General features: G+C 40.6%; 2 protein-coding genes across 6 annotated transcripts; both read left to right on the forward strand.

Moving 5' to 3' along the window:
• The first annotated feature begins 7,709 nt into the window (after positions 1-7,709).
• LOC115061683 (poly(rC)-binding protein 3) lies at positions 7,710-22,466 on the forward strand. 5 transcript variants are annotated; one of them, XM_029530139.1, is made up of 15 exons: positions 7,710-7,784; positions 9,540-9,563; positions 9,659-9,691; positions 10,261-10,377; positions 11,034-11,165; positions 13,174-13,302; positions 13,463-13,480; positions 14,720-14,794; positions 17,231-17,272; positions 18,230-18,305; positions 18,766-18,780; positions 19,147-19,170; positions 19,340-19,395; positions 19,843-20,012; positions 22,430-22,466. In XM_029530139.1, exons 1-15 carry the CDS (start codon positions 7,710-7,712, stop codon positions 22,464-22,466), a joined length of 1,023 nt encoding a protein of 340 aa, XP_029385999.1. The 5 variants fall into 5 exon arrangements, with proteins under 5 accessions (XP_029385999.1, XP_029385998.1, XP_029385995.1 ...); XM_029530138.1 differs by lacking the exon at positions 13,463-13,480; XM_029530135.1 differs by lacking the exons at positions 13,463-13,480; positions 18,766-18,780; positions 19,147-19,170 and adding an exon at positions 14,866-14,883 and having other exon boundaries at positions 14,720-14,812; positions 17,192-17,272; positions 19,343-19,395.
• Positions 22,467-40,158: 17,692 nt separating this feature from the next.
• Positions 40,159-44,883, forward strand: lrrc3 (leucine rich repeat containing 3). Its single transcript, XM_029530877.1, has 2 exons — positions 40,159-40,244; positions 41,536-44,883. Exon 2 carries the CDS (start codon positions 41,851-41,853, stop codon positions 42,649-42,651), a length of 801 nt encoding a protein of 266 aa, XP_029386737.1. The 5' UTR covers positions 40,159-40,244; positions 41,536-41,850; the 3' UTR covers positions 42,652-44,883.
• Positions 44,884-72,089: the final 27,206 nt, after the last annotated feature.

Genomic DNA, 72,089 nt, shown 5'->3' on the forward strand with positions numbered 1-72,089 from the left:
GCCTTCAGATTTTTGGGACCTTGTGCATTGTGGCAATTTTCTTATCATTACTGAAGTCACTTGAGTGAGTATATAAATAACATATAATATATATATATATATTCAGACAGTCTATTTTGTCATCCTGACCTGTAAAAGACTACAGTGAAAATATAATACTTATATATTGTGGGTGAAAGTTGTGCTGATGAGTGACAGATGCTGCACAAAAACCTGGAATGAGAGCTGCACAACTGGTGCCATGAGAAATGTATGAAATGCAACCCAGATTTCTTCTGTTACTCTTAAATTTCACACTTTTATAGTACAGTGGATTTCAAAATAATATTATGATAGTAATATGTAGTGCAGCCTAACTGAATAGATTTCATAAACAAGTCCTACATTCTATGAAACAACATTTATAACTTCTAAAATAATAGAAAAAAAGTATATTCCATGGTCTGTCTGCTTGAGAGATACCACACACACAGTTAAGTCATTTGTATGTTGTAAATGACTGGATTAAGGCAGTTTGAATTCAGTCAGGGTGACTAAACTCCACAGGGAACCGATGCTGGGTTTGTCACATGGAAATGGAGACCAGTGCATCGTTTGGTTGAACTAGGTTAAGGGCAACTTTGAGGTCTGTTGTGGTGTTTGTTCATCGCATCAACACTGCAGGGTCAGCAGAATCAGTCTGCCGGATGAGAAGCAGACATTAGCATCAAGCTTAGCATGTTGAATGGCTTTGCTGATGTGTCACCCAGAATATCAGTGCAGCCGCTTCATATGTTTGTCACCTCTAAACCCCACCCTCCTCACTCCCAGGACCCTGAGGGGTACCCTAATCTAGGGCACCCATCGCGTCTTGTGCCTCTGTGGAGAACACGTTCCCAAAGCGGTGGTCAACACATGACATCATGGTTACATCGGCCACCCGAGTATTTTCAGCTTGCACGCCAAATGTGACATCGTGTGTCGTGATGCTTTTGCCCATGTGACTCGTGGTCGTGGCCAATGGCATGGCTTTGCGTCGTCTCAGTGATGCAGGGATGTAATATCTTAATTCCATTTTGCTAATCTTTTTCTTAAGAGCGGGAGCGGTGGTCAGCTGTTTGGAGCTGTCAAAGGTAAATACTTTTAAAATAATTTCAAATGGTGTCAATTTAAATTCTGTGGCCAAGAGATATGATTCTTAGAGAGGTAAGATCTTGGTCCAGGTCCCATCTGCTTACTGATTATTTAAATGTACATGTTGTGTAGCATTTTCAAGGAAAACATAATTAGCGCACGCAAAAAATGTAAAGTTAATGTCAGTCAGTCACCTTGATAAGGTGAGATGTTGTTTCTCCGCTCTTTTTCATTTCTGACTTATTTATTATAGCAATATGTGTATATTGTTGATGCCAGACATCACAGCTCTGTCCTTGCAATGCTGTTTATTTCTGTCTGTATTTACATTGACTCTTGCTGATTATTACCATCCGTTCATGTAAATATATGAATTAGTTGGTTAGATTGTGTTATACAAGCAGATATGTGTTGAGTTTTCAGTATGGCTGTGTGTTACTGAGTGACTGATTCACTTTGAATGTGCTTCTTTTTTTCTTTTTTTTTTCCTTGAACATTTAATCTCATGATATAACTGGAAAACCGTGGTGTCTTTCAAAATTGCGATATAATGAGTTTGCTAGCACTAACAATTAGCAACGATGTGCTGAGAATGAGCGCCATCTCTATTGTTTTCATTTGTTCTTCTCAGTCGGAGTAGAGAAAAAAGAAAACGTCAGCTAGCATTGTTAGCACGCACGTGCGCACACACGCGCACACACTTTGTTAGCCCTCCAAGCTAATGCTAGGTGGCAGAGGAACAATGGAAGGAGCCGTCAGTTTGTGATTGTAATATAGGATGAGACGTAGACCTGGCTGACTGATTGGAGATGACAGGTTTACAGCCCCGCTTCTGGGGTATTGGGAGGATCTGGCCAGGCAGCTGTGGCTGTTTGCTGCAACAAAAGCTCCCTCACAAGATACATCTGCAGATATATTTAATAAGTGATTTTCCAAAAAGCTTCAGCGCTTTTAGCAGCCTGGAGACCATTCTGAAATCTTAGAAAGTGCTTTCCAACAGAAAGCAGGCAGGCAGGCCACAGCAGCTAGCAGGTAACGTTTGAGACCCCTACAAGAATGACTCCTCCTGTTCATGGTTATCACTTGAAAAGGTGTTCATCCTAAACCCACTTATAATTAATCCACTGCAAAATGTAGAGGCCCAGCATGCGTGGCAAATAAGGAATCAAGAGACTTACCACATTTGTGTAGGTTTCATGGAGTTAGGGGTACTCAAAAGATAGCCCACTAAATACATTACATTTACAGACATTTACATTAAAACAGACTTTTGACTTTTGTTTGACCAGCAGAGAGATCAATATAATCAAAAACAGCATTCACTTGATTGATCTATTCATCCCTAAATTTAAACTTAATGCTGCGACTCTAACTAATGGTAGTTGTCTTGCATATGAGCAACGATAAAGTGCAAAGGGGCCATTTGAAAGCTAGCACAGAATAAGTATTATTGTGTGTTTGACAATGGATATTTTATGCCTTTGTTGCTTTTCTTCTTGTGCAAATTTTTATTTATTTATTTTTTTTCAAAACCAGAAAACAAAAGCTGCCTATTTACTTGATGTTTGCACAACATACACACACACACACATCATCAGTCATGCAGAACTTAAATTCATTTCAGCCTGTCAATATTTATACCGCTGAGCTATTTCAATAATATGTAGGCTTCCTTAATTGTATTGCATTTGTTATTTTGTGGTTTCTTTATTTCTGTCCTTGTCAGACATCAAAGTTTACTGTGCTGATGCTTTGTTTTCAATGTATGTCAAATTGCGCCCCTAAAGCCTTGGTTGTCCTTGGAAACATCATGAATGGACACAGGGAACGAGGAATTGAACATTCGGTGCTGCCTCGGAACCATCGCCAGACACTTATTAGTTAAAAATACGTACGAGGAGCTTTTTTGCGTGTGTGTGTGTGTGTTTAAGAGTATGGTAGAGCTGAGCAGAAATAGAACAAAGGTGAAGAAAGTGATAGCGTGCAGTTTTGTAACAAGTATGTGTTACATCATTAATGAGCCTTTCTAAATAATTCTTTTATCCCCGTCTACCCCCTTTATATATTTATAATTCAAAGTGTTTATTATCATATGCACAGAAAAGAAACACAATTCCCTGTACAATGAAATTCTTTTTGCTGTCCATAATGAATGCGCATATATAGAAATAGATAAATAGAATAAAAATTGAAGAAGACAGCAATGATGGATGCTGTAACTGGTTAATGCTGTAGGAGTAACCGGTTACGTATGTTCCACAGTTACCATCAAACGAACAAAACAAATAAAACTGGATAAATAGGGTATTAAAATAACTTTTTCTGTGATGACCCTGGTGTAGAAACTGTCCATCAGCTGTCAAAGACAAAACACCTGCTTCACCTCACTGGGAAAAGTGGGAAAATGTTTCAAGTGATGACATATTTTACTAATACAACGGCAGCCAATAGTTTGGACGAAACAGGAGAATCACAACTGGAAAGCCATTGGCTGATCCGTCATTGCCATTGGAGAGTTCAGCTAATATTACAGTTTTTAACAGTGCGTTGGTTAAGTTTACTGTAAGCAGTAGCAACACCTTCAACACGATGTTCACACAGCAGGCCCAAGTGGCCAGAATATGATTCGACCCAGATCCGATTGTTTAGTGATGGTATGAATGGAACAAATCTAATGTAACCGTGTACAGTTGGGAATCACAAAACAAAAATAAACATGGCAGATGGTGACAAACGGAGGCAGTCGTTGGAGGAACAGTGAATGCCATAAAATTTAAATCATAAATGCTCCACGTCTGTTATTTCCTACCTCTCTTTGTTTACTTCCGTACTCAGAGTGCGGAATGTCAGGTTAGTCTTTGTTGCTGGCCAGGACCAGTTCACATTGGAGTCCAAGTTTTAAAAGATAATGTCATCAAATTGAGCGTTGAGATTTGCAGTGTGAACGTAGTCTAGGTCTTGTCCACCTTTTAACCGTTTAACCGCAACCCTACTACTGTATGTAAAGCAACAGACAGACAGCTTAGCTCAGCATAAAGACAAGAAACAGAAAGTAGGCAGGCACAGAGTCTTAAACGAAGCTGTGGAAATAATTAGAGAATCTCTAAAATCCTCTGGAGAGGAAGCTTTTTGTTAAAATCAAACCTGTGAACAGGTTGTTGTCCTATTTAATGTGGAAAAAACACAATGTCTCCTACGACTGAAATGTTAAGGGTTTGCTATTTAACAAATGAAGTTGCTTAGATTTTAATAGGTAAAAAAAAATGTATTGTTTTAAGCATCTTCACTTTACTTTGAGTGATGGAAATGAGCTTCATGAGCTGAAGCCATTATTGGAAAGAGGCAAATATGATCTCGTTGCTCCTTATATCATTGTCAGTTTATTCTCCAAATAGCAAAACTATAATAACTACATGGAATAATATTAAATAATTTATAGAATAAAAGTAATACAACAATTACTGCAGGAGTGCACATCAAAAAAAATGATAACACCTGGATGAGATTGAGTACAGAAATACATTGACGTTGAGAACATACAGAATATGATACTGGCCTCCCCTCCTATTAAAGCCAACATGCACACACACATGTGTTCAGCAATGCCTAATCAATATTTGAGCAGGTTGTTAGTTTTTCTCTTTAGATATTTACTGAAATGAGCAGATCCACAGGCGGATAGAGCCAACGATGTTATTGTTTTACACACATCCTTCTACCTGCCACGTTTCATCAAACAAACTTCAGTCATCATTAGACAAAGTCACACACACGTACATGATCAGGTTTGCGTTGTTTTGTTGTGCCAGTTTAATAAGTAAGCACATATGGGGTTGTCTCCGCTTGTTAAGATTTGCATGTTGGCTTGTCTGAAGTCTAAAACTCCTTACTCTGAAATTAGTAAATTATTTGTTTCGTCAGAACGTCTATGACTCCATGCAGTAACTCAAATAATTTGAATCATATATGAAATGAGCAGGTAGGGAACACGACAATACCATTGACAATACCAATTCTGCATACTGCATATATGTACTGTATGAAACCAGTTACTTTGATTGGACTTTTGTCTGAAACCGCTCCATGCCTGATTGACGCGGACAGATATTAATGAGGATTCAGGGAGGACATCCACAGAGCTGCAAAAGTGACACAAGCCTCCACGAAGGCACCACAGCAGGTCATTAGAGCTGAATGACCAACGCTGCTCTCTGGAGGGATGAGTCACATGCAGGCAGTAATACATCAACAGTGGCACAGCTGCTTCTTTTTCCATGAGCGTCATACATTTTCAAAAATAAAGGCTAAAAAAGATCTGAAAAAAAAAAAAAAAATCCTCTATGCGTCATTTTAATGATGTAAAGTAACAAGGAAATGTTGATGTCAGACATCAGGTGGCTCAAAGATCCGACCTCTGATGATCAAAAATACTGACCTATGATTAGATGAACACAGTGTGTTAAATTTAGTGTATCAAGCACATTAATGCAAATTTTAATTAATCTTAATTTGAGGCCCATGTAGTCAATACATCCTGGAAAATTGTAATTTGTTTGGTGAGCGCTCTCTCACCAGTAGGATAAACACCGCATTATTCTTTCTAATAGGATTTTTATTGTTGTGAATAGTTTCTAAAACAGCAACCTGTAGAAACAAAGGTGGTGATTCCCTTTTCCTTGAATGGACACAAAACAACAACAGCCTCAGGTTGTGTGTCACTGAAAAGTAGAATTTGTTTGAAGACCAAACAAGCGAATAACAACTCAACTTTAGCATACAGAGGAATAGATGGGAGAGAAACCTGGGGCCATTTGATATGAAGACCGAATGATCAAATTGCAGATAATGATAACAACAGAGACTCAACAGGGTGGTTGGGGGCAGTGCTACATATCTGTTCGGGACTTGAAAATAACATTTGAACCTTGTTTGTGTGAAATGACATTAGCCATGGGGGTTAGAGAGCAGTGGCTGTTCACGGCACAAGGGCAGATGATTTTCTGTATCTCACGGCTCAGAAGATTTTTAAACTGACATAAACACAATTCAACCTATTTTGTAGTCAGTCTCATATTTTCCACTTTTACAGCCTGAAAGGTCTGAAATATCTGAAATGTTGATATTCATAAGAAGATGTCGAGAGGAAATATTTGTGTTTTCAAAAAATCCAAAGCCGTCTCAGTTTAGTTACGTTCTCCTCTCTCAGGCTTCTCTCTGGAGCCAGTAACACCATACCAGTCAGCCAATCTGAAGAGAAGATCTGAACCTCTCTGCTGCTGCCCTTACTGTGTTTGAGTCACCCAACAAAAATTCAGCAGATTTCAGCCAATTTTCTTTCAGAAAAATCTCATCAGTGGACACAGAAGAAGTTCCAGAAGTCTTGACAGCTGGTTTTAAGGCTCAGCTCCTGAATACAGACTGTGAGCATTTTTCTGTGTACTGAGACCTTTGAGACTTTCACTGTTAATATAGATGCTGGTTTATATGTAAGATGAGATTGAGGCTCCATTTGACACACATTGGACCTTGAAATATGTAATATATACAAACACATGACAACAAACCATTTTTTATATATTTACATAATCTTTACAACAAAATGATTAACTTTCACGTACTGTTTGCTGAGCCACAATGACTGTCCTGCTTGCCTTTGCCTTGGTAGCAAAGGCAAAAGGAAGCACAGTCATTTTAACTTAGTGTAATGAAAGTGCGGCAGGAAAAGTGTCTGACTCATGGGAAAGAGCCTTTCAGCCATCCTGGACTCGGCCACCAAGTGTTCTGCAAGTCATTACACTACACATTTATGTGAACATTATTGCAAATAGATTTATGTTCAGGAGTTCAGCTCAGATTTATTCATTAACAGTGTTTAGTTTCACCTCTGCTGCAGTTCTCTTTACTAATGATGATCCTGCAGCGATCAATATTTTCATTTGCATACTAAAGATACCTTAATTTGATAATGCTGTTTTCATGTTGTGCACATTTAACAATGAAACAAAGGCTTTTTCTGAACTTTCGAAATATTGAGACAAACAGATTTAAAATATAGCTGGGGGAAGTGAATATAATCACATGGTTATCAGCAAATTTTCTCTGCACAATCATGTATCATTCATGGACCTCAGGGACGGTGAAAAAATTATGCTGTGTCAAATTTACTGTTGCACTTGTATTTTATTTTTAGCAAAAATCTTGTGCCCAGCATTATGAGCAGAAGAAGCCGCAGATCTGAGGACTTGTAACAATCCTAAAATACAAGGGACCACCAGCTGGTTTTGAGAAAATAGCAGCAACTATGAAAACTTCAATGAACAAGCACAAACATTCATCACAAGTGTAAAGACAGAAAATTACACACAGTCGCGAATGAATGCAGGTAACATTTCGGCGTAGTGGTTTTACTGGAACAGAACTGAAACTTATATGATCTTGTAAGTTCTGCCTGCATGTGTAAATATGAAGATATTTAGTGTGCTTTTCGGTTTCTTTTGGTTTTACAGGTGAGTGGCTGGCTGGAATACGACCCATCTCCTACTCCTCCTCTTTCCTGAGGGCGTCCCATTCCTGGACTGGTCTCACCTCTTCCGAGCATGGAACCCACCAAAGTCCAGTCAGAGGGGGGCCTCAATGTCACCCTCACCATCCGCCTCCTCATGCACGGAAAAGTAGGCAGGCACAGAGTCTTATACTGCGGTGTGGGGATGGGTGAGAAATGACATATGGGGGGCTTGATTTCATTTCAAGGGCCTTTAAGTTCTTGATGATCTTTTTAGGGAGTCTGTGTTCTTGGCAGGGAATAAAATACGGCTGATTTGGTTCTTTACGTTGAGAGTACTGGCTCTGCCACCTGCTGGATTATTTTCAGCCTCTTAAATCTCTGATCTCTGGTATGTTCTGCCCTTCTATTAAATTCTAGCCTCTGTATTTAGCTTTCCTAAGCCACAGAAACTCTCAGCTCTAATTTTCCTTCACTTTAAGCAATTGATATGCTGACCACATGTCTGCAGTCATTATAGAAATTACCAGATTGTAACATACAACTCATAAAAGGGCACCGACAACCTGTTCATTTATTCAGGCTCTTATCTTCCTCCCCTCAACCCCCAAACCTAAAGAGGCGGTCAGTATGTGTGTCGTCACATTGTGTGTATGTGTTAGCCTGCTTGTGTGAGATCATCCAGCCTTGGCTGCTGCTGTAAAGTGCTGCAACAGTGGCCCACAAATTTACCGGGCTGAAAAACATTTGGTTTACTTTTTTTGTAGTTTCTTGAAGGCCAAAGTCTGTGTGAAATGGACTTAAGATTATTTAACAGCATCTTCTCTAAGTCTGAGAGGAGGTTTCCTGGCGGCCAGACAGTTGAAAAGCCAACACTGCACATCTCTGGCCATATTGGTCGAGTGTGTGCCACGAAGGCTGGAGCCAACAAACTCTCTTTGTTTTGTCTGCCAAGCAGGCAGCAGCTCAAGAATTCAGCCTGCGCATTGCTGCTCATGCAGGAGTTCCAGACTTTGGTGACCTGATGATAGTCTGAAAAACCCAGACAGGCCCCACAGCCAGCCAGAAGATGGCGTACAAATGCCACAGGGGGAGGACTTTGGCACCGTGACTCACATCTGTCTATTGGGATGTGGGTTTAAGTGTGGCCTGGGTGCAGCTACCCTGCCAGCACCATCCCTCCACTCTTCACTCCACTTATCCTAATGGGCTATTTGACTAGTCCCCGGACATGCTTCTACCAGACTTGCCCTGAGCAACATTTCCGGTCCTTGGCACTTTTGTTTGTGCGTTCAGGACATCTGAAAGACTTTGTGGCGGACTCAGTCATGCCTCTCAGAAAATGGGGTGTGTAGTGTCAGGGGTGGCATGAATTTATCTGAGCAAACAAATGAGCACAGAACAATTAACTCACAACCAAACTGAATAAATCCCTGTGGACAGTTACTTAAATGTGACATGGCACCACATGATGAGGAAGCAACAGAAAAAGAAAAAAGGAAAAAAAAAAAAAAAATAGAAAATTGATACTACAGACTTTTGTGTGGTAGAGGCTGATAGATAAATAAATGGACATTTGGAAGGAGAAACCTTGTCTCTGAGCAACAAATGGCCTGCAGCTTACGCCTCACAATGGATGTGACCCTCACAGTCACTGCGGAGGCATCAGGGAGTGTTGTCACTTGCAGTCAGTGTTGCCCCTCTGCCCAGCCAAGCTCACAAAGACTGATTACATGTGTATAAAAAGTGCTGAATGGGACACCACCATGTAGCTGTGTGTCCTTTGCATGCCCCTGTAACTTGTTCACAACCAATTCTGAAAAAAAAAAAAAACGTCAGCAGTGTTATTACTGGAAAAGAATCTTAAATGAACTAATCATACATTTATATTTATATTTTTTTACTTTTTCATTTATTATTGCAGGAGGTTGGAAGTATAATTGGAAAGGTATGTATTTCTTTTGGTAGCCATATATTTACGCACAACTCAATATCTGTACCATGCTGGAATTATTTTTGATGACTGATTTTCTCTATTTCCAGAAAGGCGAGACGGTAAAAAAGATGAGAGAAGAGGTGGGTTTCAACATTGAGAAGCATCACTATACGACACAAACAAATACATTTTGATATAATGAAAACTATAAATCATCTTGAAATGAAGAATCAATCCAATGTAATTAAAGTGGGGGCAGCATGGCGGCGTCGCAGTCAGTGCTGTCGCCCCACAATGAGAAGGTCACAGGTTCCGCACCCAGCCTGGGTCCTTTCTGTGCGTAGCTCGCATGTTCTCCCCGTGCCTGTGTGGGTGTCCTCTGGGTACTCCGGTTTCCTCCCACCATCCAAAGACATCATGTTTGCCTTAACTGCTGGCTCTAAATTGTCTGTAGGTCTGTGTGAGTGTGAGTGGTTGTTGGTCTCTGTTGGCCTGTCCAGGGTGAACCCCACTCTCAGCAAACGTGAGGTGGGATTGGCTCCAGCACCCCCCCACAACCTGGAAATGGATCAGCGACAGAAGATGAATCAATTGAATCAATAATTAAAGTGGTGTTGGCTTTATTTGTTAACAGATCTTTCTAGGTCTAGGTCAAGGTCAAGGTTCCTACATCGCCCACATATCCCCAATGTGTGTGTTGTTTTTCCAGAGTGGGGCACGGATTAATATTTCTGAAGGCAACTGTCCTGAGAGGATTGTCACCATCACCGGACCCACAGATACCATCTTCAAAGCTTTTGCCATGATTGCCTACAAATTTGAGGAGGTATGGTCAGTGGCACTGTTTTTTGTCTTTTTCTGTGTGTGTGTAATGTAAAATGTCTACACAAACTGACTTTTCAGCTCATGAAGCTCATGCACATCCACTGATGAACTCTAATTGGCTTCCCTGTCCTTTTTGTGCTTTCTTTCTACGCACACAAAGACTCCAGACTGCCAGGGGTTCATTTATGTCATTTTAGATTAGTGTTAACTGCCATTTTGTGTCTAACAGTTTTTTTTTTTTTTTTTTTTTTTTTTTTCCTGCAAGCATTGTTGTCTCTGTTTGAAACGGCTGACACCAGGATCTGTCTGTGTATGAATAGAACACAACTTAGTTTATATATTTCCATACATCCAGTGGTAGATGGACAGGATTTTTCTCATGTATACGACACACAATCATTCAGGTTATAATAGCTGAATTTAAATCATGTCCTTTCAAATATCTCTCCCTGTGATGTCTTTGATGTGACTCATCTAATTGGTGCGCTCATCTTCTGTGACTGCTGTTACTAGATCCACTGCTGTGTCCTTTGATGGGCGCAAATTATGCACTGCCCTTTTTTCTTAATTACAGGGAAGCATAGTTGCTCTCTTCAGTGACATGGAGAAAACATTGCACATTGCACAATGAACTCTATGTATTCTCATTTTCCTCAGGACATCATCAATTCCATGAGCAACAGCCCAGCGACCAGCAAGCCCCCCGTCACCTTAAGGCTTGTAGTGCCAGCCAGCCAGTGTGGTTCCCTCATAGGAAAAGGAGGCTCCAAAATAAAAGAAATGAGAGAGGTATTCACAAACAAATGATGACCTGGAGCCAGGTAGTTTTGGCTTTGGTACACCTTAGATTTGATTGTTCATCTTTTTTTTCTTTTTTTTTTTAACATTATGACCACTGAGAAGTAGTAATTGATCTTTCCATTGCATGTGTCAGTGGGTGGGATATTTTAGGCAGCAGGCGAACATTTTATCCTGAAGTGCGAGGATGTGGGGCTAGGGTTAGGGTTAGGGGTTAGGGTGAATTTGAGCAAACTGTGATGTGTAATACTGCAGCTCTGTGGGACGTTCCTGGTCTGCAGTGGTCGGGACCTACCAAAGGTGGTCCGGGGTGGAAAATACACAAAGCGGTAGAGTTTGTTGTGTATGGGGTTGTGTAGCTGCAGACCAGTCAGGGTATCCATGCTGGCCCCTGTCAACCACCAAAAGATCCTACATTGAGCACATGAACAATCGAACTAGACAACAGAGAAATGGAAGATGGTGGTCTGGGATAATGGATCAGATTTTATCCAACATCACGTGGATGGCCAGCTGTGTGCGTTGCATACCAAGGGAAGACATGGCATTAGAATGCACATTGATCAAAGTGTCGTCTTCAGCTTGACTCAGATGCTTGCTCACCCTCTGGAAGGCTTTAACAGCACAAAACACTTGGGAATCAGTCATCTACATTGACAGCAGACAACATCAATAGTCCATAATCAGGACTGAAGCTCCATTTCGACTGCATTTATTTCTCTGGGGGAGGTAGGCTGATTGAAACGTCACCTGCTGCTGCTCAACAATTTTGATCCGGAAAAGAATACAGCTGTGGGTCATTTTGCACAGATGCATCCGTAATAATTACAGCTTCTTTTTGCATTCTTGTAGCAGTTTGTACAAAATAAAAAAATATATATATATATCATGTGAGAACACTTCTAGCTTTATGTGGGATGGTCATGAGATACCATGATATTCTCAGGATTGTGGGTCACTCTGAATAACTATTTTGTTTTCAACGGGAATCAGATCCAGTAATTCACCAATGGTTAAATTGTTCCTTTGACAATTTGTTAAGTTACTGCAGAGCCCACTGAATTTTCCTATTCCCCACCTCCCCTTGTGCTGTTACTCTCATCCAAATGGGGTTTAAGAGTCTGTGGCTATGCCAGTGTCTGCGTAAGGCTGCACAGCTGTGACTCATGCGTAACTTCCACTGTCTGCATGCAAACAAATGCTGCAGGGCAATTTAAATAAGTAACTGCACTCCGTCTAGTAATCCTATTAACACGTTTCTTTCACACCCAGGGCAACATAAATGGATTGGATCCTACTTTGCAAATACAATAGACCACACCTAGCTCTGATATTGGATATGTTCAAGGGTGTAAGAAACTTGTAGAGGCCACCACAGCTACACTTGATTTCTTCTGCATATCTGACCTAGAATTTATGATGATCAATCCAAAACGCCCACAACAGGGGAAAGGCAGCCTCTCAATTCATTCAGGTACCATGAAAATCTACACAAAATTTCTGAAGTGGTACATGTGTCTGAGTTAGGGAGCAATCGGAGAAACATATCTCACAAGGAGCAAGTGACACAAGCACTCTTCTACTTCAAACACTACAATCTTCTACTTCAAAACAACACAATCTGTAGAAACGAAAGAGTGGAAGAGTGTGTCACAGCTGCTTTCAGGCTGTTGTCACCTGGAGGTAAAATCAGAGGCCTGTGATTCTGGTCTCACGTCATTATGATGTGTCTCCGGATGGTCCATTCAGAATGTTAGCGGTGGAGTTCTTTCAGATACTGACAATGTTGATTCAGGATTAAGGTCTTTTAAATAACCTGCATCAGGAAGAATTGATGAAGGATGATTGGTATAATCAGTACTTCTTAATTCCAATGTACTTCCCTGCTGAAGTGTGTGCCTGTAATAGTGCCACGCCAGAGCCCTGCACAGCCTGCATGAGTTGAAGTAAATCCTTTCAACATTGTCAGCTCTCTTGAAATGCTCTTATTTTACTCTAGTCCACAGGTGCCCAGGTTCAGGTGGCAGGGGACATGCTGCCCAACTCAACGGAACGTGCAGTGACAATCTCCGGGACCCCAGAAGCCATCATCCAGTGTGTCAAACAAATCTGTGTGGTTATGCTGGAGGTAGAGTATAACAAAATATCAACGCAGTTTGAATTTACTGCAAATGTTGCAAAGAATTTAGGTATATTACATGCGTTAGGACATTCAGTGCTGAAAAGTTTTAGAATTTCTGGGTTTTGCTACATTTGTAGAAGCTTAATTAGCACCTCAGCAGCAATAGACTGGCGACCTGTCCAGGGTGTACCTTGCCCTTGCCCAGTGTGAGCTGGGATTTTTCCGCGACCCGGAAACAGATAAGCGGTAGAAGATGAACGAATGAATGAATAATTAGCACTTTAAATCGTAACATTCAGACTTGTGGAAGTCAAACACATTAAATCATGATAAGAAAGTAGCACAACCACTGCATGGTTTTGTGCCTGCATGAATTTGCCAAGTGTCAGGAAATTTGGTCACAATCTCTCCAGCGTGAGTTACAGCATTGACAGCCAGAAATTTTTTTGCGCACCATTATGAGGTCACAAAATAAAGTGTGCCAATTTAGTGTGTTAATGTGCAAATTATGCCTTTTTTTTTTTCACTGCGACCTTGGCCTTTGACATTTGAAGTCCGTTTTCTAATTACTTTGATTTTTGGCTCCAAGTGAATGTTTTTTTGAATCTACAGAAAATTCTGCAAGGTAGTCTTGAGATACAACATTAACGAGGCGGTTCCAAAGTAAACAAAACTGTCAGGAAACATTTGTTTGGATTCTCAGTCATTCCCCTTCGTGGTTTGAATCCAACATGCTCCTTCAGCTTTCTGCCAGGAAAACCCAAGTTTGTTTTCTGTTACATTAAGAACACAGTTGTTGTGCCTTCATCTCATATTCGTAGTAGTCACTGCACATAAATGAGTAGATCTCCCGCTGAAACAGAGCAGAAATCTGATTAAGCGCTTGCTACTGTCTTGAACAGCTGTATCTGATGGTAAACGAAAACAAGAAAAGAAAGGATATATATATATATATATATTTTTTTTTTTTAAGTGAATAGTTAGCTTTCTTATAGAAAGTAAGAGAAAGATCAAAAGCGCTATTATACATCATGTGTATAAAATATGAATCTATCGTCGGAAGGTTGTTGTCTTAGCACATCATAAGGGCTGAAAACTTTAAACTGCACACTGTAATTTATTAGCCATCATGCTGGAAGCTGCTTGACCTTCAAAATGACGCTTGCTGACACCCGGCTTTTAGTTTCCAGTCTCTACGACAAAGCTCAGCACAATGGTAGTCGAGCGTAGCTTCATATTTCATAAACATACAGCAGTAGAACATTTTGTTTTTTCATTTAGCTCTCAGTTTTGGAGGTAGCTGCTTGGTGGGTTTTTTTTTCTACACCTTATGTCAAAGTAAGCTAAGATGAGCATTTGTGTCTTAAATACAAATAAAACCATAGGCTGACTTTGCATCTTCTCTGTCTCGTCTCTCTCCTAGTCCCCACCAAAAGGTGCCACCATCCCTTATCGCCCAAAGCCGGCCTCCACCCCCGTCATTTTTTCTGGTGGCCAGGTAAGAGCTGAGCTAGCGGTAGCTCATTAGTTTGTGCCTACAGCCAAAATTAACTTTTACTGCAGCATCAGCCGCTACTGCAATCTTCTGTTATTTCATGCAAACTGCAACAATTGTACAAATGAGGCTGCTACCACTGGAAGAACGACAGCACACATTTTTGAACGCACGGTTACACACAAGCAAATGTGCACTTTTGACAGCAAGTGCAGGAAAATTGTTCGACCATTATACTGCCACAAAAAGTCTAAGGGAGGTTGGCTGTGGTTAAGGTTTGATGCCTGTCTCCGCCTCCTACTACCAGTAACTGTTGATGTACACACAGGACAATGAAGGGAAGGCAGTGGGGGGTCTGCACCTTTAACTACCGTGATGTTTGATTCCGCGACAGTCACATTAGTCTCGGTCTGAATGCAGGGCACATACTAATATCCATTCAGCTAACATAGATAACTTAATTGCGGATCTGGACTAAAAGCTTTTGAACGTATTAGAAATTTCAGCAATATAAGAGGTAAAACATGAGAATCACAGCTGTTAACTACTTGTAATGACTTCAAATTGGGAGCTTGTCTTGTGTCTCAAAATTATACCCAGGGGATCTTGAATGGAACAAAAGACCCAAGTGAAGCCTCAGAACAATGTAAGAACATACGTTGCTGAATTACAGCCTCAATCATAAATACATTCAGACAGGATGCATTCACAAACATGTGTACAATGCAGCACAATTCAGTTTAAACCTTGTGCATAACACTGAAAAATATCACCTTTGCAAAGCTTTTAATGTTCAATTTTGTCGGAACAATAAACAGTGTGGTTAATTTTTCCCACTTTGGGTTGCGCAACACTGCAGATGTTCCTGTTACTGTGTTTATTTCCATCTTTTGGAATTTGAATGTAATGCATGTATTATACACAGACTATGCATCTTAACGTCCCTTTGCACAGAAGAAGCTCCTACCGGGAGCCTACTGAGAGTTCTGATGATGTGTTAATAGAATTTAATTGCTGAGGTAAAGATGAAAGAAAAGGTTAGGTATTGTGACAAGGTTGAATTTTCATTTCCACCTGATGGCCAGTGAGGTCACTGAAGATCACTAAACTCATTCTCATGTTCATTGAACCAGATTAAGACAACTTTTGCCTTGATATGGAGCATTATACCGTTAGAGGCAAATGTCAACCCACCATGATGTCACCCAATGGTTTGTGAGCCTCCAGTTTGTATTTTGGCCGTCTCCATCTTAGTTTTAAGAAACCAGAAGAAACCATACTAGGAGGAGAGGGTGGCGCTGAGGAGGAGTGAGGGCTTGATCTGACCTGCTCTGCACTCTCTCCTGATTTGCTGGTACAGTCTGTCAATCACACAGCAGCCACGCCCTCCATCATCCCTTCTTTTATGGTGTACTTCCCCCTAAATGGGACTATCATTTATAAAATGAACATCATGTTGTATGATAGAACGCCTGAGACTGAGACCATAAACTCATTAGGAAAAATGTTTACTGAGATATGTCCATTTTCCCACAGACATCAACACAATCAGATTCTTTCATACAACCAGTTGAGTTGCCCCCTCATGGCCATTAAGTGCCCCTGAGCATTGTTTTACTTTACAGTATCACTTTGATGCTACGTCCACTTTTATAGGCGCGCTATGGCTGGAAGTAGCCACTACAAAACGGTTTACTGTGGCCATGAAGGAATGAACGTGGTCAGCAACAATACCCAGACTAAAATAATATGCGTCAGGAAGTGTATCAAGAACATATTGTCTCCACCACTACACTACCATCTGCACTCTGTTGCCTAGAGAAGAAACCAGACGCAACAGACTGCGCTGCATTTTTCAAGCCTTGACAAGACTGGGAACTTATGTAAGTGTTCTGTTGTTGCTGTAGTAGCATCCATCTGCAGGTTTGCCATGTTGTTCATCCTCCGGCTCAAGGCAGTTGTAAAGAGTGATCATCTGAGTGACTGTAGCCACACGACTGCCGCTCACTGGATGGGTTTTCTTATTGGCGGCTTTCTGGATCAAATCTCTGAACTGAAATTCCTGACCTGAACGTGTAGTGTTTTATGAATGACACTGTTGCCACATTATTGGCTGTTGGGATAATTTGTCAACAGGTGCTCCTAATAAAGTTCTCACTGATTTTCTGTACTGATCTATGTATCACTGAAGCAAAATCCGCTTTCAACTACTGTATATACCTCTTATACATGTTAAAGAACTATGATTTAATTATTTGTAATTATTTTTCATTGAGTCATATAATTTTCAATGAACTAGTTTTTGATAGCTATTTGAGCTAAAACTAGAAACAGGATTTCAGAACATAGGCAGTCGAAGCTATTCTCTTTTTGTTGTGATTTAATTTTCTCTTGCAATAGACTAAAATCTGCTTTTTCTTATATTTTTCATCTTTCCAGGCCTACACAATTCAGGGACAGTACGCCATACCACACCCAGATGTGAGTTCTTAGTTTCTACTTTATTTGATCTAAATCGTTGTGTCTGTTCTTTCAGTATATTCATTGTGAAAAATAGCAGCAGACATCGGTTGAAGAGGCAAGCCATAGATAAGGGCATCCAGAATTTTATTTTACGGTTGAACTGCAGTTCAACCTCTGGAACAAACTTTTACATTGTGAATGACAGGAAAACTGCAATGTCTGGTAGTAATGACAGGGGCAAAGTCAGTCTCTTGATGTAGACACCCCTTTAATTCCAGTGGACCATATAGTCTCCATTAATAATCTGCCTTCATCTGTCCTTGTCATGAGAGCATCACAGAAGCTACCTTGTGTCAAATTCACTAATTCAGAGTTGGGCAGTGATGGATGCCAGTGGAGGTGGCGGTTGACGGTACAATCACTCAAGGATGGGCTTCACACCCTCCTTCACCCTCATTAAAACTCCTCTTAAAAGGAGAAGGCGGCCTGAAAGCATCCGTCTTCCCAAATTCATAATGGAAATCATACAGAGCTGTGGGTGGGCACTCTGTGACCATGTCAGGGGGTATGTGGCTGCACTGACAGGCGTGTGAAATCAAAGGTTCTCTGCTTCTTCAGCTCTAAGTGCCGAATAGAAAGACATGTGATGATTAAGATGGGAAATGGTAAATGAAATGATTCCCTTATGAAAGCATCTATGAGTGCTTTCATAACTACTATCTACTTCATAGATTTAAAAAAAAAAAAAAAAGGTATATAGAAGTCACAGAAAAATAACAAAAACTGATCACAGAACAGACAGTCACCGTCTCTCTGTAGCTCTTTTTCTCTTACTTTTTTGTCCTCCACCACCCCGTGTCATGGCCCCCTTCTCCTCACTGTTTCTTCACTCTAGTTTTGGTTGGCTTAATTTCTCAGTGTGACGTGTGTATCAGTAACCTCTTAGTTCTACTTTCCCTCCTAACCCTTCAGCAGTTGACCAAGCTCCACCAGTTGGCTATGCAGCAAACCCCCTTTACCCCTCTCGGACAGACCACCCCTGCTTTCCCTGGTACGTACCCAGAGGCCCTTTAGATACTTCCTTCTCTTTGCATCCGGAGAAATTATTTTTCTCTTTCCCTTCCTTGCACCTTATCTCTCTCTTTTGGCACAGCATGACTTGGCCCCTGTGGTTTCTTTCCTCCCTTGATTTTTTTCATGTATATTTTTTCTCTTGGCTCTGTCTGATAAAATGCCCATGAACCACGCAGACAAAATAAAAAAGCAAACTGACGCCGAGCTTTCCTTTTGAACTATTTATTCGATATTTCATTATCGCACGGCAGCAGAATACATCATTTTTTTCAACGCATCAGGCTGTTTTATAGATGAAAATTTCCAAGGAGTGAGGTTGACCACACTGCCACACAATCTCCCACATCTGGATAGACCTTGGTACTTTATTGTATGTAATCTGTCAGCATCTTTACTTGCAAAAGTACAAATAAACAGAATTTTTGCTTTGTTGAAAGGATGCGACAAATCTTGTTTTTATCGGGAAGGATTTTTTGAATTAAGCTTAAAAAAAAAAAAAAACCTGCACTCTCTCATTTAAGTATGTTCACGTTTGACATTTTGGGAAATACAACTAGTCATGTTCTTGTCAAGCGTTAAATAAGAAGATCAAGAGCCTTCTCCTCTGATGTCCCATGACAGCTCACAGTCATTTATTTATTGGTAAAAAGACTGGAAATATTGGAGGAATAACCTGGCTACCGTTTAATATGAAGAATGGAGACTGCTTAACGTTACATTGCTTTCTTATTTACTAGCAGAAAGTCAAAACGATTTAGCTGTTTCCCCAAATCTGTAACAGTTTGGCTAAAGGAAAGCTAACCGTCTGCTAATTGAAGCTTCATATTTAAAAGGCTATACAGACATGGGAGTGGTAAAGGTACTCTACGCCTCGTAGTAAGATCCACATCTTACTAAAGTAAAATGTTTCCCAAAATGACAAGTAAAAGGTGTACGCTCTATCAAAGTCACAATTTGAATAACAAATATATATTAAATTTTATTGTCTTTTGTATCCCATTGCACCCAACTCAGGTTTGGATGCCAGTCCACCAGCCAGCACCCATGAACTCACCATTCCTAATGATGTGAGTAATGGCAGAATGAGCAATATGTTGGTTTCAAGAGCCTGTGCAAATTGAAAAGATGCTGACAAGACTTATGACTGTGTATGTAGAGGCTTTCACTGTTGATAAACTCATCAGGATAATATTTGTAGACCCAAATGGATCGCAATACTGTCCATCCAAACCCAGTATGAACAAGTAATGAACGTCATTACCAGGCAATGGTTTTTCAAACTGCAGATCTAAGTATTGGCACAGCAGACTACCCCCAATCACCCAATTACTTATCTATAATCAAACTTAATTTCCTGAATGATGAGATTCATATCACACACCCAGAACATTTCATAACCCGTTATCTTCCCCCTTCAGATTAAAATCTATTGAGGATAAATGATATTAAATAAAAATGTATTAAGCCGCCAAAGGTTTTCCATGCTTCATGTTGAAATACTTGTTATTTTTCAGCTAATAGGCTGCATTATTGGACGCCAGGGAACCAAAATAAATGAGATTCGACAGATGTCTGGGGCGCAGATCAAAATTGCAAATGCCATGGAGGGCTCGTCTGAGCGTCAGATCACCATCACAGGGACCCCTGCTAACATCAGCCTGGCCCAGTATCTCATCAATGCAAGGTAACCTTTTAACCTAAACCTTCTAACTGCTGTACTCCAGCTCACTCTAAAACATAAAAGCGACACCCGGATGACCGTGCTCATGGCGAAGATCCAAGAAAACAGCTATCTGTGACGACGTTGGATGTTTGGAAAGATGAAATGTATCACACCAGTTAAGTTTTGACGCAGCGGGACTCTGCTGAGTGGTGGAAAATGCAAGAAATCTGTCAGGTTTTGACAAGCCCGTGAATAATGTAGCTACTCATGTTTTTTACTTTTCCCCTTTTGGCCCTTATTAGCACCAAAGTGTAGACGTAGAAATGGATTAAGTTTCTGCTAGCACATTCTTTGCACAAAAGTGGCTCCTGGAAACAAAGCCAACTTGTGAGACAAGTAAGATGTGTCTTTGAACGGAGCATGTGGATTAGCAAATTGGATGATCAATAAATGAAGCATCAAATATTCACAACTGTTAACTGTTCACACTCCACTTATCCAAAAAATGTATACAGCAATGTTAGGTGTTACTCAGCTCTTAAGCTGCTGTTTTTGAAGATAAGCCTTTTCTGATATTAGATAAAAAGCAACGGACTCCAAAAACATCAAAATGGTCGAAATAAACCTGGCCCATACTGTCTCATTGTTACAGTTTTCATTTGAATTCTCTTGCCATGCATTTCTATCGACTGTCTGTTTCTCCCATTCATCCGCTGATGCCTCTAATTTCATCATAAGCTAAGAAGAATAAATGTATTATCCACGCCTTGACCTCAAAGAAATTTCGCAGATCAGTCCACAAAAGATAAACTAATGTCTATTGCTTTCCCACAATTCCGATGGCAGGTTCAGGGACGTGGCTGCCATGTGGAATGACCCATCATCCATGACAACATCCTGAAGTCACCCCAAATCTGGTTCTCTTTTAAGAAGCTAACACCAAAACCGCCGCTTCACAATTACCCACCATGTGTTACCCCGTGGAACTTCCCCTAGAGTCTCTCGGCTGTGCCCATCACTTTAACATGACTTTGCAGGAGACCTGTCATAAAAGTCAGATTGACAACAGTGGGATTTGTTTAAAATTGATGTAGGCAGTGTATTATTAAAGAAAAACACTAGTTCTGCATTTTGGGAAATACAGTTATTAGGATTTTATTGTTTATTTATTTATTTGCCAAGATAGACAAGGAGATCATTACCACTCTCATCTTTGCGAGTTAACTATGAAGCTAGGTTCAAGTTATGGTTACCTTAGGTTAGAAACGAGGTAACAATTTATTGGGTCTGTGCTAAGGTAACAAAATCTCAATTTTCAACACACTGTCCGTTTGGCAACCTCAACAAAGGAACTTCTCATGTCAGGGAGTAAACTGTGTCACAATTTGGCAACATCCCCAGGAAATGGTTATGACTTTCACGACTAGGCCACAAAGGTTCCAGCCATTAGAGCCTTAGTTGACCACATTTCTTGGCAAATTGAAGGGGCCCCTGAAATGAGACACCCTAGTCATGCCGTCTGTGTTCATATGCAGTCACCAAAGAAAGATGCCCCCTTAATGGGGACACAGATACAGTTTGACACAAACCGTATCTGTACTTTACTTAAGTATTTACATTTTAAATTATTTACCAATATATGGCAAAAAAAAATGTGTCATAAAGGTGCAAGCATTAAAATTTTTTCACTTTAGACAGAGCCATGTTTTTTCTGCCTATTTCCAGTCTTTATGGTAAGCTAAAATCAGCTGAGCTAGGCTAAACATCTTCTGCTGTTATCGGCATGGGAGTCTTGTTGATCTTCGCTTGAAAGCTAATAAATGTACTTCCCAAAACATTGAACGATACCTTTACGTAATTATTTAGCATGCTACATTCCGAGAATAATATGGTATTTCTTTATGTTATTGCTATATTAGAAACCTTTGCCTATCAAGTCATATTGTGTCATTGTATAGAAAGAGTAAAATGAATAAAAAATGGAAAAATTTCAAAATAAAGCAAAGAAAAAAGACAGAAAGTGACTGCCACTGAGCAATGCTGTTAGGAGGGGGAGTGATGTGATGCCTCTGTCAGGGAATAGCCTACGACATGTTTCATGACACCATCATGTTTTTGTTTTGCTCTTTTGTTTTTGTTTTTCACTCCACTGCATGGCTTCATGAGTGGATCAGTACCGCATGATTATTTTACCACATTTCTAAAAGCTAAGCTGTTTAGTGTGAATGGGAGCAAAAAAAAAAAAAAAAAAAAAAATATATATATATATATCAATAATAATAGTCCCAACAAAATTCAAGCTCAACCATTGCAGCATAACATTCACTACTGAAGCGAAAGTTCTTCACAATTGTTTTATTTTCTCTGTCTATCTTTCCCTCCCCCTGACCCCCTCCCTCCTGCTCCTCCTCCAACCCGACTTCCCTGAACTATTCTAGGCTGACGTCTGAAGTCACTGGAATGGGCACACTCTAATTTCTACCCATCTTCCCTCAGTGCATCACATGACCCTTAAGAGCTTTTGGCATTGCACCTATTTGTTTATTTCTCTCTACTGGACAGTCCTGATATTTAAGTGACTTCAACTTTTATAATTTGTAGTATCTCCTGTAACCTTGTGTATCTGTCACTAGGATTCTTCACGCCTATCTGAAACTGTGTTGTCTCTGTTTCCAAAAGGTCACTTTACCTTTTTGACTCTCTAGTACCTTTCACGGCATTTCATGCACTGCACCGCTTTCTTTGATTTCATGAATTAATACATAGCTGTGCTTTTGTTTTCACTCTCCAGGCACTCAAAAGTATATGCAAAGTAAACCTAAGGAACCATTCAATCCAACGTTTTACAGCCAACCCCCACCCCGAACATCAGTACATTCTTACTCCACATTTAGACCACCACAGAGAATGCATCAGCCTTTACTGTGTGCCTGTGTGCCTGTCTTAGTGCTGTGTGTGCACAACAGATTGATCTGCATGACGCACAAAACCTGTTATATCTAAAATCCATTTATGATCTGTACATGCCACTCTGACTCCAGCTTGTAAGGACCTTATGGGTGTAGACCAGTAGATATTTACTCTAATGCACAAATATCAGTCTCTGAGTTTCATCTCAACCCTGACGAGATGGTAAGATGGAAAAGAGAAAATAAGTAAATAGCTATAGCTACAGAATTCAAATGCATGCTCTTTATGCACCTCATTTTTATTTGTCGATATTACACAAACGTACTTATGACATCTTGTAGCGACAATGTATAAGAGGCATGAATCATTTGGAAAGGTCTGGAAATTGTACAATATACATCGCCACTCACGTGTAGCTAGTAAGGTCTTCGGTCAAAAGGACAAACCAGCTCCCAGGAAGGTAGACATTAGTCATTCATGTCCATTTTTCATCTCCTTCCCGCTACAGTGTGGTAGTCTATTCAGATACAGGAAACGTATTGTGTTTCTGCTTAGCATGTATGAAACACTGGCATGAGTAAAACATATCCTGTAACGTATGCATCCTCAATGAACTAGTCATTATTTTTGCAGGCATACTGTACATATACTTGGCTCTCTCTGTACTTGCAAATTATATCAAGACAATATCTCCATAGTTGTACATCCATTCCACCTAACCTGAGGCCAGTTTGTTAAACTAAAGCTGAATGTATTTAAAGATATGTTTTAACAAATTTTACTTATCACACTCGATACCAAGACACCTTCAGTTGGGGTCTTTTTTAACCATTTGATGGAATAAATACAGTCGGTTATGATACAGAATGATAAATGATGTCAAGAAAGTTTTCATTATTAAAGATTTTCCATGGTATTCCAACTGTGGCCTATCACATATGACTCATTTAAAGGTGTAATCTACACTTTATAGCATAAAATACATACAATGTTACTCTGATTATTTCAGGCTGAATATGTATATATACATATATATATATATATGTATGGCCTTATTAGTATCTGAAGCTGTCACGTCAAAATCCAGGCTATAATATAAAGAAAATAATATATATATATATATACACACATATATATATATAAATAGTAAACACTTCAGCACATTACTTGGTAACTACGATTTCAAATCTGAATTACCATAACGGTTACGCACATTTAGCTCCTCAAGCCTGGATATGCATCACTCCATTACTAACCATAGTTATCATGTTAAGGCTCAGGTATTTGGCTTATGGCTAGCATTGAACACACATAGATTATAATGACTCAGTGATACGTTGATGCTAAAACAAGAATGCTTTACAATTACTTATAGATCAAACGTTGACACTTAAACACTTTACACTGCAGATATAAATATATACATTAGCACCCCATGTGATCAAACTGCGGAATGGCTGATCAACAGTGAAAAGTTGTCATTTAATATTTTTCGGTTGTCTACAGAATCTGATCATTGACAATATCGTCTGTGAAATTCATATTAATACTTTGGTATGCAGGTTTAAGGTGTCTGTTGGTTAAATGTGGGCAGGCCAACCAAGACACACTATTTTACGGTGTGATCAGCTTGCAGACATCTCAGTTGCCTTTTTGATTGTCATACTTCCATCTTTTATATTCATGGCATTGCTCATGTTCTCATCGCCCTGCAACGTTGAGAAAGCCGGACACCTCTTTTGTTGCTTCGCCATTTTAGTGATATAACAACAATTTTTTGTTACTGTGCTAGAGCAGCAAAAAAATAAAGAGTAGCAAGAAATGTGTCAGACCACGCTTATGTTTGAGAATTTTCTTCATGAAGGTCTGTGTTGGATTATTTATTTATTGAGGTTCGTTCTGAAATGTTTTGTAAAAAGAAGAGAATAAAATTTGTGTGTTTTCCCTTGATTGAATGTCATTGCTATCTTCATATTTTTTGGTTCTTTCTTTTTTTTTTTTTTTTTTGGTGATGTGAGATGTGTGTTCATTATTTCAACAGCTACCATAATGTAGGCTATTTAAATTGGCTATTTGGTGCTCTGCTGGAGTAAGTGGCAGATTAGAATATTTTTAGATACTGAAAATGTTAAAAGTTTCAGCTTCGCAATAATTTTGATTTTAAAATAAAGTTGAAAACTTTATCATTTCACTTTGTGAAACGTGTATTTTTCAAAATAAATGTGTAACACTTTCAGGAATCAAAATTTAGACATTACTCACGGTATTAAATGTTGCTTACTGTACATATCCTGTAAGATCTTAGTAAGGTCTTAGCAACTGTCACATCTGCCTTAGGTGTCTGAAGAGAGTTTTTGAAGAGGTGGTGTGTGTGTGTGTGTGTGTGTGTGTGTGTGTGTGTGTGTGTGGAGCCAAGACTTGAGTGCATGCTACTTTAATGACTGACAAACATACCATCTGCATCAGCTGGGCATCTTGCTTGGAGACTTAGCCAGTTGACAAGCTATACCAACAATCCAGGCATGGTGACCTAAAACAGATGGACTAATCGGTGGTAAAATATGATGAGTTTTTATTTGTCAGTTAACTGAACAAGAGTGAAATGTAACCACTGCGCAAAAGGCACCAACATCACAACCGGGGTCACATTTAGTGTTTCCGATTATCTGAGGATGAAACCAACCACACAACCAGCAGGTTGTCACTGAGAGGTCAGCCAATTATACCCTGAATAATGCCCAACTCGGCACCTGAACAGAAAGGCCAGAGGTATGGAAGCAAAAAACAAACAAACAAACAACTCCCGTAGATTTTCCATAAAACATGTTTATTTCTACAGCCTGGCAGACTAAATTTTCATAATCAGATTCAGAATCTTCGCCGTTATTGTGGCGTTGAAAAATTGCACAATGAAATTGAAAGTGCAGGTTTTTCAGTGCAAAAAATACGGAAAGCACAAAAGTAAAAGTAAAATACAAATGTGAAAAGAATTAAGACAGCAAAAAAGTAAACGAAATTGAGAAAAAAAAGCTTCTGCACACAGACTGACAAAGCCTGCCATTTGGAAAACTTTTGGCACTTTTCTGTTGGCTTCACTTTTCCATCACAAAGATTACTTGATTTCATAACTACGCATGGCCCTCAACTCGTGACGTTAACTGCAGTAACGTCACGAGTTGAATAAACAGTATCATAATAGAAATTAACAGATACAGAGCCAATGTGTTGGAGGCAGAAGAACTGGCTTAGAATTTGGCAGCTAATGCAGAGACATCAGCATGAGGGAAACATGCTGGAACTGCTGCCACAATTTGAGGAATAGGAAAACTCCTAATTGCTGTGGTGGATCGGCAAGAAAAGCACATTGCAATAATTCAGGCTTACGGTCTTCTACGCCCACCCCAGGGAGAGTAACATTTGGTGATAAAACTGTACCTTTGCATTTTGCTCAAAGACATCTCAGCAGGGTGGCATCACATGGGCAGTTCAGACGTCAGTCTGAAGTTTTTTTTTTTACAAATCCCACCTCATTCCCAAGGAGAAGATTTAAAATGGATTCCAAAACAACCCCGTATGAGGGGCATGAATACTTCGGCTGAATTTAATGACCATAACGTGAAGGAAATAGCGACAATAATTCTCTGAAATTCGTGGCACAGGCAGGTTTCATGGCAGTTAAGAAGGTAACTGATTTCCATTTCCATTAAATAATCTGTGTTTGACTCATTCACACAAAGGCAGTGGTGTCCCACTGTGCGAAATGCTCACCACCCTTCTCGCACTAAAAAAACTGGCTCTATAGGTAATCTTGTAATCCCCTAAGTCTTTTTGCACTATTCTCACGCTTTTAAAGGTTTCTCTTTCTATATGCCTGTGTTTGTCCCCATGTGTTTTCATTACACTATCTCTCACAACAGACAGGAACATGCAGGGGGACTACACAATACCAGGGACACCTCATCATGTCATGCAATCAAGCGCAGGGTCCCTGAAAATGACTACATCAGTGAAGTTAATAACGCTGTTTGTCTTTTGTGAGTCAGTTGGGGGGGTTGGTACGACGGCATGGAAGCATGCTAATGCTATCCATGTCTTGAAGTGTAAATGGACCACGGATCAAATGGAAATTGGAGGCAAGACATCATCTTTCTATTCAAAGTATTAGCTCCATCAAAATGACTTAGTTGTGCTAACTGGATAAAGCTTTGCAGTGGTCCAATATTCAGCTGTGTGCACTCAAGAGACTGAGCCACAGGGGACTTCTATGGCCAGAGGGCATGCTGAAAATTGAAGTTGTACACAGCTTGATCATGAGTCCTGACCAAATGTCTCATGGCATTTAAACAAGCCCAGTTTCAAGCAGCTATTGATTGTGTTCTCAAAGTCCCCGATTGCATTTAGTACACCAAGTCTACGTCATAAGCGAAAATCCAAATGTTAAAAATCTGATAACCTTGGTAGGCAAAGAGGCAAAGCTATAGGTACGAGGAAAGTTTTAAAACTCATTGTGGATTCACAATATTCGGTGACTTTCTCATGATTCCTTTGTGATTTCAAAGAAGAAATAGTCTGACACATTTCTCAGAACTGCCTCTAATTTGCTGTAATATAGAATCAAAGAGGGGCTATTAGGCACCTATAACACAGAGGGTCAATCATAAAAGAAAAAATCTAAATTGTAACCAGTTTAATTTTTACAGCTCTCCTTTTGAATACTAATTTGTTGGACATGATTAAGGAGAACATAAACATCTACAAAATATCAAGGAGGAATTGTTTTCCACTTTGGTCCTCTGTTATAAAGAACATAGCCTGCTAATAATAAAAGCCTGACAATAATGTAATGATGACTTCCAAGTAGAATTGGCTGGTTAGGTTTGGCAGCCTTAGCGTTGATATTGTAGTTAGGGTGATGAATGCATTAGCTTGTAATTTAGAAAAAAAAAAAAAAAGTTAACCTCTGCAGGAGCTAAAGATAAACTTACAAATAGTAAAGTAAAAAATGTCAATGTTTTGTGTGGAAAATATTGATGTTGTTTTAAAAGCAGCAGAGAGGTGAAATGGTTGCCACTGCCAATTCAAAGTAAAAAAGTTCTGTGTTCAAAACGTGCCTGCCCTCGCCTAAAATGAGCAGAGACGGATTCCAGCCCACTTGCCATTTTAAAAAAATAAATAAATAAAATAAAAATGTAGTATGGCAAATGAATGGATCCTTCGTCAAGAATGTCAAAATTGTCGAAAATTTTATGAAATGGAAATGGGGAAAGAGCAGGTGAATGACAGACAAGAATGAAACACAAAATCTATCGACCCCAAGCTGTTTTAGCTGCATAAAACATGTCTTTCTGTGTGTGACCTCACATCCCTACACCTGCAGGCGTGGAACTGATGCTTTTGAGCAGATACATCTGAAGGGGGCAGGGAAAGCATTATTCCCATGAGAACTTTGGTGCTTCTCATGGTGAATTTTGATGAATGTTCGGCTGCATTTCGTGGGCTGTGTCCATTCCAACAATATATGCTGCAATACAGCATCGAAATTTGGGCAGCATGTGATGCACAGTCCAGATATGCCTTGACTATAAAGGTTTACGCAGGGAAATCCCCCAGACAAGCACCTGAAAAAATCAGGGCACGAGGCTTGTGCTTGACATAGCTGAAGGAGAAGATTAGAATGAAGATTAGATGTGATCATTTTTTCACACCTTAAGGCCTGGGTGAGGAATCCGCACATCTCAAATGGTACAAACCACAGGCAGGTAACCCAAAATGATTCAAAGACGAGTATGGCCTGTGCTCAGTGCAAGAAATTGCAAGGACGCGTGGCAGCATAACAGTTAGATTGTTGCCTCATTGTTGTGGGTTCAGTTCCTGGACTGGGTCCTTTCTGTGTGGAGTTTGCATGTTCTCCCTGTGTCTGTGTGGGTTTCCTCCGGGTGATCCGGTTTCCTCCCACCGTCCAAAGACATCATGTTTGGGTTAACTGGTGACTCTGAAGAGTGTGAGTGTGAGTGGTTGTTGGTCTCTGTCTGTCTCTGTGTGTTGGCCCTGTGATGGACTGGTGACCTGTCCAGGGTGAACCCCGCCCTCCCCTGGAAAATTTTGGCTGGGATTGCTTCATACATTATAAATAAAAACTGTTTTACGCTCTGACCAGTGTTCTCATGTTCCTAACTTTACAAAGTCAAAATTTTGTAAAGGATAATCGAACTGTTGTTATATTTTTTTTACTTGTTTGGCGAACCTTCACCACATTTTGTCCGTCTCTGCAGCTGCAGCGCAAAAATTAAGAAATGAAAGATGATTCCAAACATAAATAATGCAGAGAGACCAATCATGGAGAATTGTTTGACACTTTAATATATTCTATAAGTAACAGCTTGTGTGACACGTTCCACTTTGCTCTGGAGTGTTAGATCCCATCCATCGAGTAGGGGATGAGAGGAAAATTGTCTTCTTGCTCAGGTTCAGCAGTTCAGTGAAATCAGATTATCTAGTGTTTTGCTGTCTGAAGCGTATTTTTCAAGACTGTCTACTTACATGAATAAACCCCATGCTGTGCTTTTTATGAACATGAAGCTTTCATGGCTGAATACATGCCGCTGCCCTGCTAAATATCAAATAAACAGCCCTCACAGACTCTTGCGCCATCACCTTTTTGAAGATGTGAGGTGTTCAGGTGAGCCCTGACTCTGGTTTCCACATTTTCTTTCCTCTGGCTGCATAAACGAACAGCACATGTCTTTACTCCAAACGCCTTGCTCAGTTACTCCTGGACAAGCATCTAATTTTCACAGTGCTGTCTGACAAATATATGTCTGGCATCCAATATCATGTTGGCTTTCCTCTGGTACCTACTTGGTCTTAAGCGGCTAAATGCTCCGCCAGCTTCAACTTCATCCGTCATTTAGTAGTGGGCAGGCTGTGTACCATGAATTTTTAGTTCATTTGACTGGAAACATTTGCCTGCTACAGCTGCTTTTGAGGTTGACTAGGGTTGAGAGAGCAAAGCAAACGAGTAAGGGTGTAGGCCTTAAAACCAAAAACTGTATGGAGCTTCTCTTCTGATTGACTGACTGTTGTGATTGATCAAATAAAAACAATAGCCGCATATCAGGTAAACAGAGAAAACATACCGTGCTAAGCTAGAAAAAGCTTCCACTTGCAGTCCTGAAGGCTGGTCTCAAGGCTCAGTTTTTGAAAACATTCACACCACTAATACAGAAACTTTACCTCATATCTAATCAAAAAAGACTTGGACTTCTAAATTTATACGACTAGGGACTTTTAAGCTAAACTGCTTTCATAAAATGTCTTCTCCCTGAAAATGTGAAAACCTGTTTCTACTGACATCCGATGATTTCTTTTCATTTTCATCAATTTAGGATGGTGACTAACTGAAATCAATATTCCCATCTAGCTTAAAAGCCTTCGGCTGGTATTGTTCGTAACACTCAAATTACTGTCATTAACAACATATCTAACCTGCCATCTTGCAGGAATGGATTTTTTTCTTTTTCTTTTTTTTTTTCTCCAATCTTATCTCAGATGATTTCAGGGTTAAACTGTGGCCCCTTGGGAGTCTTCATCATGTCACACATTTCCCCTCTGTTTCCTGAAAAAGATGCAGCCATCTAAGTCGCCCCGGAGAAAATTGCGAAGCATGTATGGTGGAAAATGATTCCCACCTTTGGGGTTTGATTAGTTCTTAGCAAAATTTGGCACATTATGAAATGCAACAAGTTTTTTTTTTTTATTTATGAATCATTCATGGTTTTGCGCTGTGCTTCTGTGTTAAAAAAGATTTGTCTGATTGGACTTTTTTGCCTTGTAAGTGATGATGCTGAGACCTTTGGGACATGCAGGTAATCAGCATAGCTTGATTAAATATTGTTGAATTGTTAATCAAATGTGGTCTCTCAGGAAGAGATGGTCACTGTTCAATTTAGCTGCTTATCTGACACTAACTTGCAATAATGAAGCTGCTATTCTATGTTAAAAGGTGGTGCTAGAGGTGTGAGTCATTTTGTTCAGCGACTCTTTCAGCCCACACACATGATGCTCATATTTCCAGGACTGAGTGGACATCTTGGTGTTTCTAATCAGTCGACACGTTCTTTCCCTGGCAGTTTTTCCCCAGAGAAAAACTGGAAGGCTTTTTTTTTTTTTTTTTCGTTTAAAGTTAACTTAAGACTCTCTGAGAAAGTTGAATGTAGGCTAAATGAGTTTTGGTTGTAGATCATTGAAGATATCATCCGTGAAGGAAGGAAACCCAGGTATTTGACCCAGAGTGGACGCTCACCGAATTGAGGACGTAGGTGAAGACACCCAGCCTGGGGGGTGGTCATCATGCTAGGAATCATGTGAGTTGTTAAGGTCACATGACCCCGGCTGTCACACCTCCTGTAGGGGGTTCCCAAGACAGCATTGTAGGTTGGTGTAAGCCCACCACCTCTGTTTAGAGAATTTTTCTTCAAGTGGACAGAGACGGTTTCTTTTACTCCTCTTTCAAACCATCTGTCTTCTCTGTCCAAAACGTGGACATTGGAGTCCTCAAAAGAGTGGCCTTTTTTTTACAGGCCACGGGAGGCGCAGTCTAGGTGTCAAAATGAAATCTTCCACTGAAATAAATTATGAAGAAATGATTATGAAAATTATTAAATGAAGTTGTATGATCAGTAGAACTCAACCACTTTAGTGCAATTAAACAAATTTCAACTCAAAATCACTGGATGCCGGTATTGACTTGACGCAGTTACTTAAACCTGACCAACAATCAAATAAACACAAAAGCACAATGACCTTCCCCAAACCCAAAGTCACTCGTCAGTTCATCCGAAGGCAAAAAAACACAATTGTCCACACCAAAGCAAAAACAATAATCCACAATGGAAAAAGGAAAACAGGTTGGCGAAGCATTGCGAGCTGCCGCAAACAATGGAAAAGTTTGCCAAAGCTCACCACACAGTCCTGTTGGCAGCGCAGATCAGTCCCACAATGAACCCTCCACAAGAAAACGAGCTGGCTGGAGTACTCAAAGGAAAGACGAAAAACTTAATCCAACACATGAAACTCCACAGAAGACACGATGCAGCACATCCTCCCAAATGCCGACTTGCGCAACCACCAAAAAAACCCGCCCCTGTTTCTTTGTGACGCCTTTTGGACAAAAGTCCACTTCAGACAGCCACGTGTCTGGAGTGCTGTTTTGATGTATGTTAATTCCTTCTGTTTTCCTATGTGTGTCCCACTGGTCTGCGTGTGCGGGCTTCCGGTAGACCTCGATGCTGAGGTTACCATCCTTACCAAAGGACACTGCACAATACGGGAAGGGCAAACTGTTATCCTTCATACCCTCCCTGGTGACTCGATGTTTCTTGTCCACTGAATTTATGTGTTGAGTGAAAGCCTCCACTTCTTGAGCTTTGATTCTGACCCATGTGCCATCTACATATCTGAACCGGTGGCTGGGCGTTCAGTGCCTGCTCCTCCACCTCCTCCATGTAGAGGTTGGCCATGAAAGGAGACACTGGAGAACCCATGGTATAGCTGTGTTTCTGTCTAATGTTTCTCTCACTGATGGCAGAGGGAGGTTCTATACCTTGTCTGTGAAATATATGGAGTTTTGAATGTTGTGTGGTGTGTTCCACATGAGAGGGGACAGGATACAGGAAGTGTTGCTGCTGCTGGCAATGGGCGCTCCTTCCTTATGGATATTGGGGAGACCATAGATGCATGGAGTGGCATCAGATGGTGATAGGTAGGGCGGCCATTGATCTGCTCCTTTTCCAGTTTCTGTAGGCAGTCTATTCTTGAAGATGATTCACCTCATCCAAGAGGCTCCATCAGTTCTGGACTTTCTCAGAGAACTATGGGTGATTGAGAATGTTCCGACTTTAAACACGCACTAGACACCTAGTGATTTGCTGAAGCTCCTCAGTTGTCAGATGTAACAGAAAAAAAACAAAACGAAACAAAACACTGGAAATCTGGACATTTTGAAAAAGGTGTCATTTAAAACACACAGTATAGTGTGGCACAAAGAGCGAAATCAGTTGACAGTTGTTACTAAAATCATTGCGCTGTTATTAATTTGGATATAAAACAAATCTGGCAAAAACAAACTTTGTCACAGTTTGCCATTGTGGACCGACACTGAAAACAAAAAAGGAACCTGTCCATCTGGGTGAAATCACAATATCAAGAATGGAAAAGAAAAAAAAAATCATATGGCAACTTTGTGTGGCGCATATTTTTATAGATATATTTATTCTTTTGCTGAATCTGTGCGATGATGATTTTTGTTCTTTTCAGCACAATAAAAGCATGAAATCATTTTGGTGCTCTTTTGTATTATACGATTAAAACTTTGATGTTTTGGCTTTGACATTGAGCTCTTTAACCTATTACAAATATTTTCTCTCTCCCTGAAGTGAACACTTGCAGTCGCCAACACCTTGTCCTTCGTTAGACCTCCTGGTCAATATGAACAACAGTCACTGCCACTCATGTGGAAAGAACGAAAAAAACAGAAGCAGAAATTGAGGTCAGTCTCAATGGTCAAAATGATGTTTTCTGAAATTACATTCATTCATTAATCTTCTTCTGCTCATCCGTTTCCTGGAGCTGATCCCAGCTCACATTGGGCAAAGGCAGGGTGCGCCCTGGACAGGTCACCAGTCCATCACAGGGCCAACACACAGAGACAGACAGAGACCAACAACCACTCACACCTACAGACAATTTAGAGTCACCAGTTAACCCAAACATGATGTCTTTGGACGGTGGGAGGAAACCTGAGTACCCGGAGGAAACCCACGCAGGCACTGGGACAACATGCAAACTCCACACAGAAAGGACCCAGGCTGGGAACCACTATGCCGCCGCGCTGTCCTCTGTTCCAACAGAATATAGAAATATAAAGATCGGCAGGAAAAGTCAGCATGTGGTGGCAGTCAGTCAGAATCCGGTCCAGTGTGACTTTAGTGGTCAGCTGCACTGGAATGTCAAGTGGACTGGGAGTGTTGCTGATCCTGGTTGCAGGTGTCGGTGGACCAGCGAGCAGAGATGCAGGGATGGCCTGACTGCGACCTTCACACACACACTGAATGGATGATCTCAGATACGTGAGATACATTTTTTTTTTTTTTTTGGAATGGGGGGGGGGTGGTTTTTGGTAAATAGGCCACAATAAAGGCACTGTTGCAATTCTGTTAGATATGCTGTATTGTGACAAATAAAACATAAAGTTGATTATTGTTATATGTATATAAAGCACAGTTTTTATCTAGCGGAGGATAAAAAAGGAAACTTTTATGAATAATTAATGTCCCACTGTGAACACAAATTCTGTGAATAAGTGGAATGTGATTTTCTTATATAAGAAAACCCAACGGGTTTTGGCAGGAAACAATAATGAAACTACATTATTGTAACTAACCTCCATCTCAGGTTCACTTAGACAAAAGTGTATTGTGCATCTCCAATTACTATGATGGATATGTTGGAAAAGGATCTTAGCCATTTCATTTTTCCTGGCTTTAATCACTCCTGTACACACTGGCCACTAGGAAATTATCTCTCTTCATAATGAAAGGGGAGCACAGTCCTGAAATCTGTGCAAAAATAAGTCTCAATATTTGCAAACAAAACATGCTTAACTATTCATGGTTATTGTTTTTAGATGAAATAAGAAAAAAAAAAAACAACAACTCAATATTGAATTTTAGTTTATTCCTTAATTAATGGGTGTTTGGGTTCTGATTATACATTGTACGTAGACACAATAACTTACCAGCCCACACGAGTGCACACATGTATGTACCCTATACGGCAGGTTTGGGATCCATGCACGGTAAAACGGTTCAACATCATTCATACCACGGGCCAGCAGCTGATGATAAATAGTGCTCTGCTGATTTCCTCCATGCCATTCATCAGTACAATCTATTTCTTATTGCAAGTCATCCTGTCACCCACTCAGCTCTAAATGCATTGTGGTGGCAGTCACCTCCTTGCCTGTGGATGCTGCTGACTGTTAAAGCTCTGCTACTGTATCTGCCTATGGCACTGTTACACTAAGTGCACATAATTATGATGAATTGTTTCAAAGGAAAGGTGTCCACTCTACAGCATTTCAGCCCTCCTCAAAGGCACAAATCAAATAAATGACACATGAAAAGCTCGAAATGTCCGTGAAAGCGACCTGTTATTTACACATCATCCCTTGACATCATGTTAGAGTGATGCACTTTTAGAAGTACGTAGGTGACGAGAGGCTAAGATGATGTTGGTAATTTGTCTTTTCCAAAAGCTTGGAGATTCGTGAATGAGCGAGTAAGCAGGATGATAAGAGGAAGGGCCTCCTGGACTTACTGGGTCTTTCCCTTTTTCCTGCTGTGTAAATTCTACCATCACACACACATGCACACACACACACACACACACACATACACTTTAGTCCTTTATCTTCACTGTCACAACCAACTGGTCATGCATCAGAGGACCATCTCCCCTGGCTCTAACTAGAGTTGGATGAATGTGTTTTGTCTTTGGAGCTGTTAATAGTCCTCCCAGAGGCAATTACAGGCGGGGACCAGTTAACTTTTGCTAAAATGTACGTAATATAAATAGATGGTGATCATTAAAAACACTTTACCAAGTGTTAATAATGGAATACATTTTGGAGGGGAAAGAGTCATCCTATTCACTGTAAACTGATGAACGACCTCCATCCCCCAAAAGGTATTCAGAAAAAAAAAAAAAAAAAAACAATTTTAGCAGGAAAAAAAAATCCTGACATAGGAGAATTTCTACTGTGGGTACATTAACTACGGAAAACTCATATGGAGCTAAACCTGGAGCTATTGTTCATCCAGATGAATAGGCACTTTCTCTCTTTCCTTCCACCTCCACAGCCAAGCTGCCCAGTCCCTTAAATTGATTAAGGAAGGTTAGTGCAGGTCGCTGATGTGGGAAACCTGCTGCATCCCTGTGAGCAAATGGATGGTATTTCCAGCGCCACTGTAGCAGCTGTGCCCCTAATGCCTGACCTTGGCTTTCTTTTATCTGACTGCCACAGTCTGCCCAATTTGTGACTTACTAAGTGTGTATTTTCGCAGAATGAAACCACCAGTGATCCCCATTGTGACCATTTATCTGCTCCGACAAATTTTTGTCTGAACGTTTGGGTGCGTTTGTGTGAGAATCCTGGAGCTCAGCAGATATATCTTTAGATTAAATTCCTCCTCCAGCTGCATGTGGTGTCTCTGAGTCCTGCTTCTGTATTCAACTTAAATATCTTTCAGCTTATTTGTTTTCATTTAGGGCTGCTGGACTCTCCCTGTGTCAGGACTAAGTGAATAAGCGACCTATCGGCGATGATTAGTGGTCACGTTCTTCAGGAGGAGACAGATTAGGTGATTCTGAATGTGAGTGGACTGATACAGTAGACTGATTCTCTGTGCCACCTCCCGGTGTGATGAATCCCACTTTCACTTGTTCCCAGTGTGTTGATGTCACTGGTGGATCAAGTGGATTTCAAAGCAGCTCAAAGGTTGACTGCAGCAGCTTATGAGGTTCCATTTTGTTGCTAAGCAACATTTGGTGGTCTCGATAATGATGCTGGGGTAAAGGGGATCTATATGGAATATACTTTATTACTGTAAACATGAAGGTGGCCACCGTAAGGGTGCCGTTTCAGGAGATACACCTATCAGTTGCATCGCAGGGTTGATTCAAACTCTGAATCTTTATTTTTGGCTTGTATGGATTTTAGTTTGTCTTATTCGTTATCATCGTTTAAACAGGCCCTCAGATTCCCAAAGCTGCGCTGCTGCCAGACCACCTGCATGGTTTGTCTACTAACTCTCAGCCAATTTCACATCGTTTGAGCATTCCGTGAATCTGACCAAATTCTCACGACCAAACTTGGTTATGTGAACACGAAAAATCCATTTTGCTCAATGCATGGACTTACCTTTTCTCTGCTGTACGGCGCAGAGAGGTTAATTAAAAATAATGATTCGCCCACCCCTTATCTAACACAAAACATAAAACACAAAGCATGGGAAAGAAAAAAAAAAAAAAAACACCCTTCACATGAACTATCAATAGCTCACAGTATTGATGCATAGACTCACTAACCTTTTGTCCGTGGTACTTTATTTCATTTTGATTTGGGTGCCAACCCCAAGAAATCTCAGCAAGAAAGAAGATGTAACTGTCAGGTATCATATCTAAATAGGGATTTATAGAGAATAATAGCTATTGCGTACTCATTAGTTACCGTATCTGGATTTAATTGATTTTAAATTTAGATTTTGAGGTCAAAAGTTCTACAGGCTCTACAGATGCGTCTTAAAGCTTGGATATTAGATTGCTGTTCAAAGGACTTCAGTTGCTTTTTTATGGCCCTTTGAAAGCAGTTTTTTTTTTCTTCTTTTTCCTGTTGAGATGATATAATTTTCCAGCTGAGGACAATGAAGTGATCAACCAATAATAGAAATTAATGCAAATTGCAGTATGGTGTCCTTGGTAGTGTGTTTTTCATCCATAAAAGCCCTATTATTGGCACAGTAGTGTTATTTTGTCTTTATATTTCCTTTTCAAATCTGATTTATTCTTTGTATAAACACTTTTCTTTTGATTAAAAAGAACCCAATGTTGATTAATGTTTTTTCAAGGCCAGGATGGTTTCCTTTTGGCTGTACCAATTGTAATTACTTGTGCATTAACTTCATTTTTGGTCTCTTGGAGTCACATGATTTTTTTGTAGAATATCCTCACCTTCTGATAAACACAAGCTCGCCTCTTTTTTGCATGTTTTTAATCTTGGCTCATGAAAACAGTGATATTCAGTGATACAAACCTCTCTCCAGGACGGTCAGGAGTAAACCAGGTTGGTGGTGAGTGTGTAATTTGGTTTAAGACTGTATACACAGTAAAACTGGAACATAGATTTTGGAGCTATAAAGTGAAAGGGTTAAGAGCCTTATACTTGAATTCCATCTAATGACTGTCAGGAGACGACCTCACTGGTTATAAAAAGTCAGATAATATTGAAGTCTGTGTGAAAATTGCCCGACTTCTCGCTTGATTTACTAGGTCAATAAATGTTTTGCTAATGAGTTCATGGTCTCAGTCTCTTGTTTCAAGTCCTTTTAAATACTACACGATGTTCATTTTTATAATTGATGGCCCCATTTCGAGGAAAACAGACCATAAAGCAGGGCCAACATTAAATACACAAGGGAAGCAAGGTAGTTGGAAAGAAAGAAGATGATTCTTGAAATAGGAAAGGAAATAATCAATTCCAAATGTAGTCATTTTAGAAAAGAAAAACAAACATAAACAAAACCATGGTAGTAAGACTTACTGACTCTAGTAAAATGGAGGAGGAGGACTGGACGTGATACGTTACAGTTAAAATTAAACCCACAAGCTAGCAAAATGACTAAAAAAGGACAGTTTCTTCGTGAAGGGGATAAGGCCCAGTGAGGAGAGAGAAGAAGAGCCTGCGACTTATACGAAAAAGAAAGCTGCATTTAGGTTCGGCGTTAGGGGGCAGAGAGGATGCTACTCACGTTATGTTGTTGGCGCGATGTTACGAGGACGCTGCTAATAAAGTTGCATACGAGTGTACCGTGAAATCACGTTTATTATGAAATTTAGAAAATAACTGTTTTTATGCCGATCGCATCATTTTATTTTGTTGCATTTTGCCACCACACCTTAAAGGCCGGTCTGTGGAAATACAAAACTCTCCCCTTTGCATCTTCCGATTCATGTTAAGAATGAGAACTTTGACCTGGCAATCTGCCACTCAGTAAATGGAACATTATACTCTGCTGCTGCTGTTCACGGCCACAGTAAGACAATTAATTATGTTAGCTGGCACAGTGTGAGTTTGAGAAGGGGCCTCGTGCATTAAAATGATTCTATTCCTGCATAGCACAAATGACACCTGGAACACTGGGACCAGCTGACCTAAATTTGAATCATGGGTGGAAAATAGTGGTCGGTAAACTACAGTAGGTCTATATTTGCATATTCTTTTCTTACTGTCAAGGTTAGGCTACCTGGAAGATTTACACAGCCCTGTGTTTTCACTAAACGCACACGATCATACCAGTGGGTGATAACAAGCCTTATGTTTGACAATAATGAATTAATTTAAACAAGAAAAAAATAGCAAAGCTTCTAGCTCCTTTGCTATGTTGTCATGTGCAATCAATCCGTTAAGGTCACGTGGAATCAAACCTTGTGTACCATACTGTTGCAAATCGCACTCATTTAGCAGTGAAATAATATTAGGACTTCGTCTTTATTGAAATCGCACACAGTTGACACTTGCAGCAAACTAAATGCAGCTAAATGCAGCATTCAATAACCAGGCATGATAACAACAGTACAGTACAGTCTACTTTGCATGCAGTTTCTACTCTGCATTGGAATTTATCACCGGAGTACAGTGGGATAGACGTTGATGCTGACATCTTGATCCACTGCTAGGCAGTCTTAATCCCCAAGATCCCTGACATCATGACCTTTTCATTGTCAGCTGGTTGGAGCTCTTAGGGTGAACAAAAGAATCCATACAACGCAGCTGAGTGTGGCACAGGCAGGGCTTCCAGGTGGGCTGTTTAGTAAAAAAATCAATTCTGAATAAAGCTCCACTTCTGTTCTGTTTTCCAAACAGCACGCTCCGGTGAACTTTCTCATCCAATTGAAACAAAGTTTGACCATGTTCGGAGTTGGTCACTTTAAAACTTCCCTGCGTTTATGTAGGAGTAAGAGGTGTTTTTTTTTTTCTCTCTCTCTCTCTCTCTCATGCAAAGGGGGGAGGAGGAGGGGGTCCGGCGACACAGGACAGATTGGAGGGGGTCTGGAGGACGAGCTGATCTGCCAGCAGAGCAGCAGTCCAATCTTCGCGCAGCCGGGACTCCTTCTGACGCCGTGCGCGCGGTTCAGAGAGACGAAGATCAGAAATAGGGATACATAAAACGGAAACACAAAAAAGGGCAGGGTGGGAGGGGACCGACGCTCGATCCCCGGCCGGCGAGCTCCCGCCTCAACAAGTGCGCCGCGCTCCACGCGGAGACGGAGACATGCCTCATTTCACCTGGACGCTCCTCCTCTTAGGAACTTTACCGCCTTATTATTTCGTCCTGAAACGAAAGGGGGACGGGTGGAAGTAGCTGTTCTCTTCGGAAGAAATCATCGTTCTGTTCATTTTTTTTTTTTTTTTAAGGCTAGTGTTTTCTTTCATCGACTGCCGCTACACGTGTGAACCAAACCAAACCCAAACACTGCAAATTCCCATGAAGATCCAACTATTTCCCGGTAAGTGCCTTTACATTAAACATACTTACTGATGAAGTTGTTCACCTCAAAGTATGAGTGATATTTCTTCACGCATGGTGCTAATGTGATTATAGCTCGCACCATTAAAACGCTATGATGGTAATTCCATTTAAATCTGTTCCCAGGCGCTTTCTTATTAAAGCTGCTCAAACGTACTTTTCTGCTCTTTTTTTGTGTGAAGCAGTGGTACGCCATTTTTTTTTAATGTAATGTTCTTTTTCTTACAAAAGTGATGACAACATCTGCTAATGAGCAATTTATGAGCCAAGCGGAACCTCATTTCATTTTTAAGATTAAGACAGCACACAAACGGCGGCTCAGACAACCTTCAGCTCAATATGCACCTGATTTACACCATTAACTTCAACGATGCAGTCGTGTCATAACGTAACTGCAGGGTGTTTTGTGTGTGTGTGTGTGTCATCTTGTCAGCACCTCCTGCTGAGCGCAGACTGACAAAAACGTGACAAGCTTATTTAAGGCTGTGTGTCACATAGTGTGTGTATAGTGCGTAGCCTGAGGTATAAAACTGTTAACAAAGACAAAGGGGGTAAAAAAAAGAGAGGAAAAGTGACACACACACACACACACACACACACACACACACGCAAAAGTGAGTGCCTATGAGGCAGATGACCGTGAGCACGCTGTGGGGTTCATTGTGTGATCATCGATTTAGCCCACCAGAGGGTGCACAGCAGTAACATGATGATGCTCCAGCAGGGCAGAGAGGAACGTTTGAACCCATCATGTGGATGGGAGACGGAAGTCCTTAGTCCTTGAAGTGGAGAGGAGGGAAAGAAAAACCTCACTGGAAAAGCAGCAATTTTTTTTTTTTTAACTCCTCCATCTATGGGATAATGGAATTATTGATGTGAACTACGGTGCTCTCTCATCTGTAAATAATTTCATGTTATGTTTATTATAGGCAAACATTAACGTTTCCAAATTGAATAGGAAAATGCGTGTCTGCCGGTTTATGAGATTTGCTGAAGTGGAATGGATTTTTCTCCTCAATAGGGCTAATCACATCATACATTTTGTGAGCATTATGGGGAAAATTATGTCGTTCAGCCTCCTCGGCTCGTTTTGGAAACTGCCAAAGATGTCACTGTAATGGCTGAGGTTTTTTTTTTTTTTTTTCTCTCATATGCACATTGCCAGCATTTTACAGTGACTTTCGCTAGTTTCTTCCCAGCTGTTGCCATCTTTGCTTAATTCAAACACAAATCATTCACTTGAATAACACCACTTTGTCTGATTCTTTCAGTGCCCAGCGTAATAGATCAATTCTCATGTCACTCAGCCGGCTCCAGGCTCCCTGTGAGGTGACCTCAGAGAAAACCCTGCTGTAGCTGGATTATCCTCAGCACGCATGATATTTGGATGAGCTCTTGTGAAATCTTCTTCAAAAGATTAAAGATCAATATATAAGGATTTTCGGCTCAGAAATGCACATGTCGGTGTTAATCTGATAATTTTGGCTTTTTGATCGCTAATAACACAGCAGTCATTGAACGCCAGGACACAATTGAAATAATGAGTCCTCTTGCCTGACAGGACTTGTTCAAGGTCACTGCTTAATATGCAGGATTTAGCAGGGCCTGATATGCCCAAGAAATTCCCAATCTTTGACGGCTTTGCCCTCTTGTGGGGCTTGCTCTTTGGATTATTCATTGCAAGTGCACCTGTCATGTCTTGCCCCACAAGCTGCCACTGCATAGAGAAGAGTGGCATGACAGTGGTCCAGTGTATGTCCCGCAATTTGGAGAAGATCCCATCAGATCTCCCAAGAGACACAGTTGTTCTGCTTTTGGCATCCAACCACATCACACACATCCCCAGCCACGCCTTCAAAGAACTGCACTACCTTCAGGAGGTAGACCTCTCAAACAATGAAATTGAGACCATGGATGTAGGGGCATTCCAAGGTGTTTCTGACAGCCTCCTTGTGCTGGATCTATCAAACAATCGCATCCAAAGTGTCCCCAAAGAGGCGTTCGCCCGTCTTCAAGCAAAAATCAGCCTCTCAAACAATCCATGGCACTGTGAGTGTACGCTGCAGGAAGTCCTGCGGGAGCTGCGGTTGGACCCTGAGACGGTGAACGAGGTCATCTGCCACACGGCAGTGCAGGAGGAATACGCAGGCAAACCGGTAATCCAGGTACTGGACTCAGGGATCAACTTTTGCAACTTTCACCATAAGACCACCGACGTAGCCATGTTTGTCACCATGTTTGGATGGTTCACCATGGTGATTGCATATGTTATCTACTATGTGAGACACAACCAAGAGGATGCTCGAAGGCACCTTGAGTACCTCAAATCACTACCCAGCAGCTCCCAGATCAGCAAGGACTTTGACACCATCAGCACTGTTCTCTAGCGGGATGTGTGGTGCTGCGGGCGCATGTTTGTGTGTGTCTGTAAATAAATGAGTAAAAGTGAGGTTGTGTAAAAACAACTAAAAAGCTGTTGCCACACATAATTACTAATGTTTCTCAGAAGATCTAATACATGAGGTATTTCAGCAACTAAAACGAGTCATTTAAACCACGGCCTCCTAAATAATTTCTTTTGTATTATTTCAAAACATTGATTTAGATTTTATTACATGTAAGCAAAGGCGGCAGTGTCATCAACGATAGCACAAAATAATCAAAGCCCACATTTCCAAGTGAGATCACGAGACAGATCTCGACTGGAGAGAAAAATGTCCCTGCTCTGGTGTCAATCCACACTGATTGTATTTGGACAGAGATAAATCAGTAACATCGTATTGATGAATTTATGGTCTTAACGTCACTCTGTCAGAGTAAGGACTACATTACTGCTTATGCATGAATATCAAATAGGTCGAGGTGTTTACATTCGGCTTCCACAACCAATGCATAAGAGCAGATAAAACCACTGGTCCACGTAGTAAAGAAGTACACTTCTTATTCTTTACTGTGCAAACACTCCTTCGTGCCATGATGAAGAAAAAAATGGACTCAGAAAAGGAAATTTTGCCATACACTTGCAGTACTAATGTGTTTTCAGTTTTTGCTCATCTAAAAAAGACCATCCCAGCATTCCATGCAATGGCAATGTAAAGGGAGACTATTAACATGTCTCTTTTATTAGCAGTCAATATTCCAGCATTCCAGGACTCCTTCACAGAAGGTGATGGACTGGGATGTAATCTCTGTTAATATGTGTAATATGTAATTTCATCTTCACTTTGCAAATGATGTGGTGTAACATGATGATGGCACCCTGGAAAGAATGTAGCAATTAGCAGCTGTGGTCTCTGGTGAATTTCATGGCACAAAAATGTACCACTTCCTGTGGAGTAAGATTTTCAATTCAGCCAAATGTTCTTTGACCTTCGAATGAAGCACTGGTTTAAAAAAACAAACAAACAAACAAAAAAAAAAAAAAAAAAAATCCAAAATAGTGGTCAGTGCTGTTGCCCCATGGCAAAAAGGGAGCAGGCTCGGCTCTCGGGTCTGGGGCCTTTCTGTGTGGAGTTTGCATGTTCCCCCCATGTCTGCGTGGGTTTCACGCTATCTGTTATCATGTTAACTGGTGACTCTAAATTGTCCGTAGGTCTGAGTGTGAGTGGTTGTTGGTCTCTGTCTGTCTCTGTGTGTTGGCGCTGTGATGGGCTGGTGACCTGTTCAGGGTGACCCTGCCCTCACCCAGAGTGATCTGGGATTAAACAGATAAGTGAATTTTCAGTGCAGTGTCACAAATGCCATATGTATGAATGTATTTATGTTGAATGTTAACAGAAGTCTCAAACACAACATGATTCATGTTATTGGTTAAAAAACATAAACAGTTAAATTATAATGCCCACAGTCATCACTACTATTGATTTAATGGCAACATAACACTTTGTTTGGACACAATACTTATTACTACCTGTGGGTTTTTTGGTCAGCAGGCTATTGTGTCCGAATGCCTACTCTCTGGGAACTCTACACCATAACACTGTGCACCAAGCTAGACAGCTGAGTGTCATGTCCTCTCTGTGCCCACTCTGGCTGTTGCTGGACTCAGATTTAGCTGCCCAGCCAGTCCCTGTGTAAGTCCTAAAGATGTCACGGGCCAATCATCTGGATGGGTGGATGTTCCCAAACGAAAGGACAAGAGCATGTGCTACGGGGTGGGACAGAAAGGTGTCATAGTTTATGTGACATGCTTTTCTGAGACTGAGGATTTGATGTACTTGTCCTTGCATGGTGATCCCCACTCATCCAGTAGATCCAGCAGGTTAAAATAAACACAATTATTTACAGCTGATACTAAACCTACTTTAGGTGGGCACTTGTTTGGATTGGAACATTTTTGTCTTGTGAAAAAATAACCTTTTTTTTTTATACTACTGTAGGTTTCTCGGTTACAGAAGTGTCTTGTCTGTGCAATTTGGACCTGTCATGTGTCTGTGTGCAGGCGATGTGCGTACAGCCTTTACAATGCGAAGGAATGCACACGCCATCTGTGTTATGTAAAATACGGCTTTAGCTACACCATCAAAGTGTTTCAATGTCTTAAACTTGGAATTGGTCAGTGTATTTTTTTTAATCTAAAGAAGAACAGTTCTTTGAGTTTGGTTTTTCTGCAATGGGAATGAAAGGGCTCCAATCATATTTTTTGTGATAATAAGGTGATAATCAATTTTTTTATCCGTCTCAGCGTTTACTGTGTTTGTTTTAATCTCTCAATTTCAATGGCCAGTTTTCCAGCATTTGAAAATAAAACTTATTTTCCAAGACAGTTTGATCTTTTCATGTTTTTATCTTTGACCTCTGCGTACAATAAATGGTCCGATACTTTCTGAAGTGATAAAAGTGTCAAACTCATAATATTGTATTAATTGGAACTCAGGCAGTTAATTAATTAACACTCAAAGGGTTCAATAAATAATTTAGCTGCAGAGGAGTGAGTGTGTCTTTGACCTTTTTGTGTCGTTGGTGTTACATAAAGTATTACTGATGAGTTACTCTCTTTGGACAAAGGAATAACTCTGATGGAAGGTCTGTGAACAAAACACAAAAACATGAACTTTGGCTTGTACAGATTTATCAGCTGCCAGAAATTTTCTCATGATGGAACAGGTGGTGTTGGGCAATCCCATGATCGTGTTATGTTTATAAATAATAGATTTTTAATCTACCAAGCATGTGGATCCTGCAGTGTAGGGTGCCTGCAGAGGATACTCCTTTTACGTGTGAGCCAGGTTTGTGTATTGCAACGTTTGCTGTGGCCTCAATCGGGAGATGTTGTGGTAGGACTGTAGCTTTCCTTTTGAGAGCTGTTAAGCTTTTGCTAGTAAATTTCAGGTGCAAATGCTGGCAGCAACTTTATTTTAACAGAGGAGTTTGAGCGTGCCCTTGGAAAACAAAAAGTAGCAATTAGTGATTCAACAATATATTCTCTATAAATCTCATACAGTCCTGCTTTCTCTCAGCTCATTTTCTGCTGAGGGAAAAAATTTAGAAATGCAGAGACAAACGAAAAGGCGGTTTGAAATCCATCCATCGTTTCTCCCACAATGTATGACACCATGTCACTGCAACAATCCTCAGTGTTCATGTCAGCCAACTGCAAGTGGAGGAATACTACTACTAATAATAAAAACCCTGAATAAACCCAATGAACACACAATTAAGATTGCCCCAGCCCCCGTCTGGCACCCACACATCTGTACCTGGGCATATGACCGCTCCGATCTGTCGCTGTGGGCTGACAGCCGGAAGATTTTTTGTGAGCCACTGGGATTAGCGCATAAAATTGCCAATCTGACCTTCATGATGCATATGGGCCACACTTGGGCCATGGGACCAACCGTGCATATCCTGACCTAGAAGAAACCCAAGGATGTGGCTCATTGCTATCTGGGGAAGACAGAGCTAACATGTCAGCTGTCATCTCACCTTTTAACACTTTTGTACCTGTTAAGTGTATTTTCTTCCTCTTCCTACCTGCCCGGGTTTGTCTTCTCCCCATGTTGGCCTGAACTTGTCCTTACTGAGCCAGATCAGGGAATTAAAACATGCTAAGATTGCTGTTGTATGGCATGTTCTGCTACACCTTGTCTATGTATATGGCCCAGTTATTTTTCGGGAGCATCCAAATCATTACCTTGTGTATTGAGAGTGTAATTGTTGCGTTCTAATGATTACCATGCAGAGCGAGACAGTTGGCTGGAATTTGACCCTTTTGTTGTGCTTGTTCATCCGGTCTGTTTGCCCTTTACACCATCTGTTCATTCAAATTCACTTAACATTTTAATCAAAGACACAGACTTTTCTTGAATTGAAGAGAAGAGGACGTCCATGTCATCCTTCTGCTTCGAGACTCTTGAGACATCTAGCACCTTTTCCTGACTCGGTAGGCAAGTTTTGAATTTCAGTCACACGTCATGTCAAGTCACCCAAGCTTAAATGCAGCTTCAAACCTCAATGAACTACCATTTCATGTTGTGGAACATCTTGTCGGGCCTGTTATCGATGTTCTATTTGACATCGCAGAGTTTCAAAAGCCATCAAAATATTTCCATTTGAGGAAATGCTGTCACCATAAATTTCCATAGCATCATAATATGGAACATGTTTAATGCTATAAGATCATGGGGGTCCGTTAGATATTAATTGTTAAGCCACTAAAGTGGGAACTGTGTGTTCAGGATATAAAAAAACCAAAAACAAACACTTTTGTCATAAGATTTTGATGCTTTTTATTTTTTCGGGCATTTGTGCCATAAATTAGATCAGTGGCAGCGACAGATAGATAGAGAAGAGAGAGAGTTTATGACTTGCTGCAAAGGGCCTCAGCTGGAGATTGAACCCTGCTCTGTGCTCAGTGAGTCACCGGTGATCACTTCATAGAGAACTGTACTTATTGACAGCTCAAGTGACGCGCTTTCAAAGATGCAAGATTTCTGTTAATTTTCTAACATGGTCTTCTTCATACTAAACAAAAACTAAAATACACTCAGTTTTAAATATTGATTAAAATATAACTCACTGAGAAAAATCGAGCGCACTTGCTCTTTGACAACGCGAACATTGGAGCTCAGAGTTCAGTCAGCATTTCAGTATTACGAAGAGTCTCCCCATGTATCATTTATTCACAACTCCCTTTCTCTCTGTTTCATCTCAGTTTGGCTGTTTTACTGAAAACAGCCTTCATGGCTTACAGTCATGTTGTTGCTGTAAAACTTCTGAATCAGTTCTCCTCTCAGCTATCATTTCATTGTGTAGCGCTGCACTTCCTAAACCACACATTTACCCCCTCTGTAATATTTCACCTGTTTTTTGTTTTTTTTTTTCATGGAAATAAAATATTTATTTGTTACACTGGCTTTTTCAGGTGCTCCACAAGGGGGAAGGGGAAAAAAAAAAATCAATGTTTAATTTTCGCATTTTACTTTATACAACTACTGCTCTTATTTTAATTGATTGCCTAAACCCAAACAACAATTTTATTACACCCTAAAGCCTATTTGAAAAGGGAGCTTCACCTCCCTCCCCGGATTGATGCACTTCACCTGCTGTCTTTCATTTCTTACGACCGAAGCTCTCAGGTTTCCATGGAAGTGAAAGAAGGAAAGACGAAGAGAGAAAAAAGGGAAAATGACAGCAGTATAACAACGTAATGTGATGAAATTACCAGTTCCACAGTTAAATTGGGAAATATAGATAATTCTGACTATTCTGGGTCATACGGTCTTTATAGACGTCTGGTTGGCCATTGTTTAGGTTAACATGATACTAAACTGAAATGAAATAGTTCATTCGTACTGTGTGCCATCTTCATTTTTCCTATTCAGAAAAATTAAGAATGATGTCTATTATCTTCAGTCTTCATATTCTGCCAAAAGACAGTGAACATGTGGAGGTTCATGCGTAAAAGAAGATGTCACACAGCACAAAAGACACTTTCAGAATCAAGATCCTTTTGTAATGATGCGTTTACGTTCTGTTCTTTACGTTCTGTTTAGATGCTAAATTGCATTTTGTTGTAAGACATTAAAGTTGAATCTCATTTAATTTTCATAGTTTTTGTACTTACTATAGCAACAACTATGCATCTATTCATTTTTTCCTTGTACTTATTTTGTGCTTTATCATTAAACTGTAACACCAAATGGTCGCATTCATTTCTCTTTTCAGGGACCCTTTTAAAATATTTCAACACCTTGAAAAAAATCTCAGGCCCAGTGATGGAGCAGTATCAAGTGTACCTATCACCTTCACCTCAGCGCAATACCTCACTTCTTTAATATCTTATTGTGTGCAATTCCCTTTTTTATATTGTATTCATAATTTATTTTCTCTCTGTTTCTAATACAATTTGTGACTTATTTTCTAATTAGAGCTGAGAAACGACAAAGCTATGCTGTTTCAGTGTGAGTGTAAGGACATTAGGAGTGAAATAGACTGTGATACAAGGGGGAGACAGCTGATATCTTGCCAAGGGCGCCAAATTTGTCAGTGCACTGCCTCCATAACCAGGACTTTTTCTTTGGGGTTGTATAATGGTCTACATCTATTCTGCATCCAGATTAAACTGCCCTAAAGGCTCAGAACTCACCTCTCTGTTGATTAGTTCTTCACTGTCTAAATGATGTTGCAGTCTTGTATTCAAACAGACATTAATGTCTGTTTGAATCACTGAGAGCCTTTTTTTTTGTTTTTATCTGCCTCTTTTTAACGACACAGACATGAAAAAAAAAAAAAATCAAAAGAATAAAACAAAATGGCAGCCCTGGTGAAATTCAGACCAGAAATCGAATAAAATGAATGAGGACCTTAAAAGGATGTGCATGTGTGACAGTGACAGGACACGCAAAATAGCAGACATAAGATTCACATCCCCACTTTACAACCACCATAAAAATACTACTTGCATTAACGAAAAGAAAAGGTTTTAGGTGTTAGCTTTCTGAGGAACAAAAACACATTGCTGTCTCTACTGATTAAAGCTGCATTCATGCTTGTTTTAAGCCGATTAACTTTTTTGTTTTTTTCAATCTGGAGCACATTTGTAACTTTTTACTGTTGTTACATACCTAACATGAGCATTAACTGTTGTTAACTTCTGTCTGATAGCAAATCCACTCTAATCCAGAATAGTAACAAGTTTGTAGGGTGGAAAACCACTACAGAGCATGACCAATTTTGAAAGCAATGATTCCTGATCATCAGGCTTTCTTGGAGTTTTCACTTGAACAAAACTTTTTCCACGATGACAGTCTTTGCTTTCTGTAGGACAAAATGTTACACTGGCCTTAAATGACAACACAATTCACAGTGTATGAGAGTTAAGGTCAGCCTTAACTTAATTCTTTGCTCTGTGCACACCTGCAGTTCACCACTGAGCCTCAAAGAGCTGGACAGTTTGGGCTCTTTATAGGGCATGGGTGGCCGGTGGCAGAGAGACTGCGAAAGGTCACACTTTGATTTCCTTCAATGGTCAAAGTTTTTGGCCGTGTCAGTATTCTTGAGCGGCCGCATGCCAAAACCTCTTGAACCTCGAGAGTATCCCGGCGGACCTCAGACTTCTTTACTGACATTCTAACAACCGAAGTTGAAAAAAATAAAAATAAAGAAATAATATAAATAAGCTTGAATTTAGAGAAAATGATCAATTAATTTATCTTTAGAGGCCAAGGGGAACCTTTAGATTCTTTTCATAACTGTGCTACAATTCTTTTTTTACTATAGGCCATTGTTTGTTTCACACTTATTTTATATGAGCCCCTCAGTTACCTCGGAATGAGATACCACATATTGACACAGTCACACACTCACAGCCAAACAATATCTCATAAGGCCTGGGACTTTTTCAGTGTGAGGTTTGCATATTCTCCCTGTGACGCAGTCCAAAGACACGCATGTTAGGTTTATTGGTGATTCGAAAGTGCATATAGTTTTATCGATGTTGGCCCATTGTCAGCTGTGATTGGCTCCAGCCCCTAAAGACCCCTCACAGATAAGTGGTATGGCTAATGGATGGATGCTGCAATATTTCCATGCAGTCTCACATCCAGTTTTTCTCAATCCCAACTTTATTACTCAGCACAATGTGCATTTTCCCAAAAATGAGGCCCAGGAGAGTTTGGTCATCCGCTGTTTTAATGAGGTCTTGATGACACCACACCTGTCAGCAGGTTACTTGTATGAGAGCCCTGAACTGTTTCTGCACTGTTTTTCGTTATTATGTGACAGGGGAGAAAGCACCTTCCTTTTCCAGAGGATCAGGGAAAGTTCCTCATTAGGCTTGGTCATCGTCCTAATTCCATAGGTGTTACAGAAATAGAGAATACAGCCTATACTGTTTTCTTCAAGCCTCAAGATGCAGGCATTTTCACCCATCATCCTTACCACTTCCTTGCCTTTAGACCAATTTCACATTTGATAACACCAACTTTATGGGAAATCTTTTAATTTTGAAGACAAATGAATTTTGAGCCGTGAATTCGTTTTTCCAGCTCCACAGACAAGAAAAACGAAAATTAAATACAGTTAGTGCAAATTAGTTCTTTGCAGTCTCAAGGGGTCAAAAACAGTGGTTCCAAATAGTCGCTTTCCCACTGCAGAGATTAATGACAGGCTATTAAGTGTCTGTAAATGTTGTCCAAACATGGCCCGAGACTTTGGAGGGCACTGGACTCAAATCAATACCTGAGTTTCAATAACACGATGTCAGATGCTGACAAGCAGGGCAGCGTAGTAAATCAGATTTTCAGTGTAGCCAATAAAGGAGGTGACCTGCTTCGGAGCAATGCTTAGTTAATGGATTTTTAAAACGGGGACATCGAGAGCCGTGGCGGAGGCCAGGCCATGAGACGTGTGGTGGGATCAAAGTACCGGGTGCAGTGGATGAGGATGCATCAATCACTGCACCAGAGCAACCCTTTCACACACACCATCGGTTTGTATAAACATCATCAGCAAATATGAAACATATGGATAGATTCGCCTGTCACATTCACTGGCAACATTTTGTTCTAATGCATGGGGTATGATATTCTTAAACTCCAGAGGAGGCCGGGGTAAATCCTGGCCCTATTAGACACAAGTGTTTCAGATATAAGTTAGCTCCTAAAAGCATTTTATGAGATGGCTAGATTCATGCAATTTCCGTGTTTATACGTGAAATATAGCACACAGGAATAGCGGACTCTACTCCACAGGGGGCCAGAGAGCTTAAAACCACACAACAAAATAAAAGTTCAGAAGAAATCAAATCCACAAAGGTGATGGACATAGTCATGACTCACAATGACAAATGTGTCGTGCATTTGCATGTCTATTTGTCTATTATCATGTCTATTACAATAAGAACAACCTGTAAACGTGGTTGCTGGCCTCATTAGAGGAAATTATTTGGGCATAGCTTTAATTAGCAGAGAGGATAAATTCGGCAGACAAACTTGGTGAGTGTTCAGCAATATATTATTTTATCAATTTATCAGTTGGTCTCTGTTATAGGTACTTTACTTCTTTAAATTGCATGTCTTAAGCCACATAAAAGGAATAGTTTGGCAGACAGGATTCGGGCTGACAGATAAGATTGCACTTTAGCCAGATTCTGGATTGCTCAAGGCGCTCTCTTATTATTCTTGGAATGACATTGCACCATCTCATCTATGGCACAATAATGCATCTTTCTCCTCAATTATGTATTTCAGTCTAGCCCAAGGCTGTTTGTGGCTAGCTTTGGCTTGGATGGGCTGAATGTGTCAGAAATGCATCAGTGTCTCAAAGGACATTCACTCTGTCCTCTAACTCCGTCTTTCAACGTGGTAGAAAAATAATTAATTGTCAAATAAAATGTTCCTGTAATAAGTTATATACTCAGAGGATACATTACATTCCTTTCCACCTTAATATGAAGGATACTTCCCAGTAATACCTTCTCATAAAGCTGTTTCTGTTTGACCAGAGCTGGCGCTAACTTTGGAACAAGTCACCCAAGGGCCCTGGGGTGTGTGCTTTCGAAGCTTTTAACCTCATATACATTTACTGCCTTTATTTTTTATTGCTTTAATTTTTCCAATTGTTTCCAGTTTTGTTAATTTTCCTTTTGGGAGTAACGTGTACCGTAGTTTCTGACTTTTGCAGCTGCTATGGGCCCTCTGAGTGCAGTTCAGGTCTGATAGAAATGAAGTTAGGAAAAAGACCAACAACTAATATTTTATCTGACAATATCAATTGCTCTTGTGCCAGTGAATGAGCTGAAAATGAGGTAGCATTCATACAGAGACCAATGCTTTTCAAACGGTCATTTTATTTTCAATTGGCATGCTCATCCCTTCGCGATTCCTGTTACAGTATGCCGTTCACAACTCGTGGGGCAGGGTGGGGCTGGGTGATATTTAAAGGACACATAAAGCACATCTGATCTCAGGTGTCACGTCAGATTCTGTGTTTTATAAACACAACAGAAAATGTGGTGACTAATAGGCCTGCAGTTTGTAATACACTGTGTTCTCCTGTGGGACTCAGCCTGTGGAAGTAATGTGATTTCCAGGCAATCAGTGGCTCTCTCTGTGGAAGTGTCTGCGAGTCATTTGGCTAAATCAGAACAGAACAAACTGAAACATGGCGGCGACCATTGTGTTTGTCCAAATGGAAGACTGGTAGACTTATTTACATTTTACTCTTTCAGCATACAAGACAAAATAAACCCAAGAAACAGATGAGTCCAGCGTTTGTTGAATAGGTCAGTGACAGCTGAAACTAAACCAAAGTCTCATTCCTCAAAATAATGAAGCTCCTGCCTTCAGCATTCAACTTAAACTTTATTATATAAGGCTCAACTCAACACACACATTTAAACAAGGGCCTGATAATGATGAGTCTCAGTCTGTTGTGTCTGATTTTTCAGGGTTAAGGTTAGGTGTGATACGACAAAAGGCGCTGGTCAATAAATGTGTCCTTTTTCAGTGTTTGATTAACAGGCTGCTGATAACTGGTAAAATTTTGCACAGTTAAATATTAGTTTCTTTTTCCACAGGGGAGTAAAGTGAAGTTATTTCCGCTCATAGTGAATTTACATCTAAACAAACCTGCGTAGGTTAAACTGTGTGTGACATCGCTCTGGCAAAGACCCTCTGGAAAAAACACCACAATATAAGTTGAGCAAAAGGCCAGCAGATAAATAATCCATTATCACTGATTTCAAAGCCAACCTGCGAACGTGGCTATTTAATTATTGGCCTAGGAATTATGTTTGGACACGATGAATATAACAGTGAATTAATATAACACCTTTTATCCTTGGATCATTTTATTGATTTTTCTAGACTGTGCTGAACATAAAATAGACTCAGTAATATATTCACCCAAAAATGCTCAGGTCACAGCTGTGTAGCAGATGATTCATTTGTCCTGTGGAAGACAACAGAATCATGGTTACACATTTTCAGCACTTGGTTAAGGCTAAAGAATGCCAGCAAACCAACCTGGCCACTCCAATGCTGGTAGTAGTTGCAGTGCGTCCAATAATAAATAAAATAAACAAAAAGTTTCTGCTGCTGTTCCAGTTTTCCGTTATTAAGAGCAGGGAGGTTCAAAATAAAATATGTATAGTGTGCAAAACAACAATGTCTGTGCAGAGAAATGGTCTATTCAACAAACTCAAAATCTGATCAGAGGGGCAGCAGAAGGCATACCTGAAAGTGTCTGGACTGATAACTGAGAAAATACAGGACCATTTAAAACAAATGTTCACATATTTCATGGCAGATTTCCTTTTCGGCCCTAGAAAACATTTACCAAGTGCTTTGACAGTGAGGCAAAGGTGGCTCAACAGCGATAACAGGACAGGCACATGGACTGTACGGACAGACAGCCAGACATTTTTTGTAGTCTAGGCATGCGGGCCACCCTTCACAGTGGGATTAATCTGGTCAAGGGACAACGTTCCACATTGTAATTCAATTTCTGTCAGATTCCAATCTATCCAAACAGTTGTTGGCCTCTTAGAGGTGGCGTTAGGGTTTTAAAGACACCGTACCTGGTTTGCATCATGCCAGTGTTCATCAAATGAAGGCCACAAAACCCACCACCCAGTCTCCAGCACTATGGACGCACTCGCTTGTTTGCAGATTGTGGTCCAAGCAGTGCCTGGGAATTACATTTGAGGGGAGAGGCAGGCTGTCTCTGTGCAGGCCATTCACCACCAAGTATGCTTCATCAGACTAAAACCAACCAGAGACACTCTTTGTGAGAATGCATTAATTAGAGAGCTCACTCCAATGCTCTTCAATGCAACTTATAATTTTAAAGATGTGATTGCACCGCAACTTAACCTGATCCGGTAAGCCAACTGATGATTGGAAGAAGGTTGATGAGAGTTGCATTAGTTTTATTGAGAGCCTGCAGGATCACGTTTCCTAGAGCCCAAAAAAGGACGATTTCCTGTAATTTCAAGTGTGTCTGATGATAATTACTTGAGAAAGACTTCAATTTGCACCCCTTCAATTTGGATGCTCCAGGCCCACGTTTTTGCCCAAAAAATCAGGGGCATATATTCATGACAGCGCTCTTCAGTCAGTTGGCCACTACAACAAACTACTACGCAGCATACTCACTGGTGCAGTGTGTCAATTCGTTCATTCATTCATCTTCTACCGCTTGTATCTGTTTCTGGGTTGTGGGGGCTGCTGGAGCCAATCCCAGATCACACTGGGTGAGGGCAGGGTTCACCCTGGACAGGTCACCAGTCCATCACAGGGCCAACACACAGAGACAGAGACCAACAACCACTCACACTCACACTCAGACCTACAGACAGTTTAGAGTCAGCAGTTCACCCAAACATGATGTCTTTGGATGGTGGGAGGAAACCGGAGTACCTGGAGGAAACCCACGTTTAGAGCTTACCACATATGATGACGGTCTGATGTGGGCACGATTTCTTCCTGCCTGCCTGCTGCTAGGGTTGTGGTTGGTTTTGGTCTCAGCTCTCAAGTTATTACCTCAATTTTGACAACGCACCACAATCGAACAGAACAGAACAGAAAGCAGGTCAGATCCTCCTCACCTCCACCTTTTCCTCTAGATGCAGTTTTGATTTATAAAAAATAAACACACAAAAACTACAACTGAACTTCAGTTTGCAAACTTCGGCAGGTCACACACCGATGTACATAGCCCAAAAAGGCTTTGTTGAGGAAGAAACTATTCTATCATCCCCTAACCCGCTTGTTCAGCATCTTGAACACATCATCCGGCTACTTTTGGTGCATGACCCTAACCCTGAACACACTTGGTGACAGTTTCAACCTGTCTTTGCATATTTCAGCTGCTTTGCATCAGCATGCTCACACTGCCATCATGAACATGTTTATATTATTCATGTGGTTAGCACTCTGTTGCTTGCCTTTCATGCAGATTACTGGTGTTTTGTGAACCATTATGAGATAGCTACTGCACTGTACAGTAACAATAATAAGAATGATTGACAATAAAGAAGCAAGGTGCAGCAAAAACCCGCCATGCTCTAGCTTTCTACCGCTTTTCCCTCTTTGTAGTCTAACCACTATGACCTCTTTTTATTTGTTTCTATTTATCAACACAAGAAATCGCAATCCAAGAGTGTCATGCAACCCTTGCTTTATTGAACTGGCTAGTTTGGGAAGAGGACAACAACCCTCAGGGAAAAATAACAATGATTTGGTCTTCCAGCTTCCCAGTGAACGGTGATTACTTCTAAGTGTTGCTGTGACAGGGCTATTGATTTACACTGATATCCATCATCCAATCACCTCCGAGCTTCATGTAAGCCAGACCAACTCGACTCCTTTAGGGGCGTGAACAGTGCCAGCAGAGCTATTTTTAGACATCTTACTGCACAGCCAAAGGGCACCTAAAGGACATACAGCACAATAAGAAACATCTCTTTTTTTTTTTTGTATTTGTCTCCAATTATTATTACCATTATTTATTCGTTCTTATTTTTACATTTTTCTTTTTAGAATTTAAAACTCACTGTAGAGCTTCATTTCACAACATGAGCCTATTCTTGTGATGACCACTTCCCTATTATAGACAGCAGAGCCGTGAATGCAGACTGCTGTATAAGACACACAGTGCTTGGCAGTGCAGCGCCTGTATTATTTGCTACATTGACTGAAGCCTCTGAATTCAAGATCTGAGCAAACATGACCATGGTGACAATAAACCACAGTGTGCTTGTGCATTAAACCCTAGACACTACAAATGGACTCATCTCCGATTGGATCAGCTCTGAAGGAGAGGACGCTCACTTGAAATCGCATTACCTTGGAAGGAGTGCTCTTGAAATACTGACTCAGCCTGAGGCTACTACTTTTACTTTCTCTGCCACTGCATCATGTCTAGTAGTTGCCTGTCAGTATGTGTAAAAATCGGAACACAGATGACCACAGCTGTTGTCGTAATCACATACAGGGTTAGAGACACAGGAGTAGTCCAGTGGGCTTATCTCATTCTAAAATGTAAAGATAATAAAATACAGCTTTGGAATTTATTGATGTCAGATGCAAGATGAGATGCGAGATTTGAGATAGAAATTTATTTTTAATGAAATGGCTCTTGGCAATACCAATTCAATTTATAATCATTTAATTCAATGAGTGAATGAATCAAATGTACTCACAGTTTTTGTGCTGTATTTTCTCAAAACATGTGCACTGTAGTTGATTTTGAATCCCACATGTATCATCAAGTTACCTAAAACAGCTGCAAAGTGAGCATTAATAATAATAATAATAATAATTGGACCCTTACATAAATTAAATCCTCTTATTTGAGTGATGCTCAATTAAAACTTGCTTGGCTGGTCTTGAGAATCAAGACATTGTGAGCTGAGACTTCCGCCTGCCCCAGTCAGTAGTGTAAAGATATCAACCAGTGTATCACAGTGTAGTGTGTCACATATAATGTGAAAACTGGTTTATGGTGACAAGCTCATGTGAGACTTATCGCTTGTATTGAGCTTTTTATCATCTCTCAGTGAACTCTGGGTTTTACAATCTTCAGTTCAGGCCCCTGCAGACAGCTGGCATGAGGTCATAAATCCTCCTCCATCAAACAGCAGACCGGGTTACAGACTCTTTAAAGAGCTAAGAGTCGGATGATGGACTGTGGCCAGAATCATGACTTCAAACGCTTGTTGCTTGATGGAAAATATAGAGCAAATACACAACTAAACTGTCATTCATATGACTTTCATGACGGGCTTGCTGGGTGCCCTGGTGGCTTGGTCCTGACCTGCCTGCTATCCCGGGCCGGGGGCGTGTTGTTCCGGCCCCCATGTCAGCTACAGTCAGCGACCTACAGCATCCAAAGACAAACCGCAGCATACACATACACACACATACATACACTCGCATACAGTACATAGACAAGGTGCACAACTGATACGTAATCACTCATACGTTCATTTTGAATGATATTAAACCAATCGGTAAATTTGCCCTGGAAATCCTGCAACCAATGCTCTCATTGTTTCTGTTGCTGTTGTTGTTTTTGTGCCCCCCCACCGACCCCCCCCCCCCCCGATGTTGATATTGTTGGTGCTGTTGTTTTTGCTGTTCTCTCTTCTGTCCACTCCTGAGCCTTAGTCTTGTAGCTTTACCAATAAACCAATACCATTGCCAATAAAGTTAAACACAGATAGTTTCACGCTGCCTGCTCCAGCTGCTAATAGGACAGGTTTAAAAAAATAAATAAATAATTGCATGTTGCTTGATGGAACATATAGAGCAAACACACAATTAAACTACCATTCATATGACTTTCATAAAGTAAGAAAATGTGTTTACAGCTGCCCTCGAGCAGTGGCAGTCCTAGACACCGGGGGGCCCTGGGCAAAGAAGCCAAAAACCCCTAAACATGCAGATTGCACAACTTACAGCCACACCCAAGAAACATACAACGGGCAGAGACTGGCTAAAGCACACACCACCAAAGGCCCCAGGGCAGTTTTTGTTGAGCAACAGCAGTATATTGTTTTTGGTGTAAAAAGGTTTGTAGCTGCCGTTAGAAAGAGTCCTTTCCTTTTTGTGGGGCCAAAAGCATTTTACTGCTTTGCCTCCCCTGAGGGTGCACCTTGGACGTGAAGCAGACCAGTCAACAGTTGATGCCTCTTTAAGGTGGCCAAAGAAAATGGTCCCAGGTAGCTCACCAATTAGGTGCAGTGAGTGTGATGTGTGTACCATCTGTGCTGAAAACCTGGAACAAATGGCCTGTCGGCCTGATGATTGATTCGTGCATTCTTTGGATGCCCTATCTGTCAGCTGTCACATACTGATTTGATTTCATCTCAAAAGACCACTGCGACATGCGTCCACTCATTTCTGATTAAAGTTGGCGCTGCAGAGTGGCGGCCTGGTCAGATTGGAGCGGTCGTGTCCGGCGCAGGCAGCTGACCTGGTTCTCTGCCCCATTTGGCACGCCGCCTGTTATTTCAAAAAGCGACACGGGGCTGTGTCACAGCAAAAAACTGACATGATGTGTCCCGACAAGAGGAAGCTCAATCTTCTTATCGTCCAAGCACAAACTTGGTGCTAACATCGGACCAATAAAGAGGTGCGACAGGACTGCAGAGATATGCTTGTGTCGCCCTATTCCCTCGTGGAGGATGAGCAGCCTGAGACATCTACATATGCCAGCCACAGCACTGTGTCTGCTGTTTCTGTGCAGAGTGCTTTGCACTGAGAGGAATTAATCACACCTACTGTATCTAAAATTGGGTCCATTTTGGGGGCAAGAGAACCAGACACAAGAGAAACCCTGCAGAGTCATTTTCTATTTGTTAGTTACATTATTTTTGCTGCCTTTTTGCTGTCAGAGAACAGAAAACCAGCACAGGGAACTTACCAACACGTTTGACCACCTTAATAACTTTATATTGAGGAGAAAAGCATCTTTTCATCATCCAGTTGTAGCAAAGTAGCGAACAGAAGAGTGTTACTGAGTACAAAACAATGTGTGGACAAATAGAACATGAACACAGTTGGCAAATCCGTTTCCAAATAAGGTGAACATATTACACTAAACGCTATAAACTGTGGGAGCAATTCAACTTACAAACGAAGCCCACCGAGCTTATATTGCCCCTTTTCTATCTGCCCTGGAAAAATATGCTTAGACGATTTTCCTGGTTACTGAATAGCAGAGTTGATGCTATAAATGGTCCGGCCTCTAAGTGGGATTATTTATAGCGCCGGTGCTGCCTCCATGGCTTCCAATCTCCCTCTGTCTCTGTTATCTGATCAAACGTGGGACACAATAGAAATGCCGTCACTGAATCAGACTCTATTAAGGTGCTGTCTTCTGACATTCTCCATTTAATTTGATACCAGCCTCATTAAAAAAATATGACAAATTCTGCAACCTTGCTATTGTTCCAATAGAGCATTGATACACTTTCGTAGAATGTTAATGTACCAGCAAGACTGGAAGGGTAGGCGACATGAATCAGTGCTGACTGTCTTGATAGCGCCATACATCCTGCACAGTGCAGGGGCAGAAGGTATTGAAATTCTCATGCGCTGGACGTCGCATTGAAAGGGCCTGGATTTATTTTCTCATCTCTCTGCCCTCACCTTTACTCCTTTAGTTTATCTAACCTTCAGAATACCTTAAAGGAAATGTTTAGATCTTTTCAAGTCAGTCTCAATACAATTCTTACATGAGCATAAACATACACAAACTTTGTATTTTTGGGGATTTTCGTGAAATCTCCACTGCATACTGGATATTATTAGAGCCTTTGTTGCGTATATTTGGTTTTAGTGTTGGGTCACAAAATTTCATGTTTTTTTTTTTTTTTTTTGTTTGTTTCTTTTCTGTGCAATCTGAGGCTTGAGCAGTCTGAGTTAGCACTTTGAAGAGAAGGATATCTCCCTCACAGTGTTTAACTCAGTGTCTTTTTTGGTTTTTTTTTGCTGAGTAATGGTAGAAGGATACTTCCTGACATTTGCATGGGCTCTACATTTGTTACCAGGGCCACAAATTGGCAATTAAAATAAATGCCCAGAAGCCTCATAATAGTTTCAGCTGAACTTGCAAAATTATTGTTGCAGGGAATTGGAACAGTGGGTTTTTAAGGAACACTTAAAAACACACTCTCCTGGCATTGATGAATCCTCGACACTTCCCAAAATTATGTATTTTCCATGAAAAAATTAATCCTTCAAAAATTAAAATTGCTTGGATGTAACTTTCCCCCCTTTTCCTCAAACAACTCACACAGTTGCCTTGATGGATCAGAATGAATTTTCATGGCCTCGGCAATGGTCCACTACTTTTTTTAAAGTGGCGATTTCCACTCTCTTTCCTCATCCTCGTGTTTCGTGTCACAGTCTCTGTCTCTGCCTGTCTCTGTCTGTCAGTATGTATGTGTCTGCATGGGCAGATAAGCTCCATCCTCCCAGTGTTTTGTCACAGTTGACGTTTTGATTCCTCGTGTTCAGATTGATCTTCGGATTAATCTTGTTTTTTCTTACGCTTAAGGTCCCTGGTTATTTTCCCCCTGCCCGCCCGTTTCCCCTCCCGCTGCCTCAGATGGCCCAAAAGGGCACATGTCTCACCAACAATCAGTGATCTACACTTGCTTCCCTAATGAGAACAGAGTAACTGCAGTGACTACATTCATTTGTTTGAATTCAATCATGCCGACCTTTCTCTGCTACTGCATTCATCCCAACAATTGTGATCCATAGACACAAGGCAGTCACAGTCAAAACTGTTTTCCTCTGTGGTTGGCCTGAAGGTGGAACACGCTACTGAATGCTGTCAGAGCAGATGTCCTTCTCTATCTATCTATGTATCTATCAAAAGTTTCTTTGAGACTCCTCAAAAAGCATCTCCTCTAACAATACCTTTAACACTGAAACACGCATCCGATAAAATTCAGAATAGAATTTAAAATCCTTCTCCTAACCTGCAAGGCTCTTAATGGCCAAGCTCATGCTCCATGAGCCAGAGCTCATAGTTCCTTTTTGTCCCAGGAGGTCACTTTGCTCTCTGGATGTAGGTTTATTTGTGGTTCTTAGAGTCTCAGAGAATAAATCAGGAGGCAGATCTTTCAGCAATCAGGCTCCTCTTCTATGAGGGGGTGGACTCTGTCACAGGTTTAAGGCCAGACTGAAAACCTTTCTTTATGACAAAGACTACAGTTAAAGCTTTAAGGTTTCATTACTTTTCCTTTAGTTGTGCTGCTATAGGCCTAGCCTGCTGGAGGTTGAACTGAACACCTCTCTCTCCCTCTGTCACCCATGCATGTACATTACCTCATTACATGTCTCTAACTTGGTCTCTTCCTGTAGTCTGTGTTTTGTCCCTCCTGTCCCCGTCTTACAGGTGCTGAATCATCTCTGCTCCATGTTGCTGCTCAGGAGTTACCACACTACGACTCACTTCCCATTGTAATCTCTTCTTCTCCCCTACTGCTGATCTTTACTAGAGCACATTTAGAACTGCCAGGTTCCAATCACTGTATGTTTTCTGTATGTTTTGTTTGTATCGTTTGTTTGTATAACACCACGGTGGTGGGACTCATCTCCAAAAACGATGAAACAGCTTACACAGATGAAGTCAGTCAAACTCACGATGTAGTGCACGGAGAAAAACAAAGACAAAGGAGCTCCTGGTTGACTTCAGAAGGCAGCAACAGGAACACCCTCCCCTCAGAATAGGAGGGTTCCCAGTTTTAAATTCCTGGGTGTTAACATCAGCGTAGACCTCAACTGGGCAGTGCACCCCTCTGAGCTGATGAGGAAAGCACAGCAGAGGTCGCATTTTCTCAGGACGCTGAGGAGAAACAACCTCAGTGGAGAGGATCCTGTGGTACAGCATGACTGCCTGGTATGGGAACTGACAAAGTAGCTCTCCAGAGGGTGGTTAAAGACATCTACGGGGCATGCTGTCACAGCAGGGCTAGCAGGATTTTAACAGACAATGCCCACCCATGTCACCATCTCTTTACACTGCTACCCCCTGGAAGACGCTACAGGGCCCTGAAATGCTGCACCACCAGACTTAAGAACAGCTTCTACCCCACAGCCATGCACAAGCTGAATTCTCACCCATAACTGACTGTGACATATTTTACAGCACCTTACAATTTTTATACTGCCATTCTTGACTTTTTTTTATTTATGATTCCATGCGGGTCTGGTCAACTTACGATATACGTTTGTTTGATTGTCTACTGTGCTTACGAGGGAGAAGCCATCTCGTTATGGTGACTTGCAATAGTCACCATAAACTATTCTATTTTATTCCATGACATCTTCTCTTCTCCTTTTATTGTTCTCCCTCCATCCCTCTACAGAGTCTCCCCCTCCTTCATGCTTGCTCTCACTGTGTCCCCCCCACATCTCTCCCTCTCTCAGCCCAGCCATGAGAGGCAGATAGCTGCCCCCTTTGAGCCTGGTTCCGTCTGAGGTTTCTGTCTCCTAAAGGAAGTTTTTTCTTGCCACTGTCACCAACTGCTTTCTCTTGGAGTGATATGTTGGGTCTCTTTATCAACTCCATAAAGGGTTTGGTCTAAACCTGCTCTATGTTTAAAGTGTATGATATAACTTTATGATTTGGTGCTATATAAATTAATTTGATGTGATAATTGATTTGACAATAACTTACTGCTCGTTAATATCAGTTTCTATATACAGAGTAAAATGTATGCGTTGCTCTTCGGCTAGCAACTTGTGCAGAATATTGAGCCGTCTGCACATTTTTCAAGATGACAATTATTTGAAATATTACTAACACTGAGTCAAGGATTAAGAAGCTAATGTGCCAAAAACCACCGTGTTCCTTCTGGGTCACAGTGTGAAATAAATACTTTGCTGAGCTAAAATCAAATCACATAAAATAATCATGTCAAGACTCCTGTCCTCAAGGAGATCATGCAGAACACCATAGTCTGGGTGCTCAGGGCACATGCTATTTTAATGCTGTTTTTAATACTCTGGCATTAAGAGTCCTACAATTACAAATGGAATGGGCATTGAAATACTCATTTTCCCAATAAAAAAACACTTACCTCGCAAACGAATCTAACAAAGAGAGAGTTGCAGTTGTATTTTAATCTGAAGCTCTAGTCATCTGTCTATTGTTGTTAATTAAAATTCAGCATCTGCAATGAACAATGGAAGCAGAGTGTTTTGGCGGCCTTACCATACAACTGAACTCTGTATCTCCTCCGCCTGATAGCCAGCTAACCCTCCCTTTTGACTTTAACAAGTCAATCAGTCCGATTTTTACAGAGAACAATCTCAAGGTGGAATGAGCTTGTTGCCGATGCTTAAATCACCCAGCCTTGAGAAAAATATCTATTAGATGAATGTCTATTAGATGTCTTTTGGCAAATCACAGAGAGACGCTGAGAAAGAGTGAACACTATCGAGAGAGGGGTGAGTAGAAGAGCAGCACATACAGCTGTGCAACAATCTCACAATGTTGATACATCTTTATTGTGGATTATTGTTATTATTGCTAAACAATAAATAATAAGATGTTATGTATACAAAACCTGATCTGCCGGTGACAACGCAGGAGTCATTAACAGTAATCATTACGCAAGAGATTTTCATCCTGTTGACTCAAGTGAGTGCTCTTGTGTGCAATCCCACAAATACTGCTGTGTTTAGTTGTAAGTTAGGGAGGGATCATGTCTTTCATGCTGCATTTCTAACTCCCATGAGTTAGTCCAGGTGTGTTCACAGGATACAGCAGCATCGCCGTACTTGAAAGTCCTTAAGGCTTTCAGAATCTGCTGAGTGCCCTAAGAAGCTGCTGAGCAGGAGCTGGGTGACATTTTGCAGAGGATATGGAGAGGAAGAAATAATACACTTAATAATTTCCAAATACTGCTTCTATCCATCCTCTAAAGCACTTATCCTGTTCAGGGCCAAGCGGGGCTGGATCCTATCTAATCTATCATGGGGCTGACACTCAGAGTCAGACAAATAGTCTCATTCATGTCAACTGTGAATTTAGAGGTGCTGATTTATCTATGTGTGGACTTTCCAATAGCCCAGACCTGGTTGTATTAGGTCAGAGAAAAGTCACTTTGATTGGGTCACAGCACTTGGTTAAGGTTAAACAAAGTTTACCAAAGTGCTTTTGCTGCGGGTTCACAAAGACAGACAGGACTGTGCCCTATTTATGCCCCCCCACCGAGAGCAGCAGGCTCATGTGTAAATGTAGCACTTCATTAAAAAAATAAATAAATCATTGCCTCTAAACATAATCCAGTCAAAGATTATGTTTCCTACAAAACCTATTTGCTGTTACAGTTTGGTTGCATATAATCTCAGGCAGACGTGGGCTGAATATTAAGCAGTGTAGAAAAAAAAAAAAAAATCACCTTCACATGTCTAACCCAGCAAAACTTTTATACTCAGGTCATATAGAATTACCCAAACTTTTACTTCAGCCATTTGGTAACTTTAAGTGGGCACTTATATAGTAAGCAATTGTGTGTTTATATGCAGGGAAGCATGTGTATTAATGATAACAGTCGGTTGTCATCAACCAGAAGCAGCAGAAAGTTGCAAAAATTTGCTAAAAGCTCCAAATTAAGCATTATTTGTGGCTTGTAATTCTCAGCAGGGTTGGCAGTAACAAGCTTTTCACAGCACTGGGAGGCTTTTTGTTGTGTGATATGTTGCAATGATTGCCTTGTGTTATGAATATACTGTTATTATAATTGCCAATATTGCTGCTCTTTTTCTCCCACATTACATTTTTAAGTAAACTACTAGTACAGGCTGTTGTTATGACTGGCAACAAGTGCCTATAAATGCCTATAACAGAAGTTATCTCTCTGTTTAATTCAACAGAAATTAAATATATTTTGAATTACAGGAATATGGACATTACAGGAAGAACTTGTCTTAAATGGCACATTTCGTGCATTTATTTTTCTTATATCAGTAAACTGGCAAGCATTCAAAAGACACATGAATACAGCTGCCTTGGCACAAGTGATAGATTTTTTTAAAACTGAATGTCTTGGTGAAATACAATGTGTTGGGGAAAAGTCTGCTTCTCAAAGGCTTTATGGAAATGAGAACTTTCCTTAAAATGCACTCTGAGGAGATTCTGCATGCTGCACCCGTTGCTGCATTAAACCAGTGAGGAGCATGATGACCAGTGATCTCCACGTTACATCTATCAATCACTCAGGGAACATATCTGCTCCTTATCCTCTAATTTTAGCTGTGGAACAGGCAGTCGGTGTTAGCACAGATGTAAATGGACCGGAGGAGCAGCAGCCGTGCCAAAGCAAGAATAACTGGCATCAGTTAACTGCCTATTCTACTTGACCTCATATTCCCTCCTAATCTCCAACTGCAGTTCATTTTGGAAGACAAAATGCGTGAGAAAGATTTAAAAATTTTTTTCATGATAAACAGTCGGCAAGCATTTTAATCAGCCTAGTATTTTGGGGGATGGATTTCATGACTTATAATAGTGAATCTTCATACCCAAAGCTTCATCTGAAGTCCTGTGAATGTTCCCACCTCTGAGGGCCCGGTTGAGGGAGGAGAGAGTCTGGAATGAGTTCGTGCGAGGAAGAAACCTCCCATCTCAACCTCTGTTGCCCAAAATCAGCACAATCAACATACATTAACTCATTTCACCATCAATTTTCCGCCATGCAGAATGTTTCCCTCCACAACCTGAACCAATTCTCGGCGTGGCCAATCAATCATAACCCAAATCAACCCGCTGAATAGGTAGCAGAGAAAAGATGCTGTTCCATTTCCCCTTCCCACCTGAACAGTTGAGCTACAATGAAATATGGTACATTTACTTGTTTTAAGGAGTATATTTTTAGCTGACACATGAACTGACTTCTTGCACTTGACAAACTACGAAATACTGGCTTGGAGCACCTCACAGGAAGTTACAGTAACTTATCTTAAATACAAACAATGACAGAACTAGAGTGACGTCACAGCAAAACAATAGCAGTAGCTATCTTATCTTAGACGGTGACGGAGCTAACCCGAAATGGTTGAACACAATAAAGGTTACGTAAAGTTACACAACATCTTTCTCACAATGAACAAGGGTGCTAGAAATGATGGGCAATATATGTCACTAAATTCATAGTGCTTTGTGTACAGTGTTTACTTTAAACAGGATAAAATGAAGATGAAGAAACACACGCAGCTGCTACTGCAGAGGGGACAAATTTTAAAATCCGTGGCAGCGCTTACATCTGCAGTCAACACTTTCCATCAGAGGAAACATATGTTTCTGCCAGTGGGCGAAACAAGCTAAAAAAGGAGCAGTGCCATCTCGATTCCTGTGGAATGACTGGGGTCGCAGGGTCTCAGCAAGCGTGCCATGATGGATAGTATGCCGTTGATGAGATGTTGGAAGTTGTCTGACGTCACTGTGAAAAGGGTCCATAGGGCCTGAGTGATAAACAATCTTCATGTCAATGTTTAAATCATCACTATGACCTAGAAACTTGGCTTTTTCTGAAAGCGTCAATGAAATGAATGTTCCCGAGAGCCATTTGCAGTAACTCATAATGGCTGCCCTCAGTGGACTGCCAGTAAAGAGGTGTTTGAAAACGTCAGGTCCTGACCCGTGAGCCACCAAAGTCCTGTCCCCTGAAAATCTAGTTTTCATTCTGTTGGAATATGCTGACACATGAAAATTCTGAAGCAGTTTTAAACTGAAGAGTTACAGTTCCCCTCAACCTCAGTGGTGAAATTGAGTGCGTGACTTTGAAAAAAGCTAAAAATAATGATCTCAGTGAAATGTTAATAAACACATTATGTTTCAAGCCAGTGTGTATTTTTTTCTGCATTGACATTCACTCACTTGGCAGACACTCTTACCCAAAACAACTCCCAAGTGAGTGACAACACTAAAGCTGCACTTTGGCCCAAGTGTCAACCCTTTGTGATGCCTGACCTCAGTCTGTGACCTACTGTTTTAAGTCTCCAGCTTATAATTGTTCATCTGTCATCTTTTGTTTTTTTTTTTTCTTTTTGAACCAGAAGAAACTACATATGAAGGAGAAGGTTGAGCAGAAGGTTGAGCAGAGAAAGACATGTTGTCTTTGGATGGTGGGAGGAAACTGGAGCACCTGCAGGAAACCCATGCAGACACGGGGAGAACATCCACCCTCCACACAGAAAGGCCCCAGGCTGGGAATCGGACCCGTGACCTATGCAACTATGCCGCTGTGCTGCCCTCACCCAGTAGCCATGCCACCTAATCCATCCCATGCTTTAATGTCTAGTTTCCTCTAAATGTGAACAGCATTTAAAAAGTCAGCATCGTGTTTTATTGACGACTTGAACCTAGAGTTTGACGCCACATAGACTTCATTGTGGGAGACCTTGGTCTAAGTACTAAGTACTACATCTATTTCATTTGTCATGGGAGGCCATGTTAGAAATGCCTTAAAGGTGCATAGTAAGCGTTGGTTAGAAATGTTTGGGTGTAAAAGGTATAAGTAGAGGGCTTGCTCTCTGAAGAAATGAGTCCTCAAGATGCTTATGGAAGCTCTGGACTTTCTTTGCCTTGTGTGTATGGATGATAATGCTGAACAATGCCTTGGATAAACACAATGGCTGAGAAGGCGCGTGGGGCTGTGCGGCTGAACTGAAGGAGAGGGTTGCAGAAAAACTATTGATGAAAGTATTCAGTATTGATGAAAGTATTCAGTATTGATTGATGAAAGCAGACCTGAATCTTCTCTCTGTGAAATTTTGTGCTTGCAATGTCTGAAGTTAGCTATCAGTGATATCCTTTAGGACAGAACGGTTACCGCTGTCGCCCCACAACAAGAAGATCGTGGGTTGCTTTTTGTTTCCTCCTCACACAGTCCAGATACACGCAGGTTTTAAGATGATTGCTTACTCTAAATTGCCTCTGTCCGAGTGTGAGTGTGAGTGGTTGTTCATCTCTGTCTCTCACTATTTGTTTGCAGCCTGCCTGAAACGGTGACTGGGACTGCCTCAGCATCCTGCGTGATCCAGAAATGAATTAGCAGTAGAAAATGAGTGAGCAAGATATTGTTTGGCGAGCCTAGATGATTTGCCAGAAAACTTTCCTTTTCTCTGTACCTCTCTTATTTGAGTCAATGGCTACCTGCAAAAGCAGTTGTTAGACATCTCCTAAGCTTTATCAAAGTGGACTTCTTATTTTTTGTTTGGAAACCAGTGTCATGTGCAACAGTGTAGGAAGCCTCTGAATTCTGCATTAATTTGACTGCATTTTAACCTGATAGAATCCTGATGAAATGTCCTGTAATATCCCCTCCATATGAAGTAACACAACAGAAGTCTTTCTTCCTGACTTTCTCAACTTTTATTATCTCTCAGCTGTATTCTGCGGCATGTTAGTGTTCATAAGAATGCCTTGCTGACGCCATCATTATTAGTAGCAAGTAATGCACCTGCCTCTCTCCAGGCTCCAGGCTCGCTCACTGTGTGACATTGTCTGTCACTTTGTCATGCTTCCTGTCTCGCACGCTAATGTCAGCTCGTTGCCTGTGGTCCATTTGTGGTATTTTGAAGGAGCACACAGCTGCAAAGCCGGATGTTTAATTCCATTCCAGCCACTGAAGGTGTCACCTGGCAGCCTGTCACGTCTGTGTCTGAGAATAATTAACATTATTGTTTTGAAGAGTTTTAATGTTTGTTGTGTCATTAATGATGAGAAATATATTAGATTATAAAATAAGATCACTTTATAAGTATTTTTTTTTTTTTAGCTGAACTCGGCATCAGTGCAGACGTGTGACCTGAGTGGATTTTGTGTCACTGAATAGAGTACAACCACCATACCAATAGTTCGTTGTCAACAAAGTGTAATATTTCATCCCGCATCTGTCTTTTTCTTCTGTTAAGCTTTGACCCACAGTCTATGATCATTAATGGCTCAGTTGACGTGAATTGTTGCCTCACTTTCATGTAAGAGGAATAAAATAACGATTGCCGTGAGCTTTTGACTTTTCTCACTTACAGGCACCATCAGAAAAACAACACAGCCCTCTAAGCTCCATCAATTGTTATTTCATTCAAGCTTGAGGGCAAGTGTAAACAATATGTTCATATTGGTTCTCATTGAATTCCTTTCCAGCAAAATATTTTTTTCAGTATCCAGGCCTTTTATGACAGAGCATGCTGTTATTTAACAAGCGTTTATTTTAAGTTGATACTGTAAATTTCAATAAGTGAAAAAAATATGCAAAGGAAAAGATGACCAAAAAAATAAATAAAGAAAATTTCCACATGAAAGAATAGAATAATCTCTCAGATTATTTAGAGAATGTATTAAAGTCTGCAGCCTTGCTTGGAGAGAAACAAAGAGGCACTCTGTGCTGATAAGATTAATAGAAGATAGCAGTCAGAGATGGAACAGAAAGCAAGTAGAGATTTTCAGAGGAGGAGGAGATTTCCAAAATAGTCCCTGTAGATGCAGCTATTTATGAGGAGAAATTAAGCATTGCTATGTCTAATATGTGGCAAATTGATCCTGGAGACTCAAGTTGTCATCAATCCTCCTGCTGTGTGTTTAGACTCGGATTTATACTTTGTCAGAGGGGAATAGAGCCGAGAGGACAAATGTGTCAGCTCGCTGCCTCTCTGAGGCCCCTGTCACAGAAGAGCAATGGTGGCGAAGGTGCCAGGAAGGATTCACTTATGCTTTTTCATGACAGAAACCTTAACAGGCAGATGTCGCTGCAAACCAACCCACGGGTATGAGATCAAAAAAAAAAAAAAAAGTAATCTATCTTTGGAAAATGTTTATGTTTGATTAAGGGTCTAGGCAAAATGCCAGAGTTTTTACAAGGATAAATAGAGCTTGTCTTTTCTCCTAGTTTAACTAGTCTGTTTGCAGGATTTTTTGGACACTAGGGGCATCTAACCATATATTTATATGAGCAGAACTAAAGTTCATCACAAGTGTGACTTGTAATTCTGACTCTGGCACATTTCAAACCAAACAGATCAATGGAATTTCTACTTCCTGACCAGGATTCAGAGGTCATCCACCTGTTTATCTGATGATGTGGATGAAGTTCAGGCTTGTGTAAAATTCCAATATATGTCCAGAGATGACACAGATTGAGGGAGAAACACGATGGAGAAATGAATTGAATGCATGTGTCTTATGAAGGGCTCAGTGATGTTGATGGACATGGATATGAAATTTGCTGGAATGGCAGAGAGCACAGAGATCATCCTCTTCTCCATCATCGTCAATGAAACACCCCCTGAGGTAATAATAATTGGTTTGTCTAACAATTATGACCAGAGGGTAGAGGAAGATGGCTCAATGATTTTTATATTTGAGCTCTGATAAATGATGAAGGTCACATTAAAACAATGAAGGAAGGAAATTGAAAAGGGTGCAGAGACATAGACTCATTCAACGGGAAGACAGCGAATTTGTTCCACCATACTGTTTTCAAACTTCGGAGAGATCTCGAAAAATCCTGACGGAGAAAACCTATCTCCTGCTAAAGTTACTGTAGTTGAAGCTGGAATTACAGTTTAATGGACCTAGAGAGTCTCGCAAATGTAGAAATAACTTTTAAATAAATGTTCCAATAAAGCTCTTACTTTAAGCTGCTATACTAAAATTGCAACAACCACTGGCATTATCATTACAACTGCTGGTGCTTTCACTGTCTCTGCTGCTATTAGTATGACTGAGCTCCAACCATTAATATGATAACTGCTGTCTTTTATCATACAAGAACAAATCGTATTAAAGTCCTCAGCTCTCTTGAATAATATTCATCACTTAGGTGAGCACACTAGATTTGATCGTCCAACATCTGGTGGTAAACTCATGCAGCATTATATCATATCCCCATCTAGAGGCAGAAATTGGTTAATGCAGGGAGATTAAATGAAATGAAATGTATTTACATAGCGTTACATCAAGGATCTGGACATATACAGCATGTTTTGTCCAAACTCTTTATAGAACTATTAATGAGACCCAAAAAATCCATCAATTCCATCCAGTGTCCAGTCATGTTTTGTGTCAGTTCAAGATGCTGACCAGGTAAATCCAGATTAAACAACATTAAACAAGTTTTTTTTCATGACATTTTTTTGTTTATAAATGTTATTATCTTCCAAAAAGTCAGTAATTACAACAAATAAGTCACAGCAATAGTAATACACACAGCGTTTGCATCGACCCTATAGACAGATAGACAGATAAATAGATAGACAGGTAGATGGAAAGACAGATATTAGACAGACAGACAGATGGACAGAGATAGATAAATGGACAGACAGATATTAGACAGACAGACAGATGGACAGAGACAGATAGATGGACAGAGATATATAGATGGACAGACAGATATTAGACAGACAGATGGACAGAGACAGATAGATGGACAGACAGATATTAGACAGACAGACAGATGGACAGAGACAGAGAGATGGACAGACAGATATTAGACAGACAGACAGATGGACAGAGATAGATAGATGGACAGAGATATTAGACAGACAGACAGATGGACAGAGATACATAGATGGACAGACAGATATTAGACAGACAGACAGATGGACAGAGATATTAGACAGACAGACAGATGGACAGAGATAGCTAGATGGACAGAGACAGATAGATGGACAGACAGATATTAGACAGACAGATAGATGGACAGAGACAGATAGATGGACAGACAGATATTAGACAGACAGACAGATGGACAGAGATACATAGATGGACAGACAGATATTAGACAGACAGACAGATGGACAGAGACAGATAGATGGACAGACAGATATTAGACAGACAGACAGATGGACAGAGA

Source organism: Echeneis naucrates, chromosome 21 (genome assembly GCF_900963305.1).
Source record: "Echeneis naucrates chromosome 21, fEcheNa1.1, whole genome shotgun sequence".
Lineage (NCBI taxonomy): Eukaryota > Metazoa > Chordata > Actinopteri > Carangiformes > Echeneidae > Echeneis > Echeneis naucrates.

Coding starts and splice junctions, on each gene's coding strand:
- LOC115061683 (XM_029530135.1), top strand. CDS start 7,710: ATGGAACCCACCAAAGTCCAGTCAGAGGGGGGCCTCAATGTCACCCTC. Junction 18,306..19,342: donor GACCACCCCTGCTTTCCCTG/GTACGTACCCAG, acceptor CACCCAACTCAG/GTTTGGATGCCAGTCCACCA. Junction 20,013..22,429: donor CAGTATCTCATCAATGCAAG/GTAACCTTTTAA, acceptor GAACTATTCTAG/GCTGACGTCTGAAGTCACTG.
- lrrc3 (XM_029530877.1), top strand. CDS start 41,851: ATGCAGGATTTAGCAGGGCCTGATATGCCCAAGAAATTCCCAATCTTT.